The sequence below is a fragment of the Macrotis lagotis genome, chromosome X, assembly GCF_037893015.1.
Source record: "Macrotis lagotis isolate mMagLag1 chromosome X, bilby.v1.9.chrom.fasta, whole genome shotgun sequence".
Lineage (NCBI taxonomy): Eukaryota > Metazoa > Chordata > Mammalia > Peramelemorphia > Peramelidae > Macrotis > Macrotis lagotis.
The window spans coordinates 598296993-598364044 of record NC_133666.1 but is presented as its reverse complement, the minus strand read 5'-3'; the positions used below and the strand labels follow the sequence as shown (position 1 = coordinate 598364044).

Here is a 67052-nt window from a genome sequence, read left to right as displayed (position 1 = left end):
TCTTATGAGCATCAATAAGATAACATGTATAGTGCTTTATAAGTGCTATTATTTTATATATAAAATGAATTTTCATAACTAAAATCCTCTTATTTTCTTAACATCATTACTTTAGAAATAATTTGTCCTTGCTTCCAGTTTGTGAAGAATTTATAATTAATATATTTTTGAACCAGCACTGGAGTGCACTAGGGGAGCCACCTGCTTAAAGAACTCCAACAATGGTTCCTTTATAAAGGAGGAAATTCTCACTAAATACCTGATTTGGTAAGTCTTTGTTTACTTTAAAGTTTAAAGGGATCTTTAGGGGGTCTTTGAAAGAAAAATGGTGGTTGAACATTGAGTTACTCTGCTCTCCAGTCCTTTGGTGCTGTCAATAGAAACTGGTACCTCTATTAAATAACATCTCTACTGAATAACAACTGTTAACAAATGCAGTCGGTTGTGGAGAAGGCAGCTGGAGGAAGAATGGGGCCATGGTATGTAGTTTTCATCTAATTTTAATCATTAAGAAGTTCCTTTGCTAAACCTGAGTCATATCTCTAAGGTTCAAAGCCTTGAAGGAAAGGAGAGAACAGAGAATCAATTGTTTTCTAAGGAGTGGCAGGGTATCTGAACAGGGGTCCCACTGGCCAGTGTCCTGTGCAGGTGAGCCTCTTAATATAGAGCTTTGAGTGTTTTAGTCTGGATTATTCTGTCCCCTCCCTCCAATTATGTTTTGACATTTTATGAACAGTTTTACTCACAAATGAGCAGGGCTGTTGTCTAGAGGATAACAACCTGCACTGGGGGTAGGGAGTATAAATCACTTAGTCCTTACTTTGTTCATAGCCATTATCATCCATCCAACTGCATGGTATAAGACCATTCAGGTAAGCATTTTTTATCCATGTGCTACTGTTGGGTGTGGGTCTATTGAATGGTGGTTGGGGGGGCATTCATGTCTCAATATAAAGATGGATAAAGCATTTGGCCAGGCTCTGGATTGTAATAAAACTTTAATAATATGGGTGAGATGCCAAAGAACTGTGGGCATCTTATTCTATGGTGTCCTGAGCCAACAGAAGCAAACACATTCCCTTTATCAAATCTGCTAAGCCTAGATGAATGAAAGGTTTTGCAATGTGTCTCTGTGTGTGAGTATCTGGACAGGAAATAAATAGACTAATTCAAACATCAATATTGCAAGTTATTTAGGAAAATGGAAACAAGTCCAATTTCTATATAGTATTTAGTTTTGAAAGCACTGTCCTCTCAACAAATCTTTGAGGTGGGTAGTATAAGTCTGCTGATCACTTTTTTGCAGATAATGAAACAAGAAGAGAGAAGTTAAGTCACTTGTTCAAGGTGACACAGGAAGTGTTGAAGCCAATATCTAAATTCAGCCATCACTGGACTCAAGTCCAATATTTCATTTGTTAAGCCACTTTAGCTCTGTAAATAAGGGCAATAAGCCAGGGAATGACAGTTACTTAGATTTATGTAGTATAACAACCCTGTGAGATAAGAAGAGTAAAAATTATCCTCATTTTACAGATGGGAACACTGAGGCTTTCAGAGTTAAAGTTCTTTGCACAAAGCCACTCATCTGACTTAGGAATCATACTGAAGTCTCTGAACTCCCAATCTAAGTACTCTTCCCTCTTCATTGTTGTCAATGAAGGAAGGCTGGTTCAAACCCTATTTTACAAATGGAAAAATTCAAAATGATTACATTTGTGATTTGATAAATCAATTTCTCTAAGTATTTGAAGGCCTCACTAAGGAACCTGTTCATTATAATTTGATGAGCTGGATAATTTGATTTTTCCTTCCTCTTCACATATCCCCCCCCAAAAAAATAGAAGAAAAAAAAAGAGTATGTGTAGCAGTAAGGAGTAAAGAGAATTACATTCCTTTCTCTTGGTGATGGTGGGATGCGGTAGCATTTTCATGGGCTGGTTCAATGGTATAATCCTCAAGGTCTTTTAAAGAATGGTATTGGGATCAAATGTAATTTTATCCTCCTCACATCTTCCTGGCTTAACATAAATCATTAGCATAACCCATCACTGAAAACAGAATGAATGGGAAGTGAAAGCAGGGAGAAGAACAACACAAGTTAAGACAGAAATGAAGAACAGTGTTACAAGATGTGTGGAAACTCCAAGACTACCAGAACCAATTAAACACTGAAATAAGAAATTTGTGGGCAAGAGAATGGAAGGGGATAGAGAACAGAGAGGAATTAATTCATTTCTGTGTCTAATCAGTCACCAACCATTAAGAACAAGTACTGTGCTATGTGCCAGAGATGCAAATAAAAGTAGAACATGATCAAGTTTCATGGAGGTCACATTTGGAATGGAAGGAAGGGAGATAACATGCAAATCTCTCTCTATACACACACACACACACACACACACACACACACACGCACGCACACACACACACACATACACAAACACGCATACAAGTTATGGAGACAATGGAAGGTAATTTCAGAAGGCACAAGAAACTGGGGGGGGGGGCAAGGGAAAGAAAGACCTAAGAAAAGGAGGGAGAATTTTTTAGCTATGTTGAATCTGGGGGAGATGGAGATGAGGGAGAGCTTTGTAGGCATGGAGGACAACCAGTGAAAAGGCACGTCTTGTCTAAGGTCCAGAAAATAACCCAGTGTAATTGGATTTTAGATTGTGAAGGGGAATAAATTTTAAGAAGACTGGAAAGAAAGGAAAAGGCTAGACTGGAAAGACCTTGAAGTGCCAAAAAAAAAGAATTATTTGATTCTTGAGATCATAGGAAGACCCTGGAGTTTAAGCAGGATGTGACATGACCAGACCACCTACACTTTAGAGAAATTAGTTAACTGAATGGATGATGAATTAGGGCAAGGACAGCAGGGAGAGACTAGCAGCAAAGCAAAAGGCTCAATGAGAACCTGCACAAAGGTGGAGTGGAGAGAAAGGAATTTTCATATATATATAAATGTATATGTAAGGTGAGTAAAAGCCAGTGATAAAGGATAATATCAAAGTGTTGAGTCAAAGATGGATTGTCATGCTCTTTCACATAATAGGGAAGTTCATATGGGAGGGTTTAGAGGAAAAGATGAGCTCTGAGTTTAAGATGCCTACAGGCCATCTAGTTGTAGCTATAGAAGAGATGGAGATGTAGGACTGGAGATTATGAATATATAGATCTGAGAATTATCTATACTGAGATGATAGTTGAACCTATGGTAACCAATGAGATAACCAATTGAGGTAGTTAAGAGGAGGAAGAGAGGAGGACTCACGGCAATGTGTTAAGGAATACCCAGAGTTAGTGACCTGGATGAAAATTCACCAAATGAGGACAAGGTAGGCTGGAGTAATGGGAGAGAACAGTATCATGAAAACCAAGAGAAAAAAGAGTAATTAGTGACTAACTGTGTCAAAAACTGCAGAGAGGTAAAAAAGGATTATTGAGAAAGGCCCTTAGATTTGCCATTTGAATAACTGAAGACTTAGGAGTGAACCATTTTATTATAAATTCAAATACCTTGTTATTAAGAATTTAGGTGGAAGAGGAGATTGAAGACTCATTGGTCTCATTAATTTAATCCTAATAAGATGGGCAGAATTATAGGGGCAGTGTATAGAATGTTGTCGTGGAGTCAGAAAGACATTCTTATTGAGTTGAAATTTGACCATGCTTGTTTCAGTTAATTATCTGTAAAATAAGCTAGAGAAGGAAATTACCAAGAAAACTCCAAATGGGGTCACAAAGAGCTAAATATTAGTGAAAAAATGACTGGACAACAACATCAGATGATTCATTGAATAGAATTCCAAGCATAGAATCAGGAAACCTAAATTCAAATTTGTCCTCAGACACCACCTAGCTGTGTCACAGTGGGCAAGTCACTTCTCTTTGGAGATGTAAATGGTAAACTCTAGTATCTTTACCAAGTAAACCCCATGGAGCATATGATCCATGAGGTCACAGAGTCAGACACAAGTGAACAACTGAAACCACAAAAGATAAAACAGAAAACACAGTGATCTAAGAATCAGGAGACCTAGGCTCAAAATTTACACTTTCCAATTGTATGACCTTGGCCAAATCAATGAACCTTTCTGAACTTTAACTCTGTACTATCCAAAATGGCAGAGGTTGAGTGGGTGAAATGAATAAGAGAATCATTAAGGACTCTTTCAATTTTACAATTCTAAAATTTCTTATGACTCAACATTATGTGATTTAAAAGTTTTACTTGGCAGAATTTATTTAACAATGAAATATTCTATTTCTGATAATGTCAATACTTTGGGCAATAAGTAGGTCCAGCAAGGATAGATGTCCTGCTCTCTTCTTGGTAGAATATTTCCTACAGTACCTCTATCTTCAGTTTTCCTTAAAATTACTTAAGCTCTCTAGCAGAGGAGAAGATTATCTCAGAGCCTTATGAATCTTGAGTTTTCATCTATTGAACTCACAATAGTTTGTCCTTGAGATAAGCCAGGTTTCATGTCTTAGTGAGGTCTTTGCTTGTCAGATTCAGAAGATCCAGGGAACATGTCATTATCTGGTCTAAATCTCTGTTGAAAACATAAAAATCTTGTCTCTGAAGATTTAGCCACATTTTGTGACTATTGAGGTATTATCAGAATATTGTATGTCATTGTGAATATTTCCAGATCCCTGCAATGGCTGATTATAAAAATAAAAAAATGCTAGGAGCTAGAAAAGATCTTGGGCAAGAAAATATATTTACATTTGAAAGAAATTTTACACCATAATGTAAGAACTAGAATAGATCTTAGAGATTATCAACTCTCATTTGAAAGTTGGAAATATTTTCTCTGAAAAACACTAAATTTTGTTAGCAAATTAAAGTTTGAGAATTGCTTTGCTCCTAACTATGTGAGCTGTGAGTCTTGCTCTCCCATGTTACAGATGAAGGAATTGAGGCTCAATATCTGAACCCTAATCCAAGTCCTGCATTCTAGTTCCTAGGGCAGAATATGTCTGAAAACCCAAAGTGGAGAAATGCCTTTCAGAAGGTCACATGGTGTCTTAATAACAGGGAGCCAGGATTGGAACATAGGCTTCTAATAAGTAATCAAGTGCTCTCTCCTGTGGTCTATACAACCTTCCACGGACAAAAGTTTCCTGTCTGTATTTGGTTTGTATAATATTTGCTGAACTGGATTGAGCAAATATACTTCATTATGTTTTTTACTTCATTCAACAGGCTGCTGATTCATTTTATTCTTTGAAAGAAAATCATGCTTGCATTTGTTGTGATGAGTATGTTAATATTGCCAATTGTTGGTAAGTGGATATCCTTTTTCAAATCCAGCTTAGCTTAAAACATATCCTTCAAATGAGGTCTTAATTTTGTTGGGAGGATGGGGAGCCTGGAGAGAAAGAAGTACTTTTCTATAAATATGAATACAGAAAGTATTTTCATATATTTTTGGAAGTCTATGATGGACATAAATGGCTTGAACATGTGTAGGTTGTCTATTGTTATGTTTGGGAAGGGTCACTGTACTTATGCACTATAATAAGATCTTATAAGATTATATTCATTAATATTTGAAGAAAGAGCATGATAAAGTTAATTAGCTACCAAAATGTTTTTTCATAGCAAAGTGTCACATGAAAACATGTGGTAAGGTATGAGGAGAGAAGAACTCATAGCAATAAGTTCAAATACTCTTTAAGTTTTAATAAATAGAATCATAAGCTCTTATTATAATGCATAAGTAGAGGGAGTTCCTAGTATAATTTTTCTGTTGTAGACTTTCTGCATTCATATTTATAGAAAAACCAAACAAAATTGGGGTGATCTTCAAACAAAAGAAACACATCATTTTCAGAACTCAAGATTTTTCATTTTTGAAAAATGACCTGCAATATAGCCACAGGTCTTTGACCTCAGTTTCCTTCTCTGTAACATGGAGACAATAATACCTACCTTGGCCACCACGTAATTTGATGGTGAGGATCAAATGAGAAGTGTGTGAAAGAACAGTATGGTACAACAGAAAGAATATTCTCTCAGGAAGTTCAAATACTATCTTTGACATTGTCTGTGTGATTGACTTAAGTCAAGTCACTTAGTTTTCCTGGGCTTTAATTTCCTCATCTGTATACTAAGGTAGTGGGAGAGTGGGGAAGAGTTTTACAAGATAGACCCTGGAGTCTCTTATAGTTTGAGTGTTATAAAAAGACTTTGGAAAATATGACAAGATCTACAAAGATGTTATATTGATATTTAGAGTGCCACTAATTTGATATTTTAAATTAATTTTCACTACAAATTATCTATCCATTTATCAAGCTATCTAAATTGTCTTATTTTTCTCCCCTCTCTCTCTCTGACCATATTGTCACAAAAGTGTATTTTGTTTACAATTTCTTTCCAGGTGAGTTATCTTCAGTCAATAAATACATTAGTCAAATCTCTACAGTGTTCAATGGCATATTCACCAAATCTCCACACATCACACTGCCTCCCACTTCTTTCCCTTAACTTACCCTACTCTCTCTGTATAGAAAACCTTCTCTCTTCCTCTGTGCCTATTGTAGTCCACCAGGGATATAGATTCTGAAATGCAACCTGATTCAACAAATACTCATTAGCATAAGTATCCCCTGTTGAAGTATGAGAACCAGGTTAAGAGTCAGGAAGAACTTGGTTCAATTACCATTACAGAAATGTTCTGGCTGTATAACAATTCATTTAAGCTTTCAAGAACAGGTAGTTCTCAGGGGCGGCTAGGTGGCACAGTGGCTCGAGCACCAGCCCTGGAGTCAGGAGTACCTGAGTTCAAATACGGCCTCAGACACTTAATAATTACCTAGTTGTGTGGCCTTGGGCAAGCCACTTAACCCCATTGCCAAGCAAAAACCTAAAAAAAAAAAAACCAGGTAGTTCTTTAAGTCTGCAAGCTACAGATGAGTTGCCATATATATATATATATATATATATATGTATATACATATACATACATACATATATATATATGTGTGTGTGTGTGTGTGTGTGTGTCAGTAGAGCCTATCTCCTTACTGGAAGGTCACTTGCCTCAGGTAAAATCATAGATCCAAACCTTCCAGAAATGTTTAAGACATTGTCCTTGTTGCTGATAATGCAGAGACAAAAATAAATAAACAGTACTTCCCCTCAAGTAACTTATATTTTACTGAGGAATGAGAAAAGATGATGTATAAAAATATAAAGCCTCCTTCAGATTGGTCTCTCCTTTGAATTAGAAGCAGAGAAATTTCGATTAGAACAATTCTTCAAGGTGAAAGGCAAATAGCTTAATCACCAAAAGAACTGAATAGCTTCTTGCTGCAAAACTCTTAGAAACCAAAATATCAAAAGAAAGTATTTATATGTCAAATAATAAAGCCATCAAAGCTGAATATATAACATAAGAATTCTCTATATAAGGTAAAAACTCCATGAATTAACTCTGGAGAACTGAGGTTCTTACTCAGTGCCTTTATATCCCCCCCCCCCCACCTACTCAATCAACTCTACTTGACCACTGAAGTGAATGCAAGGGAGCTCACAAGTTTATAATTTGGACTGTTTCCTTAAGAATAACATAGCAGAGACTCTGACCAAATCCTTCCCTAATCCAATAGGAAACAGAAGACAGTCACAAAGGAAAGAAAAACGATGGCCAGATGAAAGTCTTAGCAAAGGGCAAAAGATGTGACACATTTGGTGTTCTGTTTTACAATAGGATAACATTGAATTGAGACTGAAAGAAGAGACTAGAAACCAGTTAGGTTTGACAACCAATGGTTATCAAGACTGGTGCCTCCAAACCTAGTTTAATGCCTTTGATTGATTGGCTGATAATTAATAGAGAAATCTAGGTCCATATAGGGAGATGTTCTCACCTGAAAAGGACAGTTGCTTTAGGGGGATTCATTTGTTGAATGAATTGACCTACATTTTAATTCCAAGTCCAATGTCCTTTCCACACTGTACCATATTGTGTCAACTGATTGATCCAAGTCTATTTTCAATTCCATGATTTTTTTTGCCCTTATAGATTCTCTCTTTTTGTTCCCTGTTTTTCTTTGCCTCTAATTCTTCTAAATGAACTAACGCATTCATAGAATCAGAGTTTTTAGAGCTGGAATGGAACTCAGAAGTGATCTAATCCAACACCCTCATTTTACAGATTAGAAGACTGAGACCCAGGGCAGCGAAATGATTTTCCTAAACTCACATAGTTGGTGAGGATCAGAGGATGAATCTGAATCCAGATTCTCTCACTCCAAAGTCAGTAGTACTTTCTCCACTACAGTCTCATGCTTTCTTCCAAGTGCTGATGGGATGGAAGCATTTACATTATTATTATCCCTGTGACCCAATGTGAGAGTATCTAAGAGTTGATCTGAAAATATGTAGAAATGAAGAAAAAAGATGTAGCTCATTAACACCTATTGGTAATAATATCAACTAAAATTCTGGAACAGTATTTAATTATCAGCCACATGAAGAAAATAAAAATGTAGTCATTATCAAGTAGGAGATAATATTTTTCAATTGCTTCTTCAGTGGAGAGCAGTCATTCTTACACTAGTAGCTGTTATGCTAATTAGACAGATTGTGAGTAATTATGCTGCATTTGAAAGATGCCAAAGCTATTACAGGGTCTTTGTGCTGCTAACTAGCACCTTACAAGGTTCTTTCCTTCAGAATCATAATAAAAGATTGCTTTTCATTGGAAAGGTTTATATTTTTTTTTAAACACGAATGAGCTCTGTATGACATTTTTGGTTTACAGATGGAATTTCCCTAATTATTTTGCTCTCACTGATCATTGCCATAGCATCCTATCCAGTTTTTCCCATTTCTGAGGTATATCACCTCCCAACTAACTTTCATACAGCATCCAGATTCATCTTCCTAATGCACAGCTCTATTCATGTCACCCCCATGATTCATAACCCTTTCAGGGATCTCTCTTGCCTACCAAGTCTCCATAGATAACACTGTTGACCACCCTTTCCTTCTATCCACTCCACTCTGAGTTTTCATGACACTATTCTCTCCTGGATTTTCTTTTTCTTCATTGGATTATCATCCATATCACACCCAATCTGATGATTTTTGTCCTTCATTCTTGAAGAAGACCATGACATCAGAGGAGGTGAGGGCATAACAAACATGTGAATTTGATATGGTTGAGGGGAGGTTGTGCTAAATCATCAGCCTCATTTTCTCACTGGATCCAGTGGCCAGATATGAATCAGGACAACAGGAGATGGCCCTATTCAGGATTAAAGTCACACAGCTAATAAGTATCAAGGGTCTGAGGCCAAATTTGAACTCAGAGCTGGTGCTCTATCTACTGTACCACTTTGCTGCCAATCTAAGGTTGAGTGTATTCCCAAACTCTGTCCTGGGTCTTCTTCCCACTCTTGGTGAACTTATTAGCTCTCATGGGTTTAAATTTCTCTGCAGATAACTTCCCCACTTTATATCCAACCCAAAGTTCTGTCTTGATCTACAATCTCACATCACTAATTGCTTATCAGTCATTTCAAACTAGATATTTCAAAGACAATTCAAACTGAATATTTCCAGACTCTAAATAATTTTTTCTTCCTCGCTCTCATCCTCCAAGTCCTGCAAAATACTCACAAAAATCTCTTCCATATTTATCTTTCTACTCACAGAACCATTCTAATGCAGGTCTTCATAATCATTGAACTACTGTATTAGACCAATAACTTCTTATCTTGACTTCATCCTCTCTGATTCATCTTTTACACAACTCTAAAAATAATCCAATGCACAGGTATTTATAGCAGAGTAACTCACCTTGAAGAGACTTCTGAGCTTATATTGATTTGATCAGCCACAGTCAGACATTCTATTCTGGTCATAAATTTGAGGCTAACTTTGCCTCTCAGAAAGACAAATATATAGAAAGATATGTAGTGCCCTTTGAACATTTCTCTTTCCCCTCTACAGTTGGTTGAGCACCAGGTCAGTCCATTTGATATAGGAACCCTATTGAATTATATAGCCCAGACTGTCAATGACTGACTCAATATCTAACCTGTTAGCTAATGATGTTTAGCCAGACAGTGATATTAGTGGAAAGAAGGAGAGGGGAGGCATCCAAATTCTTCATTTTTAATTGTTGCATAGCCTATTGCTTTACATCTTGAGAATGTACTATTTTTTAGGTGTTTGCAAGGCAAATGGGGTTAAGTGGCTTGTCCAAGGCCACACAGCTAGGTAATTATTAAGTGTCTGAAACCGGATTTGAACCCAGGTACTCCTGACTCCAAGGCCGGTGCTTTATCCACTACACCACCTAGCTGCCCCGAGAATGTACTATTTTAAAAGACCATTAGAAACATTTACATGCAAAGACTTAGGAAAATATTCTGCTAAATATAGACTAGTCTTCTATTCAGGAAAACAGACCCTACAGGAGGAAACTCTTTGCTGACAGATAAAGTTCCTCCTTATATACAAGGTTGTGAGATTGAGGAGCTAGACTGCAATGTTTAGGGTGCTGGTTGTGCCATCGAGACTTGAATTTAAATTCTGCCTCGGATATTTACTAGTAATGTAATCCTGGACAAATTATTTAATCTCTCTCTCTCTCTCTCTCTCTCTCTCTCTCTCTCTCTCTCTCTCTCTCTCTCTCTCTCTGTTTCCAAATCTATAAAATGAGGAGGTTGGGCTCCCTCTTAAGGGTTACTGAGTCCAGCCTCTTCATCTTTTGAGAAGACTCAGTTCCAAGAAAAAGAGGGCAAGTTGCCTGTGATCCTTACAATTGGATTTATATCTTTGAACAATCTTAAAAAATATTTAGTCTAAAACACAGTTAAGAAAATTGAATCTGAAAAGGAAGGTGAAGGGCTTGAGGTCACACAAGCAGAGGAGAACAGAATTGGTATTTGAACATAATATATCTGACCAAAGATGCAGGACTCTTTTCATTACTCCCAGCTGTTCTTAACTTTGACTTTAAGATTTATTGAACCAGGGCAGCTAGGTGGTGCAGTGGATAAAGCACCAGCCCTGGAGTCAGGAGTACCTGGGTTCAAATGTGGTCTCAGACACTTAATGATCACCTAGCTGTGTGGCCTTGGGCAAGCCACTTAACCCCATTTGCCTTGGAAAAAAAAGAGGTATTGAACCAAATGCTCTCTCGAGTCCTTCCCAGTTCAAGGTCTGAATTATAAACACTAAAGATAGTGACTGACTTTTTCAGTGTGGTTAGTTTAGCTGAATTGTTTCTTACTATTTTTGTATACTTTGCATTAAGGAAAGAGGTTTTGTTGTTGTTGTTTTTTTTTTTACTTAAGGTCCATGAATTTGGTTTCCAAAATATTTTGATAACTATTTCAACATAATTTGTTTCTTACTCATATAATTTTTTGTGCATTTAAAACATTATTAGGAAAAAGGGTTCATAGGTTTTATGAGATAATCAAATGGGTCCAGGACACAAAAGAAATTAAGCATTTCTTTCCTATCATATGCAACCTGGTCTACAACATTTAAAAATCAGCCTCCAATCTCTCTCTCTCTCTCTCTCTCTCTCTCTCTCTCTCTCTCTCTGTGTGTGTGTGTGTGTGTGTATGTCTCCCTCAATTTCTCTTTCCTTCCATAGAGATTCAACCATATATATATATATATATATATATTATATATCACATATATAACATGTTTGGGATTGTATACATATGTACACACATGTGAATGCATGTATTTACTTTTCTTTTCGTTGGGTCGTTTGAGCCACATCTGATTCTTTGTGACTCCATTTGGGATTTTCTTGGCAAAGATACTGGAGTGCCTTGCTAGTTCCTTCTCTGGCTCTTTTGTTCAGACAAGGAAACTGAGGCAAGCAGGTTGAAGTTAATTGCTCTAGTTAGTGATTGAAGCCAGGTTTAAATTCAGGAAGTCAAGTCTCCCTGATTCCAAACCCAGTGCCCTATCCACTGCACCACCTAGTTGCCCTTGTACTTTACCCACAGGCATTAATATTCACACAACCATGTCTTTAGGGAAATAGAGAGGTATATAGATAGATGTATGTATGTATAGATTTACGAAGATATCCATCTATACATTCAGATTATATATACAAATAGTATCTATATGTATTGGACATATTTAATTTCTACTTACACATGTGCATAACTACATACATATTCATGAAAACATTCACATATTCATGTACATGCATACATGTGTGTATCTTATTTCTGATATTACCTAAATCCCCTGGAGTAGGCAAACAGGAGGGAGATCAGAGGGACCAGATGACTTGTGTGGCCACTGCTTTATATTCTGATAGCAGTACAGCCTCCCCATCCACAATAAACAAAGAGGTGTTTTCCACTCTTACCTAGTCCTTGCTTCACCATCTTTACAAAAAAGGGAGATTTTCATTTTCATTTAAAACCTTCCTCGCATCTCTTTGTCATAAATAGATGGACAAGACACACCTGACCTTCCATCAGAAACGACTCAAGGAGTTCCAAGAAATATACGTGAGAATCTTTTCAATTTTTCTTACTAAGTGTAGCTGAGGGTAGAGAGGGGGAGATTTTAATAGAGAGGAAAAAACCTATCTTCCTATGATGCAGGTAAAGAAATGTGTTTTCCTTGATGGAAAAGGAGTTAATCACTATATTTCAAAAAAGATTTAGAGGTTTTTCTTTCTTTGCAAATCCTGCCTGTTGGTATGTAGTTTGCCAAGCACTTCCCATATATTCATCCTTCAGATTTGATGGAAATATTCTCCCACTGGTACAATTTCTATAAAACTATCCACAGCTCTGGTACCACAGGATTCCACAACCTAGTGTCTGACAAGGTACATGTTGGTGGGGCTAGAGGTATCAGATGACCTTTCTTTTTTGTTGTTTTAACAGAGAAGTAATTTCACCATCCTGTCTTCTAAACCAGTTAATTAAAAGAGGCTGAAGAATCGATCTTAAGTCAAAGTCATCAGGGTTATAAATGACTGATTGGACAAAAAACAGAGTTTATAAAGGTTATCTAGATACTAAGTATACATTTTACAGGGCAAAGATATATGTAGGTCTAGGTGCTGGTTCAGGTGAGCATCTGAATCCCTTTGTCTTCCTGCTCACCATGGTAATGATACCCATAATGGGAGTTGGTACAGCTTTCTCAGGAAAGAAGAAATATCCTGAAACTCCTGAGAAAGTCCAGAATTTGGGCATCTCAGTGTTTTTGTCACTGTGAGATGCCAGGCACTATATAACACAAAAACCTTGAGATAAGAAGCAATCCCTAGTTCCCAAGTAACTTGAAATTCTAGCTATTCCATTTTCCAGACTTCCCTTTTCAATTCTATCAGCTTTAGAGAGTCTGCTTCCTTCCTTGTCAAACATATTGGTTTGTAATATGTATGTTTTTCTTTTTATTTGTTGATATTTCATGTTACCAAGAACTATATACAAAAATATTTTTAATCAATTATTCACCCTAGGGTTCAGCTGAAGGGGTTTAGCATCTCCATTCATTCATATCTAGAACCCTCAATCTATGACTTCTTTTCATCCTTTACTCAAAGGGTTGATTAGTGTTAATAGTCATTCCAATTATTCCCTCTTCCCTCTTTGTACTTTTAGGGTTATGGCAGAAGGCAACACTTACATTTCTCACCATTTTCCCATGATGACCCTGCCCAGAGCAGAGATTTATATTTAAAAACCTTAATCATCCAAAGTTTCCCCTGACCCTCAAAAACAAGATATTGGATAAGATATTTATTAATAAAACTTTCTCCCCATGTTAACTTGTCAAATGACTCCATATGTTATTCTTGAGGGACTGGAATCTTGCTCTCGTTAATCACAATTAGGAAAAATATATACCCTGAATTCCAATCAAAGTAGCTACTACAGCCCAAGCAGTGGCCTCTGTGGTAGTCATATCGACTTCTCTCAAAACTGACTAGCCTCAGTGAATTTGCCAGGTCAGTGGAATCATTTCCTACTAAAAGTCTCCCTCAACTTAAATCAGTTATTCTGGGACTATATTTTTTTCAAGACAGCATTCCCAACTGTTATAATAAATAGGGAAAAATATAATTTCATAAACCCCAAACCATTAACCCAGCCTGATTTAAGGGTCAGGAACATCACACACACAGTAAGTGTCACACACAATAATGTCATTCCTTAGGTGACATTAGTGTATGAAAAGATGTCCAGAGAGGACTAGTACCTTTGTACTAGATTTGCTGAGACCTTTTCAGGGATGCTTATCCACCTTTGGTGTCTACCTGTCACCCCATTCTCATCTGTGACTCTAAGAAGCTACAGCATGTGCAATAACCACCTTCTTGTAAACAGTCTCAGCAGATGAGCTACATTTCAACAGGTTTCAAATTCTTTGGTAAGTTAGGTAGATGTCTATCCCAAACATCTAAAGACTTCCCTCGGTGGAATGGACAAATGAGAATAATTTACCCCAATGGTCATGAAGAACACTGAAGCAAATGCTGTGGAGCTCTTAGAACAAGGTCATCCACTGCATCCCAAGCCACCAATCATCTTGACTTTTGTCCTGCCAATGGACCTGGATGACTCTGAAAGAGAGAGTGAGGCTTTGTGCAACTCTCCTTCACTTAAATCCAATTTAAACAAGAGTCATTGGTCCTCTTTGAAAATAAAGGAAAAGCAACAATATTGTATGAATGACTCCTTCGATGACTTGATATCATTTTTCTGGACCTAATTCACCCCCCTTCTATTTTCCAGATAGCTATTTAGTTGCATGGTTATTGACATCAGCTCCCCCCAAAACTGTACCTCAGATAAATTATCTTACCTTCTTGAGGGTGGGAACCAAAGACAATTATATTGCCCCATCTTAAGCCTTCTCTAGGATCCAACAAAATCATGGTCTTTTCATGTAACTATATATTTATACAAACTTATTATCCCCTTGACAATAATATTTTTTTTTTACTTTACGTCTTTCCTCTCTTTTTAGATAACATCACATTTTTCAATGGAGCATTTAAAGATGTAGAAAGTGTAACATTATTTTTTGGTAAGTTGAATCCCTAGTTTGTAGGGATAATATTGTGGGAGATATCACTGTTTCAGATGCTTGGAGTGGGCCTATATAGTTATAATAACAGAATTGCTGATTTAGGGCTAGAATGAACCTTACAGGTCACCTAATCCACCCTATAATCACATTTTACAAATGAAGAAATTAAATCCTAAAGATGTTAAGTGGTTGTTATTGAAGTACACAGGCTAAGTGGAATATCGGGGAATAGCTTGGGAATACCCAAGTCCTTTATGACTCTAAATTTAGCATCTTTTCCTCCATATCATATTATCTCATCAGGTTCTAAGTAGCATATCACTGGGGAAGCTCTCAGACATTCTAGATGAGTACAATCACTTCTCTCAGGGGTTAGAATCCAACAGATGGATAGGACACATATAAATATATAATGGTTATATTAGAATTATATAAGAACTGCCACTTCGAGAATAGAGTATCAGAGCCTAAGAAAAATGTATCCTCTTTTGTAGAAGTCCCTCTTACTGAGGGTCAAAGAGGAAAACTAATTTACTGAAGCATGTCTAACTTCATAGCTCCAACTAAAGAATTTCTTATTTTATGCTCCACTTCCCCTGTTGCCCCTCTGTAATAGTAATATTGTTATTGTTATTCAGTCATGACCCCTTGGGAGTTTTCTTGACAAAGATACTAGAGTGGTTTGCCATTTCCTTCTTCAGTTCATTTTACAGATGAAGAAACTGAGGTTAGAAAGGTTGAGTAATTTGCCCTGAGTTTCATAGCTAGTATATGTCTGAGATCAGATTTGACTTAGGAAGGCTTGGCACTCTATCTTCTGTGCCACCAAACAATAGTTAACATTAAACGGTGCTTTAGGTTTGCAAAGAATTTTATCTATATTCACTCATGTGGTCTGAACAATAAACTTTTCAGATTGTTGATTAGCTATTCCCATTTCATATTTTATATAATGACTAGTATTATATTCATTTTGCTGATGAAAAAACTGAGGATCAGTAAGTAAACTTTCCTAAGAAAATAAAAGCACGGGGGCCACTAGGTGGCGCAGTGGATAAAGCACAGGCCCTGCAGTCGGGAGTACCTGGCTTCAAATCTGGCCTCAGATACTTAATAATGACCTAGCTGTGTGGCCTTGGGCAAGTCACTTAACCCCATTGCCTTGCAAAAACCTAAAAAGAAATAAAATGAAATTTAAAAAAATAAAAGCACAAAATAGTAGAACTGAGATTACAAGTCAGGTCTTCTCATTCCCATCCAAGACTCTTTGCCCGATACCATGCAAAACTCTTCAATCTCTCACTGCCAGACATATATTAAGTGATCTCTAAATGCTTCTAGACCAAGACTACCATGATGGTGTCAAGGTGGTGAGTGACCTGGACAAGAACTACTTAGAGCATTTAGATGAAGCCCTTCATTTTCATGCCCTTACTCCCAAAGAATTTCTTTATTTTTCTCCTCCCCTCTCTGCAGATTGCTTGGGCTCCCACTTTACCTGGCTACAGGCCATCTTCACCAACTTTCCAGCATTGCTCCATTTTGTGAACAAGTTGAAGTGTGTGGCTGGCCTCTGCCCCAAGGACTTTGAAGACTATGGCTGCTCCTGTCGGTTTGAGATGGAGGGGCAACCTGTGGATGAGACTGACAGGTGAGTTCCTAGAATCAAAAACTTGGGATGGGGCTGGAGTTTACTTGCTGACAGAGGGAACAGGAGCTATGACTAGCATCATCAACTAGACAGGGGGGAGAGTAGTAGCTTAGGGGTCCATTGATTTCTTAAGGCATATAATTCCACTTTGGAAAAGTTCAAATTATTAAGTTCTTTATTGAAATGTGAGTAAATCAATATAAGAAATATAAGTGGAGGGGCGGCCAGATGGTGTAGTGGATAAAGCACCGGCCTTGGAGTCAGGAGTACCTGCATTCAAATCCAGTCTCAGACACTTAATAATTACCTAGCTGTGTGGCCTTGGGCAAGCCACTTAACTCCATTTGCTTTGCCAAAAAAAAAAAACCTAAAAAAGAAAAGAAGAAATATAAGTGGAGAGAGAGAGAGAGAGAGAGAGAGAGAGAGAGGAAGGATAGGATAGGATAGGATATGGTAGGGTAGGGTAGGGTAGGGTAGCTTAGGATAGGAAAGGAGAGGAGATAGGATGATTGATGGATGGACAGATAGACAGACAAATAAACAAATAGACATAAATATATAAACAAACAAACACACAAACAAATAAATAATAAATAAATAAATAAATAAATGAATAGATACATAGATAGATAGATAGATAGATAGATAGATAGATAGATAGATAGACAGGCAGATAGATAGACATGGCAGAATGAATAGAGCACTGGACCTGGAGTCAGAAAGACTCATCTCTGAGTTCAGATATGACATCAGACTCTTACTACTTGTGTGATCCTGGGCACGTCACTTAACCCTGTTTGCCTCAGTTTCCTCATCTGTAAAATGTACTAGAGAATATTATGCCAAATCACTCCAGACTCTTTGTCAAGAATACTCCAAATGGGGTCATAAAGAGTTGGAAATGATTAAACAAATAAATGTGTGTGTATATATGAATGGATGTTGTTATGTATGTATAAATATACACATGAAATACAACAGGTTATATGTATATATATAATGCTATATTAATTTATTCACATATATATCATGTATGCATAGAATTAACTAGAACTAGAAGTTAGAGAGCTATATAATGTACCAAAAGTTTAAGTTTGAATAGATAAAAACTACCCCATGACATTTTGGAAAAACTGTATATATTCTATTTTTGCAAAAGTCTAAGTCTAATTAAGTTTACATTTATGTGAATAACTAGGGATATAAGAATATATACATATGTCTAAATCTATGTGTATATTCTCATATTTACTGTATGTGTTCTATATATGCACATAATGTTATATTCCACATGAATGTGTATATATACACACACATACATATATATATATATATATATATATATATATATATATATATATATATATATAGAGAGAGAGAGAGAGAGAGAGAGAGAGAGAGAGAGAGAGACTATAAGGGCACACATATTGTGTGTGAAGATGCCGCTGGATTCTAAACACTGATATTTTGGCAGCATCTACCAAGCTGGAAAAACTTTTAAGGGGAATCTGGTGAGAGACTATATGTCTGTTGTCCAAGGCCTCAGTTAAGCAAATTTAGAGATATTTACTATCAGACAATCTGCAACAATGACATGTTTGGCAACAGCAACTAGGGAAAACTTTAGTTCAAATCCAGACACAGACACTTAACTGACTGTATGACCCTGAGCAATCTTTGTCTGCCTTGGGAAGTGGGAATAATAAAAACCCCTACCTCCAAGGGCTGCTGTGAGGATTAAAGGGGATAATGTTTGACAAATATTACATAGCAAACATTAAAACACTATAAAAAATATAATTTATAATAATAATATTACATATTAAGATAATAATATAATGAAAAGTATAATTCTATTGTCATAGAGGGTTGCAATCTGCTAATGGATGGAGTACCCACACTGCTGAAACCATAGGTTATTGACATATTGATGTAGCAAACATTCACTCAATCATGATTTTTTTTCCTACTTTACTCATAGTAAATCATTTGGGAGATATGGAGATGTAATGGAATGGGCATTGTATTTGCAGCTAGAAGACCTGAGTTCAAATCCTGACCCTACCATTTATCTACAATGAAGCCTTGGGAAAATTTTAAACAACATGGTTTTCTCATCTATAAAATGAAGATGAAAATTTTTGCATTATTGACATCACAGGATTTTGAGAATCCAATAAAATGATTGTAAAAAGAGATTTTCTAGAGAGCTAAGTAAATTTGACCTATTATTAAATTTCTTGAGGACCATGGGGTACAAAAATTTTCCAATCTGCAATAAAAGACACTGAGGCAGAGCTCCAAGTCAATAGCCATTTATTAAAGGGATCTGGTCCCCCTTTAATGAATAGGACTTCAGATCATTCTCACTATATGAGATACCCCCTTTTCCAAGGTCTTAATTTGATGGTTCTTGATATCCAGATATACAGAAGAGGCAAAGTAAACTACAGAGTCTCATTGGTTTACAGAACTTGATCAAGAGCTGCTACATCAGCATAGGTGGTCCCAGGATGGGCAAGACTCAAGAGTCATCTCCACTGATTAAAGTGGTCATAAGATGCATGCCTCCTTATGTCGGGCAAGAGAGGATGGTCCAGAGGAACAAACATAATTTGAGGGACTTTCCATACCACATTAGAATGTCCTACCTACACTAGGCTTAGTCACAATGATCAAGCAAAAGAGGGCAGAGGTCCGGAATCCTTTCACTCATCTTGACTTTGGTCATGTACTCATCAGGCCAAAAAGGGTGGAGGTTCTTTAATCAGCATTCTCGTGGTTAGGCAAGTGAGCTTTATAATAAGCTAGTGAACTTATAGCTTATACTTTAAAGTTACTTTGTTGTTTAAAGTTTGGAGCCTACATTATAAGAAATAATCTAACTAACCCTAAATATAATATATTAAAATATGTATTATATGTATAATTTTTATATTAGTATTAATTGACTAGATTGACTAAATGCATATTAATAGATAAATATGACACTAATAATTGCTGCCCCTATGGCATAATATCAACCTGAATAATAATGATTGAAATAAAGTAAATGATTAAATCATCATCTATCACAGGACAAACTGTCATTCATTTTTATATTCCTCAATGTCTGGCAAAAGTCTAAACATAATACAAATTTTATATATTCATGCTAAGCCCTTGATATAGGTCATTATTCACATTTGGCCTCTCCACTCATGTTAGTTAAGTTATTAAAAGTGAAGTTTCCATGTTTTAGAAGGATTAATGACTTATGTATTATTAAAAAACAAATAAACTAAAAAAAATTCTTCTGCTTTTGAACTTCCCAATAGCTTTCGCATATTTTAAAGACCTCCAGGCAAAAATGTATCTCTATCTCACAAACTCTCAGCAAGGAGGAGATCTTGAATATATATGTTTACATTCTGAAATGAGAGATAGATTCAGCTCAATGAGTTGGTAGGAAGAGATCCTTCCCCTATTCCCCAGTACCTTCCTTTTTCTTCTGCAGGGTTAGGGATGGGAAATTCACAATTGTATAAGCTTCAGAGACTAAGAAGCAAAATAGCAATCCATCAAAGTCATGACCATATCAGAATTAATAAATCATGCATGTTGAAAATTGATGGGTGGTTGAAGACGCAATTTCATTTTCTTCACACCCGTCTGAGAGGGAACTGGGAGCCCAGAGGGAACACTGGAGGAAAGGCAGTTTCCTTGGAGATTTGCATACCAAATTGGAATAAATCTTAGTAAATTTATTCAGAGACCCATTATTTTTCTATCTCAAATGTCACAGGCTTCCTGATTGAAGTCAGTTTTTGCCCTGGGTAGATATGAAGTTTTGATTACCCAGTCCATCAATCAACAAACATATATTGAGTTCTTACTAATATAGTATCACTGTGCTAATGAATTTTTTTGCACAGTTACTAGATTAGAGGGAAGACATATATGTAATGTACCTGGTTTCAGCAAATAATTTGACAGAACCAGCACAGGATCATCATAAAGGTGATGAATTTGGATTTGGAATTTTAGCTCCATCATTGTGACTTCAGGCAGTTCACTTCACTTAAGGACCTCAGTTTCTTTTCCGTTAAATTAAGTGTTTGGATTAGATGAAAAGACCTTTAAGTTCCTTTCCATCTCTGTATCTATGAGCTGATGATCCTAAATCACTATCTGGACCTGTAAAGTGGGGGCAAAATACCTATGGAGTATAAAATTCATTATGTAAAACACATTGTCAGCCTTAAAATGCCAGTTATTATGAAATCCTTAATGATTAAGATGGAGAGATAGAAAGCAGATAACCCAGTTAGTCAGGTTATGTAGGACAATAAGACATACAAGGAATGTAATAAACAGACACATTTATGTAATACACATATACATGTAGAACATTAGCACATACACAGATATACATAATTGTACTTGGTTAAGCAACTGGAGACACAAAGCTTTGTTTACTGGGTTGATATCAACCTAAACAAAGTCCCCTAGTAGCCTGTTCTAGGGATATGTCAAAATATGACCTGTACCCATAACATATTTACAGTTTCTAGGATGATAGGATATAGACACTCAAAAGATGGAGCTGACCCAAAGGAATATAACTGGGATGGTGAAGAATCTTAAGATCATGCTGTACGGAAAGTGTAGTTTTAGCTCTTTTATTTGAATGAGAGATGTCAAAGCTTTGAATTAGTAAATATCTTGGGGTGGCTAGGTGGCGCAGTGGATAAAGCACCGGCCCTGGAGTCAGGAGTAGCTGGGTTCAAATTCGGTCTCAGACACTTCATAATTACCTAGCTGTGTGGCCTTGGGCAAGCCACTTAACCCCATTTGCCTTGCAAAAAAAAAAAGTAAATATCTCATACCTGCTGAAGTTCATTAAAACTATTTTAAAGATTTTTAGTCTATGATATATACAGTCTGATACTTAAAATTTAAAGTGGATTTTGTAAATTTTGACTTAGTCTTATTTAGATGATTGAATATTGTTTTAGCCTTGAACATGGGACTCTATCTCTGTATAGGAGAATTTTCCATCTTCTTTCATTAGTACTGATTTTGTGGTTAACTTAGTTATGTTTCTTGCACTAAGGTTTTATTTTAAATCTGCTGGAAGTATAGATTTTCTAATTTCAGTTTTGCAATAGATATCATTTGATCTGTAGGTAGATAACTACTTTTTACTTCATTTTTTTCTACATGACAATGAAACTATTTGCCAACAAAAAAAGTACAGCACCTATTGATAAATGATAGTGACTGTAATCTGTTTGCAGTATGATTTAATAAAAATACAATTAAAATGAATTACTATTTAGCAAAATATCATGCTGTACAAAAATTAGTTAAATGAACTGAGAATGTTAAACCTGAAGAAGGAGGGCTTAGTTTAAAACTGATAGTTATCTTTGAATGTTTTAAAGATTGTCTTATAGAAGAGATATTAGATTTGCTCTACCAGGGCCAAATTAAAGGGACAAAAAAGGAATTGAAATCAGTGTAAGGATAAATTTCCTAATTATTAGAACTAGTTAAAGGTCAAATGCACTGTCCCTGGAGAAAATAGGTTCTTTCATTAGTGGCCACCCAGCTTTTATTTACTTCAGCAAGTATGGAGGAGACTTGGATTTGAATCATGGTGCGGTTTTGAGTTGCCTGTGTGACCTCAGACAAAACCATTTCACTTCTCTAGGTCTCAGTTTCTTCATCTGTTAAACAAAAGGATTGGCCTCAATCTCTACAATTCCATATAATTTTAACATTCTACATGGTACAATTAAGTTCTAATGTTCTATATTTCAAGGTTTCTTCCATACCCTAGTTATAAACTATGCTACATTTTAATATTTTATGCTCTTCCTTTACCAAGAGGGAAGGAGCTCTTATGTTATTCTCCTTCTGGAGTAAATTTGCTACTTCTTTATTCTAGTGACAATTAAATAAACAAGGAGTTCTTTCCTCTAACTCCTCTAACTACAGTTTTAATTTTCTCCCCAACCACATGTCCAGTTGTTGTTTCCAACACCGAAAATGTTATGAAGATGCGGCTGAATTGGAGTGTGCCCGAGATCTAACCAAACTTTCCTCTGATATCAGTTGTGACAATCAAGACATTACTTGTGGTAAGTGAAATTCATTGCAATGAGTCCAAGGTATCCTGGATAGGGACATGATGATTCTAATGTAAATAGTATGCTTGGTGATATAAAGAACTTTCCTTCCTTCTCAGGAAATCCACTGTCCAGGGGAGTCCAGAAGTTGAACCAGAGGATTTCCCCTCCTATTTTATCACCCTATATACCCTTCTATTCTATCTGTCTGGGGTGAGGACCAGTTGGAAACAAAGCTATGACCAATTTGATGGACACTGACTTGGTATCCTGATTATGGTGCCCAATCTTCCTTCACAGTATTTAGGATTTAGAGTTGGGAGGGATCATAGAGGTTGTCTAGAGGGAAATGAAGTGAGTTGGAAAGTTTTCTCAGTCTTCTCCATTTCTTGATTCATCTCTCCAGAGTCCATGGATCCTTGTGAGCATCTTCTATGTAATTGTGATAAGACTGCCATTGAGTGTCTTCTTCATTCACACATCAACTCTTCCCTCAATGGTTTTGATGCTGCCTTTTGCATGCCTACAGTTACAGGTAAGAAAAACCAAACTGAGTTGCTCATTTTCTTAGCAATGCTTGCTGTAAATCACTGGCTTTACCTTCTTTTCCTTGTTAGTTATCCTTTGTCCAGTATAATTCAATGACAACTATCATGAAGGGTATGTTACTTTACAAACTCTGTGTTCAGATCTGGGGGAGATCTTGTTTCTCACTTCCAAGAAGCTTAAACTTGATTGTGGTCAATGAATAGCAAATTCATATTTCATTTATTTTACTCTCAGTAGAGAATGTGAGAACAAAAAATAAAATAAAATAAAATAAAGCTAAAAGCTAAATAATTATTTTAATAAGTGAATTACTTAAAACCACTTAGTCCATATGCTTTACTTTGTTCTCAAAGGGTATTTTTTTTTGCTCTTCAGCTGGGCTGCTGCATTCAAATGATTTTTTTTTCAGAAAGTTTAGACTAAGTAATACTAAGATGTCAGGAGGAGAACTGAGTCAGGAGAAGCTGGGTCTGAATTTCAGTTTTTGTGGTGGTTGTTGTCCTGTCGTTGTAGTCATGTCCAACTCATCATGATCCCATTTAGGGTTTTCTTGGTAAGAATTCTGTAGTGATTTGCCATTTCCTTCTTGAGCACATTTTCCAGATGAGAAAACTAAGAAAAACAGGGTTAAAGTGACTTGGCCAGGGTCACACAATGAGTCAGTGTCTGAGGTCACATTTGAACTCAGTTCTTCCTACCTTCAGGTACCAACTCACCTCTGTCAGTCTTCTTTATAACATGGAAATACTGATTCTCACACTATTTCTCAAGGTTATTGTTGGGGGTGGGGGGAAAGCTTAATGAACTCTCAAATAGTATAACAATGTGAACTATTCCCACTTAGTTCCTGTGTTGCCACAACCCCATGTGTCTCTGTCAGGAGTTGCATCCTTTCTTTTTGATAGCATTCTTCTGGAGATGTGAATGTATTTTTAAAAAGAATTATTTTTTTGCATTCATCCATATGCATATATATATATATATATATATTTTTTTTTTAAGTTACAAAATTTCCTTCCACTGTCCCTTCCCACCCACCCCCTCCCTTCACTGATCAGGTTAACATTGTAACATATTCTTGATAAACAACTTTACAGATTAGCCATTTTCAGTATGAGGAATTAGGATTCAGGGAAAGAGATAACATAAGAGATATTTTTATAAAGTGTTCATCAGATTCTGAAGGGTTATTTTTGTTTTGTTTTGTTTTGTTTTTCTTTCACTGGATGGGGATAACATTGTCTATAGCCAGTCTAATACAGTTGTCCTAGCTCTCTGAACTGCTGAGATGAGCTGCATCTATCAAGGTTGATCATCTCACAATGTTGTTATTCATGTGTACATTGTTCTCTTGGTTCTGCTCCCTTCATTCCACATCATAACTCATCTCATGCTTCTCTAGAGTAGATGTGAATGCCTTAATCCAAAGGTGTTTCAATATGAACTGAAATGAATTCTTAAGATCTTTTCATAGTCCTCTCTAATTTTGTCCTGTCTCACAATCCTATAGTTCTATTATCTGTCCCTGAAGGGACTTTTTAACCTTAGTTCTGAGTCTCAGCTTGAGAGCTTGGAAGCTCAACTCTCTCTATTTTCTCTCCCAACATGTTAACTTTTCAGATACAAACAGCAAGGAAGAGGTCATGACCCTGCCAACTGACCGTAAGTCTCATTTGACCTTAAATCTCATTTGTATACTGCAGCATTAAAATGGGAAGGTAGAGATGGGTGGTTACAGATAATGTTCTCCTAAACTTTAAAGGATTGCAGAATTCTTTCCTGACAACAATCCCATGAGGTACTTGCTCATGATGAGACTTTGAAATTAGTTACTCTGAACTTTTGTTTAGTTATCTGAAAAATGGGGACTATCATTGCTATATGTCTGCTAAGTCAACAAGCATTTGTTATCAATCAACAATGTACCTATGCTATGTTAAGTTTTAGGGACACAAATAAATATAAAAATTGTCCCTGTGTTCAAGAAATAAACAATCTAATGAGGGAGGTGACATGCAGACAACCATGTACAAACAAGATATAAACAAGATTAATTGAATGTAGCTTATGAGGTAAATCATTAGCACTAAGGGGGACCAGGAAAAGTTCTTGAAAACTTTTAGCTGAGAATTGAAGGAAGCCAAGAAGCTTCCAAAAACAACTTACTTCCATGACTATTTCATCAGAAAATATCATTTAAATATAATCCACTATTATCACTAGGCTCATGGGCCCAGGATGAGGAGCCATTTGTGGCTAAGGAATAAGAAATAAAAATGCTCATTTCATTTCTTTACTCCCAGTAGGTATTATGAATAAAATAAGAAAATGTTTGAGTCTGAAAGATCATAATATGAGAAAAATAATATGAGAAATCATAAAATTCCATTCAAATATAAATCATGATTCTGAAGAAGCTTACAAATTGCCCTTCACCAGCTGACTCAGTCTGAGGAAATATTTGAGCAAATGAACAGGCAAAAAATGCTCATTTCGTTTTATAATAGTGTTGTTATTATTGTTCAGTCATGTACAACTCTTCATGATGCCATTTGGTGTCTTCTTGGCAAAGGTCCTGGAATGGTTGACCATTTCCTTCTACAACTCACTTTGCAGCTGAAGAAACTGAGGGAAACAGGATGAAGGGACTTGTTTAGAATCAAACAACTAATAAGTGTCTGAGACTGAATTTGAAGTCTTCCTGACTCCTGGATCAGGGATCTATTCAACTCTACTTATTCAGTTATCTAATTCATTTCATAATTCTCAAATATTATTACCCTATTTTATAGATAAGAAACAGGCTCAGAGCATGAAAGTGACTTGCCTGGTACTATACAGCTTCAGCAAAAGTCAGGATTCATAGGATCATAGAATAAGAGCTAAAAAAAAAGGATATTTAAAACCATCCAATGCAGTCCCTTCATTTTACAATGAGATTCAGAACAGTTAAATGACTTACCCAAATCTACTTAGGCTATAAATGGCAGAGCCAAGATTGGACCTAGTTCCTCTGGCTTCGAGTCCAGTACTCCATGCACTATCAGAGGTCTCTTCCTAATTAAAAGCATCTTCCAGTGGGCATGGGTGGGTTAAGCTGGAAGTATCCATGACAGCAGATGTGCTAAAATTCCCAAACTCAGCTTTTCCTCTGCTCCCAACAACAGGAAACATTAATTACCTTCCTTAATGAGACTAATTCAAACATCCAAGTGCAAAACAGGTCCCCATGCTGTACTTAACAGATGTGAATTTGCATTTGTTAGGATGTAGACCATTAAGTACCCTTTTTCTCCTGCCCTCACTGTTGCCTCTCTTGGATAATTAAGCTGGTCTGTGGGCTGCATCATGATGTTATTGAGGTAGAGGGCTCAGCGGTGCTAAGAGAATTCATACAGACCAGACAGAAAAGTATGAAAAACATCTGTTCGCAATCACTCCTCACCAAGGTAATGCTGGGCTCATCTCCCCATGACTGAGTGAGGAAGTTCATCACCAGCTGGGTCTTCTAAAGGATCCCACACCCTTCCTCCTCCATGGTTCAAGCACCATGATGCATTGGCATGGGTTTACACCTAGCCCCCTTCCCCCTGGAAGCTGTCTGGTAGTTTCAGTTCAAGTTGGTTGGTGAGTCCCCTGCTCCTTCAAAGAGAAGTTAGAGAGGGAATGGGTACAAATTGGGGTACCTTCTAACTCAAAATTTCTGTGATACAAAAAGATCAACTAATGACTCCAGGATTCTATTATCTAGTCCTTGTTGGGTAGCTTCCCAAAAATGTCATGACCTTTCTGGTTCTGACCATCATAGGTTTTCCAAGGGATGATCAACATGATGAATAGTGAGTGTTAAGAGCACTGACTAGTAGTTAGTTGGTGTTGGCTCTGTTAACTGCTAGCAGTGTGACCTTGAATGATTACTTAAAACCTCACAGAGCGTCCAGTTCCCCATTAGACTGTAAGCTCCTTGAGGGTAGGGACTATCTTTTGCCTCTTTTTATCTCCAGATTTTTCACCATTCCTGATAACAAGAAGGTGCTTAATAAATGTTTATTGATTGACTATAGAATAAGAGGGTCATGGGATTACAGATTGTATTAGATGATCTGAAAATTGTCTTCCAATGCTAGAATACTCTCATTTCTATGAACTGAGATATTGGAATGAGACAAAGGAATGATGGGAAAGCATTGTGACTAAGGAGTATATGTATATCAGAAGTTGTTATCAGACCTAGGCTTCAGTTCTGGGTTTGTCAATGACTGGCTATGTGATTTTGAGCAAGTCAGTCTACCATGAAATTTAAAACAATGGAATCTGTATGATTTTAAGATGCTGACCTTATTCTTCATATGTGTTGCTTCCTTCAATTAGATTGTGATTTTTTGGAGGGAAAAGACTCTATACAGAACTTTTGTATTTTTTATTCCCAGGATAGAAGCACATTTTAAGTAGTTAATAAATTCATTTCATTCAAGTTGATAATAAAGATAAGAATGATTATGGTGGAATTTGGGTCATCCAACAATAATATTTTGGCTCATCCTTGATTCTCCAAGGTTTTTCCTGTGAATAGGAGGGAAAATGATATGTGGGGTCCTCTGGGAGTCTTATAGTCAAAGCAAATAAGGTAAATTATTTGCTGAATGATATGAGTGTGGAAATTCTAGTCAGAATCCATGCTCCTTTGTGGCATTCTTTCCTCTTTTATATACGGAATTTATTGTGTTGCTACTAAATCCAAGACCAAAGCATCATTAGGGGCCAAGGCAAGTGGGGGAGGAAGATAATTTCATTCCACATCATACTCCAAGTTCATAGGATCAAAGGATTTGATACAGGAAAGAGATTATGGTCTAGGTCACCTTTCTCTTGGAAAGATAAGGAAATTAAGACTCAGAGAATACAAAGAATTACTCAAAAAGTCTTTACTGAGTTACCAGTAGGGTTAGGATTCAGCACCAGTTACACTTTGTCTACCATAAGTTTCAGAAAACTCTTGAAATTATACCTCCACCACCATGTGAGATACAAGTGGGGGATAACAGGAAAAAAAAGATTTTATATATATATCTCGCAAATCTGGGGCAGGACTGGGCCAATTATGGTTCACAGAAACACGTTAACTTGTATCATGATATACCTCTAACCCAGCATCCTTTCCTATCATCTTGGCAAGGTCCTTCTCTTAGGGTTTCAGTTGTCTCATCTCTATCATTTTATTTTAGTCACAAACCTTAGCTGTGAAAATCCTAATCAGGCTGGGCAACCTCTCTGGTAGAATGATAGCCCTTTCTTGACTACTTCTGTTATGGCATATTATTCTTAAACTTCATAATGAAGGTTTGTTTGTTTGACTTTAAAGTAGTCTTCTTTGTTCCACAGATCTTCTTGCTCATAAGAGCTCTCTGACATCTACTGCACGAGCAGAAGGTATCGTATGAAAAAAAATACAAAAGAAACACTACAAAAGATAATATGTTGTTGCTCATTCACTTACTGTGGCTCATGGCATCCCAGGAATATAGAACCTCAGTGTTGCTAGGGACCTCAGAGTTCACCTCATCCAATCTCCCTGTTTTACAAATAAAGCCCTAAAAGTAGGGTGACATCCAAGATGAAACAGAATAATCAGCAGAGCTGGTATTTGAGCCAATCTTTTGGATTCCAAATTCCATCTTCTTTTTGCCATAACATTATTTCTGAGCCTTAGTTTCATCATTTTAAAATGGGAGTAATAATTTCTGCCTTACAGGCTTATAGAGTAGTTATAAATAAAGCAGTTTCATAAACTGTAGAGAGACACATAAACTTTGCTGGTATTGCTTTTAATATTCCTACCCTGTGTTAGCATCTAATCTTTCTCTATTTTTTCCCTTTTCCTGATGCTTATCTACAGACTCCTTCCCTGCCACATTAACTGGCTAAGGACTCACTTGAGTTTTGTTTGGAGTAACTAGTACATAAATAGGTTTAATAATAGTCAAAAAGATGACTCAAGTGGGAATTACTAGCAGAGAACTTTGATGATGTCAGATTTAGATTTTGTAGACATTTCCAAATGTCCAAAAGAAAACAAATCCCACCTGTTATTGAAAACCTTCCTTAACCTCCTGACCCTTAATTCTAATGTCTTCCTTCTGTTATTTTTCTTTTTATCCTCCATATAGTTTTATCATGCCCCTCCCAACAATTAGATTGTAAGCTCCTTGAGGGCAAAGACAGTCTTTTTGCCTCTATTTGTATTTCCAGCACTTAGCATAGATAGTATCTGACTTATTAAGTGACTATTATTGAAATATTGCTGACTTTGTCAGAGGTGACTCCCGTGACCCTGAGGGCCATGGAGATCATCTGATCCCACTCCTGTTTTAAAGTTGAGCAAACTAAGGTCCCAATTCTCTGAAGTCTTCAAAAATTTTCCTTCTTTTCCCATAGCAAGTAGAGTTTGTGGTAAATGCCCTGGATTTGGGTCTGCCATTGTATGCACATTATGACTGATTTAGGCAAGATATTTCACTTCTGTGGCTACCTCACTTTTGTCTTTTGTGAAATTAATGGATTGGACTAGATGGTTTTAAAAGTCTAATTCCTATAAGTCTATGAGAAAGTCTCCTTGGATAAGTAATCAATGAGTTATTTGCCCAAGATCATACCTCTAGGTCAAGTTATTGCAATCAAAGATGTAGGTATAGAACAGACTTCAAAAGTCATCTAGTTCAATCCCCTCATTTTACAGATGAGGAAACTGAGACCTAAGAAGGTTAGGTGATTTGCCTAACATCATAAAAAAAAAAAAAAAACAACTAAAATAGGATTTTGAATTTGGTTCTTGGGACTATATAGCCATATTGTGCCATATTGCTTCCCCATTTTAAAGTTCAAATTTCCCCTTTTCTCTGGGTCTATTGCCCTTCCTGAGAAAATCCAGTATAGTTCTAAGACTTACCATGTGATAACCATCCATACCCAGCCCCTAAGAAGCATGGCTACTTTTAAGTTTTCTTGGACCTCCCATATTAGAAACAGAGCTGTAAGAGATCTTAGAGGTCAGCTAGTCCAAATCATACATGACTAACTTAGAATCTCCCCTAAAATATCCTCAATTAAACTGTCATTCAGTCTTTGATTAAATATTCCCAATGAGGGGGAACTCATAGCCTGACATGAAAGGTCCTTTTAATTTTAGGTTTTGTTTTGTTTTGTTTTGTTTTGTTTTGTTTTGTTTTGTTTTGTTTGTAAGGCAAACAGGGTTAAGTGGCTTGCCCAAGGCCACACAGCTAGGTAATTATTAAGTGTCTGAGACTGGATTTGAACTCAGGTACTACTGACTCCAGGGCCAGTGCTCTATGCACTGTGCCACCTAGCCACCCACATTCCAGTATTTTTGCCAAGAAAATAACACATGGAGTTTCAGAGTTGGATACCAACACATACCTACACACACACACACACACACACACACACACACACACACACACACACACAAAAACCCTTTTCTGTATATCAGTCATTCAACTCTATGGAATCAGTTGCCGTTCCCCTGGCTAAGTCTTCTTCAGTCCAAAAGCTCCCTAGTTCCTCTTATTAATTTTCATCTGGCACGATCCTGAAACCTTTCATCATTCTCACTACCCTTCTCTGGATGCCTTCATCCAAGACATTGAAGACAAGGAAGCAGAGGAAGAGGAGGAAGAAGAGGAGGAGGAAAAAGAGTGAGAGTGGTGATGGTGGTGGAGGGGTTGTATGTTAAAATAGCTACCATTTATTTATATTATAAAATTAGCAAAATCTATATATGTTATCTCATTTGGTCCACATAACAACTCTCTAAAGTACTATTACTACTGCCATTTTACAGATGGAAGAAATTGAAACTAAGAAAGGTTGTGACTTTCCCAAGGTATCATAGCTAATAAGTTTATGAGATAGGATTCAAGCTCAAGTTTTCCTGAATCCAGGGAAGACTATATCTGCTTCACCTAGCATTATACTAGGTGCTAGTGTTACAAAGGCAAAAACAAAAAGTTCCTTTCTGCAAGGGATTTGCATTCTAGTAGTGGAAAAAAAAGCAAATCCAACAACATGAATACAGGTAAATGCATACAACAGACATAAAAAGTCAATCAATACAAAGGAATTTCCTGTAATACTGAAGCGTACTAATATCTGGGAAGATCAGGATAGGCCTCATGTGAAATTTTAGCTGAGTCTTGAAGGCAATTAGAGGTTCTATGAAGCAGAGGTGAGGAGGAAAAACATCTCAGGCATGGGAGAGAGCCTGGGAAAAGGCATGTATTGTTCTGTCCTGGGAAAAACAAGAAGGCTTGTTTGTTTATAAGATAAGTATGTCAAAGAGATTATAGAATGGAAACAGTTGATAGCTTTCAAGCCCAACCAGAGTAGTTCATTAAAACACTTCTGCCCTCAGTGCATTGCATGCTTTCTTTTTTGCCCAATAAACTCCTCTGTGCAAGAAGATGAATGAGTATTAATGTGTTATTCCAATCCAGAAATAGATTTTCATTTTCATAGGAATCATTCCTATATGTTAGAAAGAATATCAGACTATTCCTTGAGAGATCCATGTTGTTTCCCTGGCTCTACTCCTAACATAGGGCATAATCTTAGAAAAGTCATGTTACTTTTCTTGGCTAGTTTCTTCACCTTTAAAATTGTGGGGCTGGACTGTAACAGGTGTTCTTAACATGTATGTGTGTGTATGTGTGTTTGTGCTTCTTTGGATATCTATGATTCGCTTGTGGAATGTGGTGAACCCTAGGAACTATTTTTAAAATTATATTTTGAAATGAAATAAAACACATAAACCTACAAAGGAAATTTGATCACATATGTTTTTTTAAAAAAATAAAATATGTCAAAATACTTATCAATATGAAGAAGCTAGGTGGCACAGTGCTGGGTCAGGAATCAGAAAGACTTCATTTCCCTGAGCTGACTTTAGACACTTATTAGGTATATGACCCTGGACAAATAGCTTAACCCTGTTTGCTTCAGTTTCCTTATCTGGAACATGAAATGGAGAAGGAATAACATATTCCAGTATCTTTGTCCAAAAAAATCCAAATAGAGTCATGAAGAGTTTGACACAACCAAAATGACTGAACAATAACCAATATATCAATATATCAATATATCATATATATATATATATATATATATATATATATATATATATATAATATATTAAAAAAGTTCATTGACCCAAGTTAAGAATTCCTGGACTAGAGCTATTTTCTAAGTATCTTGGTTATTTACACTGATTGGATTATTAATTCAAGTTGGATCTCTTTTCACAGTCATTCCTGAATTGCCTACAGACAGCAGCTTGAAGGATTCTTCTGTGGAAGGTATGTAGAAGGAATTTTCATCAACATTATTTATCAAGTTCTGTAGGGAGATAATCTTGATTAAAATTCTCCTCTGCTACTTAATGAGCAGAGAGATGAAGGAGAAGGGAGAGGGACCATTCTCAAAGAGAGTAGAAATGGATTGTAAAATGCCAACCAGATCCTACAAAGCAAGAAAAACCTTAAGTGATGGATTGTGTCATTTTTACCAGCATCTGAATAAGATCTGATTGGTCTTAGTGAACTTGCAAACTCAAGATGAAGCAAAAATATGACAACTGACATAATCAAATGCTGAATTAAAATAGACACAGTGTCTAGGACTAGGAAAACAACAGTCTCAACGTACTCAATCCTTCTCTGACCCCAGATAAAAAAAAAAGTTGCGTTCATTTCTAGGTGTCATATTTTAGGAACACACTGTTGAATTGGGGAGCATTCAATTAGGAGTAATGGGATTATCAAAGGATAGGAAATCATGCTATTTGAGGATGGGCTAAATAAATGACAAAGTTTAGACTTTCAGAGAATCACAGAAACTTTCTGATTGAAGTGATATTTGCAATGACCTTTAAAAGATGGGCAGGAATTCCACAGGTGAGGAAGGGAAGGAAGAGTCAATTGGAAGAGGGCTAAAAATCTATACAAAGGCAAGGAGATAGGAAAGCCCTGATTATATTTGAAAGACAGCGAGTTACCCAGGTTATTTGGAGCATGGAGCACATAGAGAGGCAGGTGCTATCAGGTTGTAGAGAGCCTTGAATAACATATAGAAGAGTCAGAAATTTTTTCCCATGTGACTCCCATGAATATTTGCTACAACAGAAAACAGGAAGGGGAGACAATGCCAGATATCATCATTATTTTGACAGGAAGGATAAGATATGTGATCTTGTTGGTGTGGGGAACTCTTCATCGATGCAGATGAGCATCTTTTGGCAACTTATTAATCTTTTTCAGTTGCCTCAGGTACTAAATGGTTGTGACTTATCATGGGTCACTCAATCATTAGGCGCCAGAGACAGCAACAACAACTCATGAAAAATGTTAATGTTAGAGTCTGAATCTGGGTTTTCCTCATCTGAATCAATGCTTCATATTATCCTCATTTTACAGAAGGAGAAATTGAATCTCAGCAAAGTGACCCTCTCTTTCCAGCAGACTCTACTTTTCACATTCTACCTTTCCATTTGGTCCAAAAATCTTTATATATTTTGGGAGGGAAGTACTTGCTTCCTCATTTTAAAGCAGATGAATTTTACCCAACCCTTTTGCTTTAGGTGATTTCAGGATCAACTAGTTTTTTCTGCTCTTAATCAATAAACACTTGTTTGGATTTATAGTCTTTTGCTTTCAACTGGTCCTGTTGTTCCCAGTTCATGGAAACCCACATGTGATAGGAACCCAGGAAGAGTTTACAGGGTCTCTGGCTTTCTCTTTGACCATAATAGATTCTATCTTCTGAGAACAAAGGTTAGGAATGGGATGAATCAGCTTGCATGGTAATATTATTTCTCTTTTGTTCAGCTTTTGTCAGAGGCCATGAAGGCACAATACCCCCAGAGACTGTGGCATTGCTAGGTAAGTGGCCCATGGATTTTTTTTTGCCATGGATATTTTTATTCCTTGGCTATGGAACAGATTAATGAAGCCAAGTGTTTTGGGGTGTGAGGGCCAGGAAAGAGACAATGCATTTCATACAATGGTACAAAGAGAGCAATTGAAATAATTAAGGTGGTCAGGAGAATTGATGTCAATTCAAGAAATATTAATTTAGCGATTATTGTTAGCAGAGCATACAATAATTACTATTCTGAGCACTTGGGATGAAGGTTGGGGGCTTTAAAAACATGGACAAAGACCGAAAACCATGGAAAGATCCAGAGCTGCTGAGATGGACCAACTATCATGAATCCTATCAGATAGCTCACTAAAAGTTAAACCTACAGATAGTAAATTTCATATTTTGAGCAATATTTCACTTTATTACTTAGATTAATTTGTCTGGCAATCAGGGAAATGATTCATACTGATTAGCACCAACCCTGTATTGGGCTTGCCAGTATTAGAAACAACCTCGGGGACTACAATAGTTAATAATTATAATACCATTTATTTAGTATTTTTAAAATTTGAAAAGCACTTTACAATTGTCTCATTATAATTATAGTTATTATCAACACATTTTCTCCTCATAACCACCCTGAGACCTGAGAGCTAGCTGCTATTGTTATCTTTATTTTAAAGATGGGGAAATTGAGGTATGCATTGTTTGCTTTTTAAGTAACTTGTACAGAGTCACAGAACTAATATAAGTCTAAGGCAGAATTCAAACTAACTTTAGTTCTAGCATTCTAGGTATTGTTCTACTTAAGGGTGATACTATAGCCTCTAAGAATATTCTTGAGCAAGTGAGTGAAACAGAGTGCCACCTGGTAAACGCTTCTGTTGTTATCCTCCTGTGGATAATTAAAACAGTGACACAGGCCCTACAACATTGGCATATCTAGCCCTTGACCAATGCCTGCAATATGAATGGATGTTTATTGATTGATTGACAAATTGTCTTTTACAAGATTAAGCAAAACCACAGTTAAGTCACATAACCAAAGAGTCTCAGATGAAGAATAAAAATTAACTACCAGTTATATAGTGAGACAAAATAGACCTCAGACATTTAAAAAAAATTTAATCTGCTTTATATCAACATTTTCTCTATTACTTTCTTGAGTCTAGATCAGGGTGGGAAATCTTTTTTTTCTGCCAAGGGACGTTTGGATATTTACAACATCATTCTCATGCTATATCTGGTTAAATATTTAATCAATTCACCCCCAAAATGCTGATATATTTATTGAATCTTGAGTCCTGCCTGCAGTTGCCTTGGCACACCAATATGGCACTGGACAGCTGTGCCCTTGCCCCTGGTCTAGATGATCAACAAAATAAATTAAGTCCTTATTTGTAGTATTTAATGATTTCCAAGGTATAAATATTTAGACTAAAAATTTAACTTCTAATTCTCATGAGTCAGTTTGGGTCCCAAGTAAGGAAAAGAAGGAAGAATGTGTATCATATCAAAACACTGATTTTTACTTTAAATCATGTCTTTTATGATCACAGGAAACAACTGAGGTAGACTGGATGAGAATATATATTATCATTCTAGAAACTCTGTTCAAATGTGAAAAATAATGGCATGAGTAGCCCTGGGTTCTCAATGACCATGAACATGAAGTACAAGATCAGGCAAATTCTGTCATACTAAGAAATTGAATTCTAGTAGGCTCACAATGACAACAGTATAGCCAACTTGGTTAAGTAGACCAGAAGACTGGCCCCTTGGTAATGGAAACCCATGAAGAAAAATTATGTATAAAATTGTCCTCGGTCTTATGTGGCCACCTTCTGGTTTTTTGCAGTAATAATAGAGGTTTTTTACTTTTCTTTTTTTTTTAAAGGGCAAAGGGTAGAAATCATACAAATTTTAGTCTTTCTATTGACTTTAACTTTGTTGTCAATAAACATGAGATCCTTGCCTAGTAACCAATAGAGGAATTGAATTATATCAGTCTTGGCATTTTTGTTATAAACGATACTAAAAGACAAAAGAAAGTTCTAGCAAAATGGAAAGATGACTCACTTGTATTTCTCCTTGGAGAACCAAATAAAATAGTTGATACTTTATTACACTGAGTTTGGAGTCAGAAAGACCCAAGTTCAAATCCAGTCTCAGACACTTAATAGCTATATGGGAGAGTTTGTGAGATGGGGAAAATATAATAAAATTCTCGACTTTTCTAAGCATTCAGTATCATCCCCTCTTTTTCAGACATCTTGAAAATCCCCCAATTCTCTCCAAACTGTGTTAATTCTTCTGTGTATATATCCTCCATGTAGAGTCTTGGTCTACTCTGAATTCTCTCACCAACTTTTTTTTTCTTTTGTGATGGTTCTCCTTCTACATGCTATACATGCAGAAGTCACTTAACTTTCCTTTGCCTCAATTTCCTCAACTGTAAAATGGGGATAATAACAGCACCCACTTCTTAAGGCTTCTCTGGGAAACAAATTATATAATATTTATAAAACTATTAGCATTATTTGACATATAGCAGGCACTATATGAATCTTATTCCTTTCCTTTGATAGTCCCCTTCCTGCTCACCAAAATGTAAGAGGAAGCATCATTTCATAGATCATTTCTTATTGTATTACTTATGGTAAACATTTGTAAAAAGACAACCATGAAGATAATTATAACTTTTTGCTCTCTGTTGCAAACAACAATGAGATAAAGAAGCCCTATCAAGAACTCAGGAAGACCAACAAAATTAAACAAATATACCTTTAAATGGAGACCAATTAAGGTGATAGGTGGATAGAGTGATGGATCTAGAGTCAGAAAAATTTGAATTCAGATCCTTACTTTACTAGCTGTGTGTCCCTAGGCAAGTCACTTATCCCAATTATACTTGTCTGCCTCAATAATACCACTTCCCAAGGATGTTGTGAGAATAAAATTAGATTATATATATATATATATATATATATATATATATATATATATATATAAAACTCTGAAAAATTCAAAATGCTATATTAAATCTAGCTATAGTTAATAATATCTCACCCATTCTATGCAAAGGGGGAAAAATAGCAAAGAAAGTGGAAAACATAGAGAAAAGGAGAAAAGCAAAAGCTTTGAGGACTATACAGAAGCCTCATGTCCATTTATCATGAATACTTTGAGAAGAGTGAGGAGACTTGTGATATGGTGAGCACCACATAATATTTTTTTTTTAGTTTTTGCAAGGCAATAGGGTTAAGTGGCTTGCCCAAGGCCACACAGCTAGGTAATTATTAAGTGTCTGAGGCCACATTTGAACTCAGGTACTCCTGACTCCAGGGCCAGTGCTCTATCCATTACGCCACCTAGCTGCCCCCACATAATATTTTTAAGATGAAATTTATTGTATTTTAAAAGACAGGAAAATACTGGTTACTGATATGGTAATAATTTCCAATGCCGGAAAAAAGTAAGTTTGCAGGAAATGTGACAAAACTCAATTAAACCATTTTATATGAAGAATATTTAAAGATAAAAGCTAGGAGAACAGGAGGCAAAAAAAAATGGATAAGACCTATAAAGAATTATGTTATCTTCTCTTTTTTCCATCAATGATAGAGAAGTCACTACTTGGGGGTTTTAATATCACAATCTCCAATGTATAGTATGTAAGAGTAAGTAGAACCATCACAAAAGGAAACAAAGTTGGTGAGAAAATTCAGAGTAGACTAAGACTCTATAAAGAGGAGACTTATGCTAGAATTAACAGTTTGGAGTGAATTGGGGAATTTTCAAGATATCTGAAAGAGAGGGGATGATACAAGAATTTTATTGTCATATTTCCCCCACCTCACAAACTCCCAAAAAGCAATTGAGAAAATAGAAACAACTAATAGTCCCCAAATCTATTTTCCCATATCAACAAAAAATTGTATATAATATAGACCCCCATCAAAGGATTTAATTCCAGAGTCTGGAAACAGTCTGAAAAAAAAAGTATGAGTTTTTGGAGGAAAGACTTAAAGCAGTCCTGTTTAACTGGAGCCAAACATGCAATGGATAGGGAGAAGAGTATAGAGTTAGACAAAACAGGTAAGATGATACCAGATTGTGGGAGACCTTGAATGCTAGTTAGAAGAGTTTGAATTTGACCAGATAACCTGAAGCACTGAAGATTTTTAGATCATTGAAGTGACATTGTCAGATCTATATGTAAGATTATTAGATTGGACTAGATTGGAGGCTATCATTGAAGATGGTATAAGAAGGTAACAGATAATCTCTGGGCAAATTATCCTGCAATAGACCACATCTTATAAGTCACATGGTTGAATGAAAATTACAGATATTGTTAACATTTTTCAAAAACTATTATTATTTGATTCAAAAGAACTGCCCCTTTTATTGACTCCATTCCAATAAGTTCTCTCCTGTACCTGCTCTAAAACTCATCTTTGAAAGATGAAACAACAGGGATGTATATACTTGTGTATATATATATATATATATATATGTGTGTGTGTGTGTGTGTGTGTGTGTGTGTGTGTGTATGTATATATATGTATGTATGTATATAAAAATTCTGATGCTAATGGTATAAGGCTCTGAATTATGGAATAACATATCTCCAAAAGAATTAAATTTGAGGGTCAGTCAAAGATTAAGGGAGAACTAATCAGAAGCAGGTTGTACTATGTAACATATGTAGTACATCAACCAATGAACAATGCACATGATCTACTTACATTCAGTGTAAGAAGAACTAAACAGAGACTCCCAGTGGATTGGGTCAAGTCCTTCTTTAGTAGAATTTATGGGAGGCCCTTGGGCAAGGATATGAGAAGGTAGAGGTTTATCTGTATTGCTCACATTTCACAAACTGAATTGAATTATACATATTGATAAAATCATAGAAGTATCAAGGTAAGAACTATAACCCACATTTATATTGTTCTCTGGTATTTCAAAGTGGTTTACATGTATTCAGGCAAGTCAAGTACTTATTAAACACCTAATATGTACCCAGTACTCTATTAGGTGCTGGAGACAGAAAGACAAAAATGAAATAGCACCTCCCTTCCAGAAGGGGAAAGAAGACACCCAATGTATAAGTATGCCCAAACTAAAGGTAAGATAATTTGGAAGACAGCTCTAGAAGCTAGGAAAATCAGAAGATGTCTCATGTGGAAGACACTGCACCTGGACTTTAGTGGAAAGGACAGATTCTAAATGGGATTTCAGGAGGTAGTTGGTTCCAGACATAGAGATGGTTGATAAAAAGGCCTGTGTGATTTAAAAACAAAAATACCTGTTTGACCAGAGTGGTTGAAGGAGTTAAGAGGTGTAATAGTATTCTCTTATGAAGTTAAGGTGTAATGTTTTATAGGTGAGGAAATGAGGGCATAGGAAGGGGCTGTGATTTATCAAATAGAATACTACTGTACGGTTCAGACCTCCAACCTGTGTCTCTGACTCTAAGCAGGTTGTTCTTTCTGAGGTATCATTCTGAACCATCTCATAATTCCAATCACAGCCCTCATGGAAATAAAACCATTAGAGAGTACAGCAGAGACATTCACCCTTGGAGAACTAGGCTTCAATGAATTCTCGTTGGGCAGAACTTTAGATTTGCCAACCCAGCATATGTAAAGTAAGAAGAAAGGGTCTTGGTCTTTTGGATAGACCCTACTCACATCTCTGCATTTAGGAAGGGTCTATGACTAATCTGTCTAATAAATGATTTCAACATATGAGCTATCTATATGATTTTAGGACCCATGCAGGCTGTTTCCATAATGAAACTGTCTGGCCCTAAATCTGGGGAGTCAGATGTGGAAGCTTTGGATATGATTCCTAAGGAGACAGGAGAAAAAGGTGAGTAAGAATGTCAACCCTGTCCTTGGATCTAAGTAGAGTGAACCCCTCCTACCCTCATAGATATGAGAAAGCCATTAAGTTACTGGAAGAAGAATTTGGATCCTAAGGTCCAAAACTGACAAAATTAAAACACTGGATCCAAGATAGATAGAATTTCTTGATATTACTTCACCTGATCAGTCAGGCAAATTCAGGAAATAACACAAAAGGTTTTTTTAGCACAAAAAGTGTTGGGTGCGGTCAGCTCTATTCAAACTGGCATTGCTTTTTATAGATAGGAATAAGCGACTTTCATATAAGGACAAAAGTATTTTTTATTGGAACACATAATTATGAGAAAATGAGATTAGTGAAGATGCATAAGACACTTTATGAAGGTTAAGAGTTACATTCTCAAAATCTAAATTGGGCTTTAAAATGAAGTCACTTAGGCCAAGTAACTGATGTTGCACACACACACACACACATATACATATATACATATGTTAACATATATTTATAGCTAGTTCTATGTGTATATGCTATATGAATATCTATATGCATGCATTTTTGAGTTCAGTTCAATGAACATTCAGCAAGTACTTACTATATACCAGACACTGTCCTCAATATTAGGAATACAAATAAGAAAAAGATAATCTCTACCTTTTAGGAATTTATAATCTAATAGGGAAAGAAAACACCAAAAGAAATCTGAAAAGGGGGGAAACCAATAGGGTTTATTATAAATACATATTCAACCTCAATAATATGGGAAAGACCCCATCCAAAAGGCCAAAGTCTTCCCCCTGTATCCAGACTATCATCAGAAGTTCTGTTTCCTATTAGATCAGACTATGGGATTTGGGAAGAGATAAAAAGAGGGATGTTTTAACACAACATTTCTCTCACTATAATCAACATGTGTGCAAGTCATGCCACCATTTATATGATGCCATGGTTATCTTTGATTATAAAGGGAAATAATCAATCAATTATATACACACACCAAAAAGCACACACATATACATAAACATGTATATGTAAATGCACACCTTATTATATATATATAACATAACATATAACAACAAATAAGTCATATTTGCTAGAAGAAGGTAAGAGACAAACTGGCTTTAGAGCTGTTCCACCCCCACAAAATAAAATGGTTATTTCAACATTAAAAAAAATGTAAAGGGGTGGCTAGGTGGCGCAGTGGATAGAGCACTGGTCCTGGAGTCAGGAGTCCCTGAGTTCAAATCCGACCTCAGATAACTTAATAATTACCTAGATAGCTCTGTGGCCTTGGGCAAGCCACTTAACCCCTATTTGTCTTGCAAAAACCTAAAAAAAAAATATGCATAGAAGAGAAAAAAAAGAAAACATAACTGGGCATCTTTGAAAGTAAAATAGAAAATTTATTTTTTAAGTTAAATTTTAGTTTTTCTATTGATGAAAATTTAACTCTTTCCCTCCCCACTTCTGCACACCATCAATAATGAAAGAAGAAAAAAAAACAACCCCCTAGCAAAAAAACTTATAGTAAAGCAAAAACAAATTATTCTATTGGCAGTTGGCAATGTTTGAAAAAAAAAGAACTCAATCTATACCCTGAATTCATCATCTTTCTAGCAGAAAGCAGACAGTATGTTTCATCATGAGATCTCTAAAATAATATGCATTGATCATAATTTCTAAATCTTTCAAAACCGATTCTTTATAATATTGTTATTGCATAAATTGTTCTCTTAATTCTATTCACTCTGAATCGGTTCATAAAAATCTTTCCATGTTTCTTTGAAATCATCCCTTTTCATCAATTCTTACAGTATTCCATAAATAAATAAACAAACAAACAAACAAATAAGCTGCTAGAAATATTTTTGGTATATTGTCAAGCATGATTTGAGAGAAATATTTTACTGCAAGGTCCATTTTCTTTCTTTTAATATTAGAAGTTCTGTTTCCTATTAGATCAGACTTGTTCTTGGTTGTAAGTCTATAATCTTTGCATTCTATAATATAGAATTCCAAGCTCTCCATTTCTTTATGTAGTTGTTGCAAAATTGTATGTTATCTTGACTATGTTTCTTTAGAATTTAAATTCTTGCTTTCTGGATACTTGTAGTATTTAGTATTTTGTTTTTTTCCTTTTGACTTGAAATGTTTGGATTATTTAGGCATAATGTTCCTGAAAGTTTTTTGGGGGAGACTTCTTTCTGATGTTGACCTGTGGCATATTTCTACTTTCATTTTTGTTTCTGGTTTCTTGAAATATACCTAGGCTCATTCTTTTTTCTTCTTATCATGTCTTGGTTAGTTCTTGTTGTCGTCCAGTCATTTCAGTCATGTCCAACCCCTATTTGGGGTTATCTTAGCAAAGACAGTATTCCCATTTCCCATTTCCTTCTCCAGTTCATTTACAGAAGAAACAAACAGGGCTAAGTACTTGCCCAGGGCTACACAACCAGGAAAGGGTCATATTTGAACTTAGGAATTTAAGTCTTTTTGACTTTAGTCCCAGCACTCTCTCCCATTATGCTACCCAGTTGCCTCTTTAGTGATTTTTAAATTATTTCCCTCTGATCTGTTTTCTAAGTCTTGTTTTTGCCACAAGATATTTGATATTGTCTTAGGTTTTTTTTTCAGTCTTTTAACTTGGCTTTAATTCTTCTTATGGTCTCATGAAATCATTAAATTCTATTTGGCCATTCTAATTTTCACATGGTTTAGTTTTGGAATAGAATCTTGTTCCTCTTGTTCCAAACAATGAATTCTTTTTTCTGTTTCTTTCAAAACTCATTTTTTTTCTATTTTTCCCTCTAGAACTCTCATTTTATTTATAAAAAATAATTTTAAATTCCTTTTAAAAAGCACTCTTGCTTTATCTCAGCCAGGAATCTATTTGAACTTATGTTCAAGCTTGTTTTACTTTGAGCTTTGGATTATAGATATTTAGAAGTCATTATTTTCTTCTAAGTCTATTTCTTGAATGTCCTGGAAGAACTTTTTATCAATGGATTTTTGATTATTTATTTGTTCTTTCTCCCAGTCTATACTTGATTTCAGACTTTATGTTAGGACCAGATTCTGCATATTTCTGAATGAAATGGCTACCTTGACCTTCTGTCCTCCAGGTGCCTACTTCTGCTACTTTCATGAAGTATTAGATATTATGTTATCTCAGTATGTCAGTTCTCATGTTGCAGAACTACATATGTTCAATTCTCTCAAGTGATCTGATATAAGGTGAAGTTTTTAGCACTGTCTCCCTGGTCTGAGCTCTCCTAGATGATTTGGATCTGAGCAACACCTGCTCATTTGCCTTGGTTGGAGTTTCTAGGACACATAAACTTCTCACCCTAGATCACTCAATCTCACTGGTCACTCTGGATGATCACCCCTAGGCCTATTACTTAGCAAAATAAGTACAAAACTTTACACATGCAACAAACTATATTAAAATTAGAATGAACCAAATAGAATTTAAAGATTCCATGAGATAACAAGAAGTATTAAACCAAAGTGATCCAAAACTGAGTAGTGAGTCAGAGAGCTTCCATTTAGTACCTGTTCCTGAATCCTGCATAAGGTCTGGCCCCTCAGGGCTAGATTTATTATCTGTTTTTTGCCTTGAGATATGCAGCTTTATGCAGCTATTCTTTGCTAGTCTGCAGAACTGAAAGATACTGAAAGATTCATCTGAGATCCGTGACCTGAGCTCATCAAGGACTGTTATGCCCTCCTTATCTTGTTTTTGTTTGTCCTGTGTTGTCTAAAGATCATTTTCCTTGGAAGTGAAAACAGAGTAACTTGATTTTTCTTGTCATCAGTTATCATTCCATTCATTCCTTCAGGATTCTCCCAACATAATTATTTTATTAAAAATAAAACCGCCTTCATTGTCCTTAGCTTTCCTCACCAGCCTCTGCTCATTCTGATTTCAGCACTTCTAAAATACTTCTTTTTAAATTTTTTTCTTATTCTTTTGAAAATTCAGTAAGAAAGTAAGAAAAACAAAACCTACCATAACTCAGCTTCCGGAGTTGAAATCTAGCCTCAGATACTTACTATCTGTATGACCCTGTCGACAAGTCTCATTATCCTGTTTGCCACAGTTCCCCATCTGCAAAATGATCTGGAGAAGTAAAGGGCAAACCACTCTAGTATTTTTACCAAGAAGAACCCAAATGGAATCACCATGAGTAAGACACAAATGAAGCAACTGAACAATGATATACGTGTGCATGTGTATAGATATATATGTGTTCATATATGCACATATGTCAAAAACATGCACACACATACATATCTTTCATCATGAGTTCTCTGGAATTGTTAACTGGTTAAAAACACATCGTGGCATTTTTCTTACAAAACTCTGGTCTGCTTTTATATTTATCTACTATTCCTTGATATTGTTTCTATCTTCTGTACATAATCTTTCTTTTTTCAAACATGGTTGGTGAGTTCCTAGTATATCCACATTAATATTTTTAAATAATCCCCCTTTTTCTTCTCATTGAAGTTCTTCCCCTTTTGTCTTGAAAATATCATCTTGACAGCTTCTCATCCCTCTCGGGCTAACTTCTCCTATAGATTTTCAGTCTCCATCTGAAACCTATGCAATACATTTAACCCAAATCTAGAACTATTTCATATATATATAATATAAAACTATTCCTGACCTTCCTCTTCTCTATGGCAAACTCAATGACTAGTTATTTTCTCTTCAAGGCTTCCGTCATTTCTATCCCAGCAATCCCAATATTAATCCTCAAAAATATGTAAACAAATTGATATATTACACTTCTAAAAAGCTAAAAAGTACTATTCAAGGAGGATGTCAATAAGGACATCCCTGCCTTCCCCTTCTATTAGAAATAAAGTCATGTCAAACAATTTATTCAGTATGATGCTGACTAGAATTTCAAAGATAGAAGCAGCCCTAAGCATTGTACATTCTGACTCATTTATTTTATAGATAAGGGAACAGAGGTACAGAAAGGTTAGGCACTGGACTAATTGGAGATCTGGTTTTCCTGCCTGGCTTATGTTATTTAAATATTAATTCAGGTCACTGAATCTCTCTATAGTTTTCTATTGAGGAAAATGTACAAACTGCAATTCCAAGGTCTACCAATATCCGTATTAAAGTACTGAGTATACACAAGTACACATAAGACTGCTGTATCAAGGCACCTTTTCTTAGAATCTGGTTTTAAATCTTTGTGCATTTTGTCACTATAGCAGAGGAAAATACAACTATGATCTCAGTTGGACTTCAAGGCTAAATAATATCTTATTTAGATGATTGAAGGTAACTTTTAGACCCTTTGAATGCTAATTGGATTTAGATGAGTGGAGCTTCTTTTAGGGTGATAGGAACAGGTTTCATTCAAATATTCTTTGCTGAAATGCAGTTAGCTATGCTTTCTGATCTTCAGTTCCTCCAACTTTTAATGAGAAAACCTCTGGAGAAAAGATGAGCTTGGGGGTCCAACATTTTGCACATTGGTTCATTACACATTTGGAGTCTCATCCATATCTCCCCAAGGTAGACACTAAAATGGAAGTGTTCCTTGTAGTCTGAAGGGGAAAATGTTATTGTTAGGAGTCAAGTTGGCAAAGTCATCCCATATTTATGTTGCAGGAGTGAGGAAATGGCATGTCCATCGTCTCCATACACACACACACACACACACACACACACACACACACACACACACACACACACAGACACACAGACACATCAGACAAAAGAGGCATAATGTAAGCTATTTCTGCCATTTCTTTTGGCTCTGTGATTCTAGGCAAGTCACTTTACCCAAGATTTAACTTTCTCATCTGCAAAATGGAAATATGTACCCTACCTACTTCATAACATTTTATGAGGATTAAATGAGATAATGTATATATTAGTATTAGGTAGTACATAAAGATCTGCTAACTTTAATAGCAGCAAAAATAGAAATCAAACATCAATATTAATAAGAGATTATCAGGAAATGGAAGCAGTTTTATAGTATGAGAATAGAGATGAGTCTTTAGCCAGGAACAGAGAAAGGTAGGAGTAGGTATGAGATACAGGTAAATGCATCAATAAATCAGAGAATCAAGAGTAGAAGGGTGAATTATGTCTTAAAAGAGCCCTTCAGATCAGTGCTGAGAGTCACAAGCAGAAACATAATTGAGGAGAAGATTCATAGGTTCTTTTTAAAATTAATTAATTAATTAATTTGCATCCACTTGTACATGCATATTTACAAGTTACAAAATTTCCCTCCACCCTCCCTTCCTACCATCCTTCCCTCAACAGAGAATAGTCAGGTTAACATTTTACATGCATATTTTGTTAAACATATTTACAAATTAGTAATTTTTGACATGGGGAGTTAGGATTAAGGGAGATACAGAAGAGATAATTTTAATAAAGTGCTCATCAGATTCAAAGGGTTGTTTATTTTTCTGTGCATTTTGTTTTGTTTTGTTTTTCTTCCTCTAGTTGGGGTAATATAGTCCATAACCAGTCAAATAGAGTTGTCCTAGCCCTCTGCACTGTTGAGAGGAGTTGCTCCATCAAGGTTGTTCATCTCATAGTGCTGTTAAGGTGTACATTGTTCTCTTGACTCTACTCCTTTCATTCAGCATTAGATCCCATAAATCATTCCATACTTCTCTAGAGTCCAACCACTTATGGTTTCCTATAGAACAATAATATTCCATAGTATTCCTGTACCATAACTTGTTTAGCCATTTCCCAATTGATGGGCATCCCCTCAATTTCCAATTCTGATTCATAGGTTCTTTAACATTTACAATTTGAAAGAACTTTAGATGTCATTTAGTACCTTATTTTCATTATAAAAAGCTGAAGCTCAGAGTTGAATTAAACACTTCTCTTCATGTTCTTTAAAATGAAAGTGATACAAAGTATTGGGACCACACATGGGGGAAAAGACAAAGTAGAATGAGATGAGAACCACCTTTAACCTTGTGATTCTCCATTTCCATAATGCCCAACAGAGTTGCTATTGTCAGACTATGGTTAGCATGTACATTTTCCAAAAGTGTGAAAAAATTGTTGCATTTTTTAATGCTTCCTTTACTTCATTTTTGATCCAAAGGTATCCAAGGTTTTAATGTTATCAATTAAATTATTTTGCTTGCACCTTTTCTTCCTAGTCAGAGATTGGTGCTCCAGACTTTACCCTCTTCCTTTCCTTGGATCCTTTCCTTAATTCTCTGGTTACTAATGGAATAAGATAATTGAAACTAAGTTAACAACTCACTGTGGCATAACATATAGCCATATTAGCATTTTAATAATCACTTCAGTTCCTTGACCTTAAGGCAAGGGTGGGAAATCTTTCTTTTTTACAAGGACCATTTAGATATTTATAACCTCATTCCCAGTCCATACAAAATTATCAGCTTAAAAATTAGGTTGCTATATTTGATCAAACATTAATTAATTCACCCCTAAAAAACCTCCTAGATCTATTGAATTTTGGTGGCAGATTCAGACTAAATGATTTCACTCCTTATAAAGTCCTCAGGCTGGACAATTGCCACCTCTGCCTTAAGAAGTAAGTTATGGGTAATTTCAGACACCCTGGGAAAATATGGAAGATATTTTTGTAGGGCCAAATTTTAAATGATATTTAGTACCATTGAGAATAATCACCCATTGAGCCCACATATTAGGCTAGCCCTGTATGAGATAGAATTATCAGCCAATGTGCATGAAGCCTTTCAGTCTTAGTCTGTAGATCCCTTTCTCATCCCAAAGCAACTCCTTATGAAATATTTCCCCATCACCGAAACAGGTTTGGATTCACAAGGTTCATCCTTTTGAGATGAAGTGGTTCCTTTTAGCATTATCTTGCAATTGAGAAAACTTCCATTTCATCAGTCCTCTGTAGTCATGATTGGTCATTACATTGTTCAGAATTTTTAAGTATTTCTAAGTTATTTTTATTTACATTGTTATAACTACAGTATAAATTGTTCTCTAGGTTTTGCCCACTTCTATTTGCATTAGCTCACAGATATCTTTCAGATTTATCTGAAAACATCCCCTTTGTCATTTTTAGACTGTTCAATAATATTCCATTCCAGTGATATACCATAATTTATTCCCTATTTTATGAGCATCATTTTTATTTCTAGTCCTTTGCTTCAGTGAAAAGAGCTGCTATAAATATTTTGTATATATGGGTCCTTTTCCTTTTTCTTTGATCTCTTTTGGGGTTTGTGCTTAGCAATAGTATCCTTAGGGGTATATGCACTTAAGTGGATCTACAACTCTTTTTTGAACCTAATCACCTTTGCCTTTTAATTTATTTTTAAAATAGTTTTTAATTGATAACTTTTAATGAGACCATAAGCTCCTTGAGAGCAGTGATTGTTTTTTGCCTTTATTTGTATTTTATTCAGTCCTTAATAGTTTCTGACACATAGTGGGAGCTTTTTATGTGCTTATTGATTTGACTGATTTTTTTCTTGTTATATTTTACCTGTACCCCTCCCCCAATCCATAACTTTTTGAAGAGAGCTATTTTGCATTTTACCAAAGACTGGAAATCATTCCAGGGCTCACAATAAGTAAAAGTAAGGGTAGTTTGGCCTTCATAGGATGGGAGAAGGTATCATAGTGATAAACAATTTGGAAGCCTTCTCCCCATGTCAATAACAATTTGAGGGATATATTATTTGGATAAGCCTCTATCCCTGGTCTCATGGTAGTTGAAGGGAAGATTTATGACTGCTGTACATACAATTAGGACTTCTATAGAACTCTTTCCAGACAAATGTTATTATCGTCTAACTTTTTATTTTTCAAGGATCTCTTGCTTTCCATTTTAACTCAATTTGACCGAGATAAAAATATTGGTGGGGAAAGACACACTCTATTTATTCAGTGTGATTTAATCCTGGCTTAAATCTATAAACTACCATACGAAAAAATACTCTAAATCATTATTGATTAGAAAAATGCAAATTAAAACAACTCTGAGATATCACCTCACACCTATCAGATTGGCTAATATAATTTGGAGGGGGATGTAGGAAAATGGGAACATTAATTGGTGAAGTTGCAAACTGATTCAGCCAATTTGAAACTAAGTCCAAAGGACTATAAAACTGTGCATACTCTTTTATACCTCTATATCTATATCTTAGAGATCACTAAAAAAGGGAAAAGGTCTCACATGTATTAAAATTTTTATAACAACTCTTTTTGAGGTGGCAAAGAATTGAAAACTGAGGGGATACCCATCAATTGGTGACTGGCTGAATAAATTGGGGTATATGATAGAATACTTTTGTTTTATTTTATATATATATATATATATAATATGTATATATATATATATATATATATATATGAAATGATGAATAGGCAGATTTCAGAAAAATCTGGAAAGACTTAAGTGAATTGATGCTAAGTGAAGTGAGCAAAATAAGAAGAACATTGTACACAGTAACAGCAATATTGTATGATGATCAACTATGATAGACCTGGTTTATTTCAGTGATCTAAGACAATTCTAAAAGATTTGTGAAGAAAAACATCCCAGAGAAAGAAGTTTAGAATATGAATGTAGATCAAGGCATATTATTTTCACTATTTAAAAAATTTTCTTTTTTTCTTTGTGCTTTTTTTCCTTTTGTTCTGATTCTTCTTTCACAGCATGACTAATATAGAAATATTTTGACATGATAGTAGCCTATATCAAATTGCTTGCTCCTCTTGGGGAGGTGGGAAGGAAGGAAGGTAGAAAAGGTAGGAAAAATGGAATTCCAAATCTTACAAAAATGAGTGTTGAAAAATATCTATGTGTAATTTTTCCCTGAATGTAAAATTTGGCACCTCTATGATTCTCACCAAATAGTTTATAATGTGGGACTTGGGAAGGGAGTAAGGTGAACTTTTGGTGTCAGGGGATTTAAAAAGGCAGGTAAAGGGACAAACCTTGGTAATACACTTGGTAATATTCGCATCTACACTGATGATAGATGTATTGAACAATCAGTGGTCACTATGTACTCAGTGATGATCAATGAAAGATGAAAAAGCATGGTCCTTGACCACAGAGAGCTTCCTAATTCAGTAAAGAGATGCAACATATTCATAAATAACCTTAGTACAAGCTAGGATGTGATAAGTAAATTGAAGAAATCAGAGTTGTTCATAAGTGATAACCTCATCATTCCTAAAAATTTTGATGAGCGATAAGGAATGATGATGATAGTATCTTTAATTTATTAAAGATTTTGCATGTCTTTTCAAAGTACTTTCATGTGAACTATCTAATTTGATCCCACAACAGTCTTAAGATAGTTAAAGATGTTATCTACATTAAATTATATGATCCTCAAATATTGTACCTATAAATAAAACAATATGATCAATTTTGACAGACTTCGCTACTCTGTTCAATATAATAATCCAAACAATTCCAAAGAACTTATAATAAAAATGCTATTCACCTCCAGAGAGAGAGATCTGATAAAATCTGAGTGCAGATGGAAGCATATTTTTTAACTTCCTTTACATTTCTTGTTTTTATTTTTTGATAACATGGCTAATTTGAAAATAGTTTAACATAATCTTACATTTATAATTAATATCAATTGGTAGGGGAGAGGACAGAGAATGGGAATTTGGAACGGAAACTTTTTTTAAAAAATTAATGATAAAAATATTTTTAAATATATGATCCTTAAAGGTAGGGACTGTCTTTCTGCCTCTCTTTGTGTCCCCACAATTCAACATAATGCCTGGTATATGATGAGTGCTTAATAAATGTCTATTGATCGATTATTGCTTGATTATATAGGAGAAACAAAATAATGTAATGAATAGAAACTACACTTGAGTTTTAAAAGACTGGAGTTCAAATCCCATCCAAAGTATTTACTAGCAGTATTGAACCTGAGCAATTTATTTAACAGCTCTGGACCTCAGTTTCCTTATCTGTAAAATGAGGATGTTAGACTAAATGACATCTAAGGTCCCTTCCAACTCTAAATCTTTGTTTTTGCAGTCTTCATCTGAGATAAAAGAGAGTTGATGGACAGAGAAGTAATGTTGTTTTCCCAAGGTCACACAGTTTCAGAAACAAGGCTAGAACTCAGATCTTTTGACTTCAAGTCTTATAGCCTTTCCAAGGTCTTTGAGGAGAGCTCAAAAATCTCTTATGGACTGCCAAGGTCTCCATGTCCTTAAGCCCAGATCCCTTGGTATCCTGAATATCTGAAAGTTTGATTTTCTTTTTTCTTGTTTTGTTTTTTTTTAAATAGATTGTGGCAGATTCACCTTTGTGCAACTGGGAGACAGTGGAGAAGTCATACAAGAGATGCCCCAGATTGGCAAAATGCTCTTTTGTCTGACAGCTCGGTGCCCAGAGGACTTTGAATCTTATGGTTGTTACTGTGGTCAAGAAGGAAGGGGCAACCCTGTTGATCCTTTGGATAGGTATGGGAAATTGCAGCTGTGTGATATGGCTACAGGGGCTTGAGTTGGGGCACAGACATTGGCTCATTTCAATTAAGTCGGATTCATCAAGATAAGCAGAATAAGGGGGGAGAGAGGGAGAGAAGAAAGAGAAAGGAGAAAGGAGAGAGAGGAGAGAGAAAGGACAGAGACAGGAGGAGAGAAGAGGAGAGAGGGAGGACAGATCCAGAGCCAGAAACAGAGAGAGAGAGAGAGAGAGAGAGAGAGAGAGAGAGAGAGAGAGAGAGAGCGAGCGAGCTTTGTGACAGTTTGGTGAGGAGACTGAGGCAAAGAGGGTTAAGAGATTTCAGAATTAACTAAACAAGTAAGCTCAAGGTTATACAGCTAGTGAGAGTCTGAGGCCATATTTGAACTCAGGTCTTCCAGGGTTGGTATTCTATTCACAGAAGTATAAACTTTTGGCGCTGGAAGAGTCTTTAACTGAATAGTTCATCTCACAATTATAGTCTATGAGGTGCCAAACCCTGGATTAAGTGACTTAATAGTTCAGAAGCTCACATGGACCCTAGAAGTTGTCTAGTCCAACCTTTTCATTTTACACATAAAGAAATTGAGGTCTATAGTAAGATTTCTTGGTTTTATATTTTACAAGGCAGTGGGGTTAAGTGGCTTGCCCAAGGTCACACAGCTAGTCAATTATTAAGTGTCTGAGGCCGGATTTGAACTCAGATCTTCCTGACTCCAGGGCTGGTGCTCTATCCACTGTATCACCAAGCTGCCCCTATAGTAATATTTCAAGAAGGAAACAAGGACCACTAACTCCCCTAGAAGTTGTTTCATACCTTAGGTGCATGATGCCTGCAGCAGTATCAGAGCTAGGGTTATTTATGCCATTGGTTTTTTATCTTTTATCTTGCTCATTTTGTTCAATTTTAACAATAACATTTATTCCCAAACCTTATGCCTACATGACTGATTTATCTCAGGGTTCTTTTCTGGGTTTTCTTCCCTTTTCAATCTATCATGGCACACAGGTGACTTCTTCAGCTTCCATGGGGTTTAACCATAATCTCTATGCAAAGATTTCTCTGTTTCTTGCTTTGAGTACTACATCATCAACTTTTGCCTATTGGTCATTTTCAAATGTGATGTTCCATGAGCACCTCAAACTCAAACTTCTTCCCAACTTGGCCTCATTCTACCTTGCCAAACTTATTTCACTTTATACACTCTGTAATCCAGTTACACTGATCCACTTGCTGCTTCTCACACAGAGCACTCCATCTATCTTTGAACTTACTCCCTCCTTAACTCCAACTTTTAGTTTCTATGGTTTCCTTCAGGTTTCATATCCAATGCCCCTAGTTCTGCAAGAGGTATTTCCTAGGCACTGCAGTTGTTAGTGCCTTTTCCATTTAGATTATCTTCTACTTAGTTCATGTATAACTTGTGTACACTTGTTTTTGCTCTCATTAGAATATAAATTTCTTGATAATAAGGACTGTAAGGGGTGTTTTTTGTTTGTTTTTTTGTTTTTAATCCAACTTTGTATCCCTAACACTTAACAAAGTGCTTGGCAAGGACTAAACTTCAAAAATGCTGAATGATTAACAAAACTCCTTTAAGTATAAATAAACTCCAATTGTTCTACTCTGCTGAGACAAACCAACATAATATTCTGATTGGACAAGTTCAACAATTCATCTCATTAGTAGAAAGTCCAATAATTTTCAATGGATCTCTACATTCCTAGAACAGAGAACAGAATATAAGGACATGATAAGTGGACTTTTCCACCATTACAACTTTGTTTCTCCAAATTATTCCTTGATTGGGGTTTTACCTAACTTTGGGGATTCATAGAATACAGTTTTAGGAATGTTGCTGTGATGGGCCTGTTTATGAGAGAGCCATGTTAACATATTCCTTTTTTTTCTTCCTCAAAGGAGGGGACATTAGGAGTTGTGCATTTTGATTGGGACCTTTGGACAATAAACATTTGGCTTTATTGTAGATGTTGCTTTTCACATCATTGTTGTTTGGAACAAGTGAAGAAAATTTGGCTGTGGATTAGAGAGGAGTTCCAGATCCAAAGTGATGTGTGAAGATCACAAAACAATATGTAAGTGGTTCCTTGGGGGTTGTTGCTCATATTGAGTCAGCGGGGAAATACTGAGTGTCTACTACATGTCCACACAGTCCCTTTCTTCCAAACAGTTTAATAATCTAGTTAGAGTTAGGAAATAAACACACAAGAAATATGTATATGAACATATAGATAAATATACAATAAAGTATTTTATAAAAGAATAATATAATAAGAAAAACATAAAAAATATTAAGATAAAAGAAAATATAAGAACCATAATAAAATCATAAAAAATTCAAATTTTGACTAATAATTTTAAAAGTTCAGTATTGTCTGTTTTATACACTATTATTATTCTTCATTCTCCTACCCTATTCCTATTCTTTATAACAATAGCAAAGTTAAATCATAGTCATTGACAAACTAATAGTCCAATAATATATGCAAATTCTGCCCCTACCTTTCTACCACATTTATTTCATTTTGTATTCTCCAAAGACTGATTATTATGATTCATCTGAATCTGACTGCCTTTTTATATTGTTGTAATCATTTTATGTTTTTCTCCTCTTCTGCTTATTTTGCTCTGAATTTTGATATGAATGTTACTTAAATGATCAGCATCATCTTATAGTTATGGGGTTTATGTATCACTTAGGAACTAGAGTATTTGGCTCTAAAGTTCTCTAATTGAAAACTGGTTGATTGAAGCTACATATGTGGAAAAATTTAAGCTGCCTCAAAGAAGAATGGGTTGTCTCTTCAAGGTAATAACAAATTCTCTGTTGATGGAAGCATTTAAGTAGAAGTTGATGACCACTTATTGGGGAATCTAGAGAAGCAATAGGAGAGGCTGTTCAGGTATAGATTGGAATAGATGATATCTTCAACTTTAAGAGTCTATTCTTCCAAAACAGACAGAGCCCCTGCCCATAAGTGATCGTCATCTAACCAAGAAGATAACCAACCAAAAAACATTCCTTTGGTATTTATCATACATTTTACACTGTGCTCAATTCTGAATATAAAAAAAACAAAAACAGAATAAGTCCTGCCTTCAAGGAGCGTACATACACAAATAAGGAGAATTAACAATATAGAGAAGTGAATGCTAAGAGTCAAATGAGTGGCAAACCGAGTAGTGTTTAATTACTTTAGTAGTTTAGCATGTGGAAACCTTGTAGAATTTCATTCAGTATCAAAGGTAAGAGAGATAACTTTCAGCTGAGATCATCAGTCTTCATCAAGTCTTCATGAAGCCTTCATGAAAGAAGTAAAATTTGACTTGAACCTTAAATGGTTAACTGCTTTAAAACATTATCTAAATTTCAGTTGAGTGTCAAGATTAGAAGCCAGGTAGTAAAAAGTGAAAAGTGAGGATCAGATTAGATAAATTCCAATGAGGAGGAAATGGAATTTGAGTTGACTCATGGAAAATGGATAAGAATTACAAATGTAAAGATTTGGGGCACTGGAAAAGAAAATTTTGCAAGTGAAAATGCAGAAGGGTAGAGGAAGTATAAGGGTCTGGTCATAGAAGAAATATGACTAAAGCAAAAGTTGTATGTAAGAGAAGTCTGGAATGGTTAATTGATGAACACTGAAAACAGTATCTGATCAAAGAATTGATAGATCAAGAGTAATGCAGGCCACGAGGTGGGGAAAAACTAATATCACCAATAATAATATTTCTATTACTGTATCTATTTAAAGAGAGAATAGATAGGATGGATTGAGAGAGAGAGAGAAGACGTGAGAGAGAGAGAGAGAGAGAGAGAGAGAGAGAGAGAGAGAGAGAGAGAGAGAGAGAGAGGAGTGACTATACAATCAAAGAAGACAGCCTCTGCCTTCAAGAGGCTTACAATCTAATATGGAAAAACAACCCATAAAAGAGTTCTGTGAAGTGGAAAGGAGAGTACTTGAATGTGTATGGGGGAAAAGTTTGTAGTTACAAAGAACTTTTGCACTTAACTTTTTCATCTGAGCCTCATAATAGTCCCATGAATTCTATAAAAAGGGGGAGTTATCCCCATTTGATATACAGGGAAGTTCTGAGACATAAAAATTTACATTTCTATCCCACCTTGAAATTCAATAAATTCAATTCATTATTTATTCATTGCCTATTGTATAAAAATTACTATACTTGGTTCTATATCTGTATATATATATACAGCCATACTACAGCTGGTATATTGTATCTTGTTTTCAGTATCACGTAATAGCAGCAGTTATGATGAATTAGAGAATGTCCAGAGAATGGGACTAGAATGGTCCTCAAGGAGTTTATAATTCAGCAGGGGATTCCATTCCCAAAGATTACTGTAATACAAAATTGTATTTGATAGAAGCATTATAGTTAACCAACTTCTATATGAGATGATGAAGTAGAAAGAATGTTCAAATTAAGATTTGAGGGGCAGCTAGGTGGTGCAGTGGATAGAGCATCAGTACTGGAGTCAGGAGGACCTGAGTTCAAATCCAGCCTCAGACATGTAATAATTGCCTAGCTGTGTGACCTTGGGCAAGTCACTTAACCCCAGTGCCTTAAATAAATTTTTTTAAAAAATTTAAAAAGATTTTAGAAAAATATGAATTTAAATCCAATTACTGCCAATTATTTTGAATTAATGGGCAAGTCATGGATCCCTCTAAGCCTCAGTTTCCTCATCTTTTAAATGGGTGTGATAATATCATACTATCTGTGTCATAAGGAAATACCTGGTAAAACTGTTATTTTACTATATACCCATGAATTTTTATTGGTGACAAAGGTGAAATATTCTGAGTTGTCCTTTATTTTGCCTTTGCTTCTTTAGGTAGAGGACAGAGTCTGTGTGAAAAACTCCTGTGTTCCTGTGATCAGAATGCTGCTGAGTGTATGGCTGCTGCACCGTTCAATGAGAGTCTTAGATTCTGGAGCAGAGCCGAGTGCCAGGAAAATGAGACACTGTGTGAGGACAGTAACCATGAATGGTCTTTGGCTTCCACTGATTTAGGGACCAAGAGCTCAAACTCTGATGAGAACAGCAGTGAAGAATCTGTGGCTTCCCTTAGGGGGGGTTTCAAAAGAAAGAAAAGATTTTTGGGAAAGCCATTTGGCAATGCTGGTTCCAAGGAAGCCCATGGACAATAATTTGAATGTCCTTCAATAGTGAAAGACACAAAAAACAGGTCTCTATAATTCCAAACTTAAGCTTTCTGAAGTCTTGAATGTTTCACGTCCCCAATCATCATAATAATGACTCTTCCCCATTCTTCCCATTCTTCCCCCTTTCCCTCCCAACACACACACACATGTGCGATGGGAAGCCTGATTAAGAAAATAAAGAAGAAATAAATTAAAAAAGAAAATAAAGAAGATACTTTGAAAGTTAGGAGTCCTATACATACACATATACAAACCATTATTGCCAGACTCCTTAGAATACAAGATCAAAGGGGTCTGGATGCACTTCTTATCTGATTTGTACTGCATGTATTATATTCTGGAAATTAAAGAAACATTCAAATTAATTAAATGATTTAAAATTTCACCAGTTTAGATGGCAATGCACAAATAACTATCTGAGGTGTATATAGGAGCAAAGATGAAAAGATAAAACCAGTTCAGGTAAAGGATGTTTTAAATTATGTACCACTTTCAGAAAAACCAAGATTGCAGTGAATATAGAGTAATGGGTCCAAAGTCAGGAAGACTCCTCTTCCTGAATCTGGCCTCAGACATTCTCTGTGTGACCCTGGGCAAGTCACTGAACCCTGTTGCTTCTGTTTCCTCATCTGTAAAATGATTTGGAGAAGGAAATGGCAAACCATTCCCACAGCTCTGTCAAAAAAAAACAAAAACCCTAAATGGGGTCTGGAAGAGTCAGACACAACTGAGAAACATTCGCACAACAAAAACCACTTCTATAGCAGCATGCATGTGACTGTTATTAGTCATTTCCCGATCCTAGAGGTAGAAATGTAGTGTGGAACACTGGAAAAAACACTGATCTGGGAGCAGAAGACCTATCTCTGCACTTGACTAACAGTGCATTACTGAGCATGTCGCTTTCCTTTCTTGGGTCTACATTTTTTCCTCTATAAAACGAGTGGATTGGACTATGTCGCTTTTCTAGCTCTAACAATCTATTCAACTCAACTTAGACTCACTACCTGCTTCAAAAACTTTCTTTTCTGGAGTCATATATGAGGAATACAATTTAGTCAGTGCAACAAAAAATGCCATTGCTTAAACAATAACATACATTTTCGACGACACTTTGAAAAGATAAGAAATCCCACACTACATATGATCATGCTTGTTTTTGAGAAGATATAAGCTTTCAGAGGTTTTGGTGTAACTTTAAACTGTATGTTTGGCAACATAATGCTTACAAACTTTAATCTCTTAGCTGGGAAAATATTTTAATCTCTTGTATACTTCATCATATCTTGGAGTAGGCAAAAAATGTGGAATAAGAAAATGTGGAATAATCAACATTAAAAAAGAACTTCAAAGATCATAGGGTCTCCGCTATTCTATTCATTTATATCTTTGACTGGTGGTCATCTTACTTCTGCTCCAACATTCTTCATGATGGAGACCTTGTTGCCTCTTAAAGCAACTTTATAGGGCCACTCTTATAGGAAAGTCTTATCTTGAGCAAAACCTGCACCTACCCCTTGACCCTATTGATTCTGTGTTCTTTGCTAAGGCATGCCATGAAGTATATCTTTAAGTAACTTCCAGGACAAGAGACTGGACTGCTCTGAACTTGCTCTGAACCTGACTTTCTTAGCCAGTATCTTACCTTCAGCATATAGGATATAAAAATAAAAATGGACACTCAAAGCAACCAACTTCTATTCTGAACACATTTGTTTCACTCTGTTGTCAATGGAAGTCCCCAAAATAACCTCCCCCCACTCCCCCACATATTTGACAATGGTAGGATTCAGATTCTATTTAAAAGTCTATTTCTTTAGGTTAAAGCATTAGTCTATTGGAAAATATCTCTCTTCCTCTTTCCCTTCTAAAAGAGAAAGATGTTTAAATATCAGTCCTTTATATTTAACAGAAATGTTATTTTTTTCCTGAGATCAGGATTTGAAAGATGTGGAAAGTATATATAGCATGACTTTTTAAGTATCTGAGATGGTCAGACAGAGACCAGTGCTAGGAAGAATGGGAAGGCTTGAGGTGCTGAATATCAATGGATTTATAATTTCTAGAATTGTGAAATGAAGACAGGCATGTCCAGTTTTTTGGTTTTTCTCCATAAAAGACTCCAATCAGTAATGGGAAAGGGGCAGCAATCACACTTTAATGAAACATGGGACAACCTGTAAAGGGAGAGACAATGGGTGAAAAATAATGAGACAGATCACTTGGGAAGCAGATAGTGTGTGGAAGTGGATTGCAGTATGGGGAAGAGGATGGGGATGGGAAGAACAGACAGTATCACTCAAGTAACCAGGGATTACAGTTGGTGGAGAGGGAAGACTACTGAGGGATGTTGAAGGGGCAAGAATTTCAGGTATCACTTTTATAGGTTTTTGTTGGACCAGCTATGACACATTGGGGATAGTTCACTGAAAAATCCAAATTATCTCAAAATTAACAGTAAAGCTTTAGACTTAATATATCCATATTCATGTTAGCTAATCTGGTAAACATGAGGTGATACTTCAGAGTTCTTTCAATTTGCTTTCTCAAATTATTAGTGATTAGAGTTTATTTTCACATGACTATTGATAGCTTTGATCTGTTCTTCTGAAAACCATTCCTATCCTTTGATCACTTGTCAATTGGGGAATGGCTTTCACTTTTATAAATCTGGATCAGTTCCCCATATATTTAAGAAATAAAATCTTTATCAGAGAAACTTTGTAAAATATTGTTTTCCCAGTTTGCAGTATTAATTCTAATTTGAGCTACACTGTTTTTGTTTGCTTAAAAGAATTTCAGAATTAGACATTTTACTTCCCATTCTCTCTATCTCCTGTTTGAAGAATAAAATTTTTCCTTAACAGGTAAATTTTTTCATGTACTCCTAATTTATCTGTCATATCACCCTTAATATATAATCATTTACTTATTTTAACCTTATCTTAGTATGCAGTGTCAGATGTTGGCCTTTGTCTAGTTTCTGCCAAACTACTTCCCAGTTTTAGCAGAATTTATTTGGCAAATAGTTTTTGTTCCAAAATTTGATAAAGATATTATTTCAATTAGTATTTTAGTTGATTATCCAAGGTTCCCATCATATGGTCTGCAAAGAATGAGTTTTGTTTCCTCATTGCCTATTTTTATTCTTTCAGTTTCTTTTTCTAATTACTACAGATAGCATTTCTAAATAAATAAATAATGGTGGTGATAATAGACAGGTTTGCTTCACCCCTGATTTTCTTGGGAAGGCTTCTAGTTATTCTCAAGATAATGTTTGTTCTGGGTTTTAGACAAAAACCTTCTTTTTTTTTAAAGGTTTTTGCAAGGCAAACGGGGTTAAGTGGCTTGCCCAAGGCCACACAGCTAGGTAATTATTAAGTGTCTTGAGATCAGATTTGAACCCAGGTACTCCTGACTCCAAGGTTGCTGCTTTATCGACTACGCCACCTAGCTGCCCCAAAAAACTTATTTTAAGAAAAGCTTCATTTATTCCTTTGCTTTCTGGTATTTTTAATAGGAAAAGAATAATTTTATTAAAACCTTTTTCTGTATCTATTCATGTAATCATTGGACTTTTGTTGTTTTAGCTATTGATATGAACAGTTATGTTTATAGTTCTCTTAATAAAGAATCAGTCCTATATTCCTGGTATCCAAAGTATTATGATCTCTGTGATATACTGTTGTAGTGTCATTACTGTATTTTAAAATTTTTTTCTTCAACATTTATTAGGGAAAGTGGCCTATAGTTTTCCCCCCCTGTTTTTCACTCTCTGTGGTTTAAGTATCAAGACAGTTTATATCATTAAAGAAGTTTGGTAGAAATTATTTTCAACATTATTATCTAGTATTGAGTTAATTGTTCTTTAGAGGCTTGGTAGAATTCATTTGTAAATCCATCTCATTTTGTCCTGTTCAGTTTCTTTTTCTACAATGTGCTTGCTTAAGTAATCTATTCTTCTGCTAATAAGGGTAATTTATATTTTTGTAAATATTCATCCATTTTACTTAGATTCAGTTTTGCTGGCATGCATTTGGAAAGATAACTCCTAATAATTGCTTAATTTCATGTTCTTTATTGATGCATTTGCCATTTTCATTTTTATAATGTAACTTTCTTTTTTTTTTTTTTTTTTCTGCAAGGCAAATGGGGTTAAGTGGCTTGCCCAAGGCCACACAGCTAGGTAATTATTAAGTGTCTGAGATTGGATTTGAACCCAGGTACTCCTGACTCCAGGACCAGTGCTTTATCCACTGTGCCACCTAGCCACCTCTTCTTTCTTCTTAAAAACCAAATTCACTGATGGTTAATTCATCGTGTTGAAAAAATAAAACCAAAGCTTTTTCCAATTTTATTATTTTGAATCTTTTTTTTTAATTTTTATTCATCTCACCTTTGATTTTCAAGATTTCAATTAAAATTAGTTCATTTAGCTACCTACATGCACACTGCATTGATCTGTTCTTATAAGAATTTAGAGATACAAAATTTCCCCTTAGCAGTGCTTTGATCACATTGAACAAATTTTTGTATATTTTCTCATTGTTGTAATTATCTCAATGAAGTTGATTAATTCTAGATCTATTCTTTGACCTGCTCATTCTTTAGGATTGGATTATCTAGTTTTAATTATTTAGTTTAGGGGATATTAATCGTTACTCAAAGGACCTTTCTTGAATGCAATGTTATTGAACTTATGATCCCAAAGGGGTATTTAGTATTTCTGCTTTTCTGAATTTGTGAAGCTTCTAATGCCCTAATATATGGTTAATTTATGTGGAAATGTAATGTACAAGTGAGAAAAACATATCCTCCTTTACTGTTCAATTTTCTCCTTAAGTCCGATCAAATCTAACTTTTAAAAATTCTGTTCATCTCATTTTTTTTTATTACATTATGGTTAGATTTATCTAGTTGAGAGAAAAATTGAGGTTAACTCTCTTTCCTTCTATAATTAATTTAACTTTTCCTTTAAGAATTTGGATGTCATGTTTAGTATTGACATTTCATTATCAATTGTATCTTTTGACAAGATGTAGTTTCACTGATTAATTAGGTCTATTTTTGCTTTAGGTTTGTCTGAGATTATGATTACTACCCATTTTTTAAATTTTAGCTGACACATAATTGTTCTCCAACCCCCTACTTTAACTTTTAACTCTATTTGAAGTGTTTCTTATAAATGTCATATTGTAGGATTCTGATTTCTAATCCATTTTGCTATTCATTTCTTTTTATGAATGAATTTATACTAGTCATATTCATGCTTATGATTACTACTAATTTCCCTCTATCCTATTTAATTCTCTTTATTCTTCTTGTTTACTGTCTCTCTTCAAGTCTCTTTTACTTGACTGCCTCCTTTAATCCATCCTCCCTCTTATCATAACCTTTAGCCACTTCCCCCACTTACTTCCCTGTTGAATGAGCTTTCTATATCCAACTAAGTTCTCATATTCTTCCCTCTTGTAACCAGTCTAGATGAGAGTAAAGTTTGAGTGTTGCCTACCGTACCCATTTCACCTTCCATTGTAAAGTTTTTCCTTACTCATTTCTTTAATAATTTTTCATATACTTCCTCATTCCAGTGTATTTTCATTCCAAAATAGTAGACATACATCCTTGTCTCTATAGACTCCTTACTGCCCATACACCATTGACATAATTGTATCATCTTTCTATAAATATGAATGTAAAGAGTTTATTAAATTATTTTTTCCTGTTTATTTTTTATGCATTTGAGTCTTATCTTTGGGTGTCAAAATGTATTCATCGTTTTTCTTTTAATCAGGAATGCTAAAAGTTCACTAGTTCATTAAATATCTATTTTCCTCCCTGAAGGATTACTGGATGATTCTTGGTTCTAATTCTAACTCCTCTTTCTTCTGAAATACAACATATTCCAATTCTTTTCCTTCATGATGCTAGCTGTTAAGTCATGTGTGTGATACTGATAGTGACGCCATGATATGGAATTGTTTCTTCCTGGCTATCATATGTTTTTGACTTGGGAGGCCTAGAATTTGGCTATAATATTCCTGGGAAATTTTCATTTTCATATTTTTTAGGGGATGATTGATGAGTTTAATTTCTAGTTTACCTTTGATTGATACCATTGATTTGGTTATCTATATATCTCAGATATAAAGGAATCTAGGATAACTAGGATTGTTTTTACAGTTTCTTGAACTATAACTGGGCTCCTCTTTAAAAAAAAATCAAGGCTTTTAAAATTATCTCTATTTGGTCTATTTTCCAGGTCAGTTGTTTTTCCAGTGAAATAGTACTCATTATATACTAATGCATCATTTGTGGAGCTGTGAACTCAGCCAACCTTTCTGGAGAGCAATTTGGAATTATGCCCAAAGGGCAATAAAAATGAGCATACCCTTTGATCTGGCAAGACCACTACTGGATCTATACCCTGAAGAGATCATGAAAAAGGGTAAAAACATCACTTGCACAAAAATATTCATAGCAGCCTTGTTTGTGGAAGCAAAGAATTGGAAATTCAGTGAATGTCCATCAATTGGGGAATAGATGAACAAATTGTGGTATATGTACATTATGGAACACTATTGTTCTATTAGAAATCAGGAGGGATGGGGATTCAGAGAAGCCTGGAAGGATATGCATGAACTGATGCCAAGTGAGATGAACAGAAACAGAAGCACATTGTACACCCCAACAGCAACATGGGGGTGATCAACCTTAATGGACTTGCTTATTTCAAAATTGCAATAATCAGGGACAATTTTAGAGTATCTGTGATGGAGAATATCATCTGTGGAGTTTAAACAAAGACTAAAGACTACTACTTCAATATTTTTTTTAAATGTTGTCTATGCACTACGTAATTTTGCTATATTTTATTTTTTCCTCAAGGATATTATTTTTTCTCTCAACACATTCAATTTTGATCAGCGTATAGCATGGAAACACAGTAAAGATGATCAGATTGCTTTCTGTGGGGTGGGGTGGAGGGAGGGAAGGGAGCGTGGGAGAAAAATTGTAAAATTCAAAATCTCACAAAAAATGATAGGTAGAAACTAGTATTGTATAAAATTGGAAAACAAAATATTTTTTAAAAAGAAATATTCCTATGCCCAAAGGGCAACAAAAATGTGCATCCCCTTTGACCCAGCATTATCGCTACTGGGTCTATACCCTGAAAAGATCACGAAAAAGGGTAAAAAGAGATGATAAGGGGCAGCTAGGTGGTGATAAGGGACGGCTAGGTGGCATAGTCGATGAAGCACTGGCCCTGGAGTCAGGAGTACCTGGGTTCAAATCCAGTCTCAGACACTTAATAATTACCTTAGCTGTGTGGCCTTGGGCAAGCCACTTAACCCTGTTTGCCTTGCAAAAACCTAAAAAAAATGATAAAAAAGGGTAAAAACATCACTTGTACAAAAATATTCATAGCAGCCCTGTTTGTGGTGGCAAAGAACTGGAAATTGGGTAAATGTCCTTCAACTGGGGAATGGCTTAACAAACTGTGGTATATGTATGTCATGGAACACTATTGTTCTTCTATTAGAAACTAAGAGGGATTGAAATTCAGGGATGCCTGGAAGGATTTGCAAGAACTGATGCTGAGCGAGATGAGCAGAACCAGAAAGACATTTTATACCTTAACAGCAACATGGGAGTGTTGACCAACCTTGATGGACTTGCTCATTCCATCAGTGCAACAATGAGAGACAATTTGGGGGTATCTGCGATGGAGAATACCTTCTGTAACCAGAGAAAAAGTCAGGGAGTTTGAACAAAAACCAAAAACTATTACCTTTAATTTAGAAAAAAAAACAAAAAAACAAACAAAATCTGTTATCTTATTATGTAATTTTGCTATCTCTTATACAATTTTCTTCCTTAAGACCATGATCTCTCTCATCACATTCAACTTAGATCAATGTATACCATGGAAACTTGTAAAGACTAACAGAATGCCTTCGGGGGAGGGGAGGAAGATTGGGGGGAGAATTGTAAAACTCAAAACAAAAACTTTTTAAAAAGAAATATTCCTCATTTCCCTCCATATCTTCATTCTTTTGTCTTTTTTATTGCTTCTTTATGTCTCATGGAACCATTGGTTTCAAATTTACCCAATTCTTTTTTGGGGATAGGCAATTTGGGCTGTGACTTGTCCAGGATCACATAGTTAATACATGAATTTGAACTCCTGATTCCATAGCAGGTGTTCTATCTACTGCACCACTTAGCTGTTCCTTGATTCTAATTTTTAATGATTTATTTTTCTTCAGTGAGTTTTGAAACTTTTTCCATTTGGTCAATTCATCTTAAAAATCTTTTTTTAAGCTTTTTTTTTTTTGTACCTCTATTACCAATTTGGCTAATTCAGGTTTTAAGATTTTTTTTTTTGTATCTTTTTGTTCATATTTCACCAAGATGTTTTTCATAAATTTCTTGCATCACTCTCATTTCTTTTTCTGATTTTTCCTCTACCATTAATTTTTAAAATAATTGTTCTTTTGTTCTTTCCTTCCCAGGAATTATTTTATTGGACTGTTCCAATCTGTATTTTTCTTTGAGGTTTTGCTTCTCTTTTCAAGACTTTTGTCTGTTAATGAGTTTGTCTTGATTTTAACCAAAGTAGCTTTTCATAGTCATATTCTTTATTATTTGCTCCTTTTAAATCTTTTTTTTTTCTTGACTGAATTTTATATTAAAGTTGGGAGGTGTGGGGACTCTCGACTTCAGACTTTTTCAGTCTATTGTTTTTGCAGACATTTTGAGTGCTCCCAAAGTGAAGTGATCCAAAAAGATGCATGGCCCTCCTGGTCCTTACCCAGGAAGGGTCCTTGCTCCCTTGCTGTTGTTAGCACTAGCATTTCTTTTGCCCTGGAAACAGGACCCTGCTACTTTGCACTGGAAGTGCTCCCCCTTGCCCTCAGACTGCAATGTATATGGGAATGGAGCTGTCAACTAGCAATTTGCCCTTCACCTGGTGCTAGCATAGGAGTTCCCTGTAATTTCTCCTGAGCATTTTTGTCTGATCCCCTATCTCAGGATTGAGAGCTCTTGTCACTGGGGCAGTCTCTTCAAAAGCTTCCCAAGTCCCCAGCTGATGTTATCACTGCACCACTGCCAGCCACCACTGTGTCACAGACCTATCTTATTCTGGAAAAAATGTCTTACCTTGACCTTTTGTTGGTTGTGTCACTCCAGAATTCTATTTGAGAAATTATTTTCAAGGGAAACATTAGGGGAGTTAAGATAAATGCTTTTACTTTATCATCTAGCTCCCTCCTCTAAACTACATTCTTTTTCATTGATGTTTTACTTTTTTAAGTACATTTTGTGAAAATTTTTTTTGACATTTATCCATATATCTGTGCATATTTTTCAAAGGTACAAAATTCCCTTCCACCCTCCCTTCCCACTCCCCTCTCAAAGGTGAACAATCAGGTTAATATTTATTAACACATTTGTGTTAAGCATGTTTATAGGTTAGCCATTTTCAATATGAGGAATTAGGATTAAGGGAAAGAGATGCATAAGAAATTTTTTTTAAAGTGAATGTAGTGTTGCTCAGATTCTGAAGAATTTTTTGTTTTTCCTTCTTCTGGATGTCAATAAATAACATTGTCCTTAGCTGGAGCTCTGAACTGCTGAGAGGAGCTGCTTCCATCAGGTTGATCACCTAACAAAGTTCTCTTGGTTCTGCTTCCTTTGCTCAGTATCAGATCCTGTAAGTCATTCCATGCTTCTCTAAAGTCTGTTCTTTTATGACTTCTTACAGAATAGTATTCCTTAGTATTCATGTTAACCACAACTTGTTTAGCCATACCCTCAAATTCCAATTCTTTGCCTCTACAAAAAACTGCTATGAATATTTTGGAATATATGTCCAAGCTACATTTTTGATGACTATTCCTTAAAAGGAAAGGAGGGCCTTAAGCATCTTCTCTGTCTCTTTCATATGTATATGTATGTAGCCTATATACATGTGTAGATACACATCTGCATCTAAATATACTATTTCCCGGGGTGTAAAAAGGTTACTAATGCTGGTTTGGCAAGCTATTTAATTTCCTCTCACTCCTTAAGTCTTTGGCTTATGAATTCATTACTAATTAAATTTAATGGTCTTTTAAGGTTATCCATCTTGACCTCTCAGCTGCAATTGATAGTTGTTGACCATTCTTGT

General features: G+C 35.6%; 1 protein-coding gene across 1 annotated transcript; it reads left to right on the top strand.

Annotated features, from left to right (window-relative positions):
- Positions 1-14482: 14482 nt before the first annotated feature.
- OC90 (otoconin 90) lies at positions 14483-56860 on the top strand. Its single transcript, XM_074202131.1, is given in 14 exon segments — positions 14483-14531; positions 15005-15064; positions 16544-16718; positions 22731-22843; positions 23238-23366; positions 25001-25042; positions 28763-28810; positions 32698-32748; positions 34276-34329; positions 40091-40192; positions 51482-51656; positions 53650-53686; positions 53688-53757; positions 56544-56860. Coding segments are annotated over 14 exon segments (1422 nt in total).
- Positions 56861-67052: the final 10192 nt, after the last annotated feature.